This window comes from Macaca fascicularis, chromosome 13, assembly GCF_037993035.2.
Source record: "Macaca fascicularis isolate 582-1 chromosome 13, T2T-MFA8v1.1".
Classification (NCBI taxonomy): domain Eukaryota; kingdom Metazoa; phylum Chordata; class Mammalia; order Primates; family Cercopithecidae; genus Macaca; species Macaca fascicularis.
In genome coordinates, this window is record NC_088387.1 from 82,365,176 (window position 1) to 82,437,264 (window position 72,089).

General features: G+C 38.6%; 1 protein-coding gene across 17 annotated transcripts; it reads left to right on the top strand.

The window, feature by feature from the left end:
- Positions 1-18,347: 18,347 nt before the first annotated feature.
- On the top strand, positions 18,348-59,081 carry THUMPD2 (THUMP domain 2 tRNA and snRNA guanosine methyltransferase). 17 transcript variants are annotated; one of them, XR_012422471.1, is made up of 11 exons: positions 18,348-18,495; positions 25,937-26,069; positions 27,449-27,861; positions 29,068-29,148; positions 31,133-31,185; positions 35,852-35,939; positions 39,428-39,548; positions 42,027-42,098; positions 42,580-42,694; positions 53,700-53,808; positions 58,326-59,081. XR_012422471.1 is itself a non-coding variant. In XM_005576036.4 (10 exons), the coding sequence occupies exons 1-10, from the start codon at positions 18,370-18,372 to the stop codon at positions 58,648-58,650; spliced, it is 1,515 nt and encodes a 504-aa protein (XP_005576093.3). In that variant the 5' UTR covers positions 18,348-18,369; the 3' UTR covers positions 58,651-59,081. The 17 variants fall into 17 exon arrangements, 8 of the variants coding, with proteins under 8 accessions (XP_005576093.3, XP_005576094.3, XP_005576095.3 ...); XR_012422473.1 differs by having other exon boundaries at positions 29,068-29,145; XR_012422474.1 differs by lacking the exons at positions 53,700-53,808; positions 58,326-59,081 and adding exons at positions 44,290-44,417; positions 45,180-45,680 and having other exon boundaries at positions 29,068-29,145.
- The last annotated feature ends 13,008 nt before the right edge of the window (positions 59,082-72,089 follow it).

Consider the following 72,089-nt stretch of genomic DNA (forward strand, 5'->3'; position numbering starts at 1 on the left):
ATATCTTCCAAAAAGTGCATCAGATTAACTCCTGTAAAGCTCTAATTCCACCCTCACTGCACGAATACCACAGCTGTCCAAAATATAACCCTAGCCACAATATTAGAGAATAAGAAAAACATTAAGGACCAAAGAAGATGAAAAGCTATATCTTAAGAAAGTGCTTTTGCGTGTGACAGTTACATACACAGATCTTCGATGCTAATTTAAATGAATGTAGATGTCTAAGTAAAATATCTCCATGCAACTGTGAACATTTGTCAACAAGTTTTTAATAAGCACTTGCTGCACATCTCTTAAAAGAGAAAGAGTGACATATAGTAGGTAAGAGTTTGGGCTTAGAGGCCAAACAGCAAAAGTCTTATTTTCTCTTCTGCCCATTAACAGTGTGTATCTTTGGAGGAAGTCACCAAACTACAGTTTGCCCCAATTTCCTGATCTGTAAAATAAGGCAAATAATAATATCCACCTGATCACAGAGTTACTGGGAGTAATAAGTAAGATAATGTAAATGAAAACAGAGCTTAGCATACTTCCTATGTGTTTTCACATAGGAAGTTTTCAATAGATACTATTGAATTACGTATCTATTGGGGATACTATAAATAATTGGAAACCACCATGACTCCAGAAACAATGGTGCTACGAGATTATTTTCTTTTGTGATCTTTTTCCTGTTCTAGCCACTGAACCAGTCAGTTCAGTTTACTGCTATCCACTATTTTCTCACTAGAGGAGAATATCTATGTATAGAAATAAATGTTGTTGGGGAGGGGACAGAGGAAAGAGCCTGATATCTGTAATAAGGAGAGAATAGAGTTCAACATGTAAAGAAATCCAACTTTAGGAGGCTATCTTTTATTTAGTTCTTTGAATGCCTCCTAATAATGACTATCATAAATGATAGTTGGGGCAGAAATGTTTTTATGATCAGTACCATAGAAAGCAAGGTGTTAGCATGAAGGACCTCTATGGTAGGAAATCAATTTTTAAAATAGAAGTGTAAGGAATATTTTCTCTTAACTCTAACCATGATGGTGTAGGTCAAAAAGCTATATCTCATTCTGAGCATGGACGAAAAGATATAAAAATAGGATTGCCAGACTTCAAACGTGTCAAAAGACAAAATTACAACAAATTTAGTTTAACGATCTAAATTGGCTTTTATTCATGATTCTAGAATTGGGCAACACCTCATTCTGTAAGATAGGATGAGTGTTCCAATGAGCTGAGCAGATGAGGTTGGCTTTACAGATAGAAAAGAGCTGAAAAAAGCAGAAACAGAACAAAAATAGATTGGTCATTTCAAAGTTACTTTCCTTGTGAAGGTTAAGCAGAAGGGACTTCCTTATCATGCCGACTAAAACTGGCCTGCTTGGGGATTCGGCTATTATCGCTCTCTCTCTCTCTCTTTCTGGGAAGGTCAGATAAACAACTTAGTTTCGGCTTGGTGGTGTGGAGCTTCAGCGTGAGTGACTCTATTTGGGTTTGGCCTGTCAGACCTAATGCAGGATCTCAGTCCAAACCAAAGGCCTCCTCTAAATTTTGTTTAGCGTAAGTAGCAAAGTTTCACCAAAATTTAGGAGACTCCTTTTTTAAAAAATCATACCGGCATCAGAAATAAAAGCAGGGGAAGAAAAATTGGCAAAGCTCGTGACTCAAAGATCTGGTTCAAGAGCAGAACTTGGGTCCAGAATATGTAATTAATGATGTCAGTGGGGAAAGTTTACTTTACAGGTCTCTGGACACACTTTTTAATTTGAACATTCAAACTCCAAGAACCATAAGCTCTGTAACAAAGGAAGCCTAGAGGGGAAGAATAAAATACATTCCTCATTAATATAGTTTGGATATGTGTCCTCGCCCAAATCTCATGTTGAAATGTAATCCCCAATGTTGGAGGTGGGGCCTGGTGGAAGCTGATTGGATCATGGGGGCGGTTTCTCATGAAGGTTTAGAGTGTGTGCAAGTGAGTTCTCACTCAGTTCATGCAAGATCTGGTCATTTAAAGTGTGTGCAACCCCCTCTCCCCCACAACTCCATCACTCTCTTGCTTCTGCTCTGGCCATGTGACATGCCTGCTTCCCCTTTGCCTTCCACCATGATTGTAAGTTCCCTGAGGCCTCCCCAGAAGCTGAGCAGATGCCAGCACCAAGCTTCCTGTACAGCCTGCAGAACCACAAGCACATTAAACCCCTTTTCTTTATAAATTGTCCAGTCTCAGGTATTTCTTTATAGCAATGCAAAAATGGCCTAATACACTCATCTTAGGTGAAGTTTCTTAAAAGGTTCTGAATCTTTATTGTGAGGAATTTCTAATTAGGAGTCATTTCTATAAATAGGACTGTTTGACTCAAGGCTGACATTGTGCCTCATGGTCTTCATGGCATATGGAACTCTATGTATATGTTAGATGTGTTCATCCTAAGCCTTTAATCTGTTATTTTACTTAAGGCTTTTTTTTCTCTCTTATGCTTGTAAGTCCTCATAGAACAACTTGTTCTATTAACTCATCAAGCCTACTCAATAATTACTACAACTAGTCATTTCAATTCACACAATGATTTAGAAGTATTCCCAAAGTAAACTGAGAAAAATTAATAGCTTGACTTATATCATTTTTCTGTGAAATGTTACACTAGTTATATTAAATCCTGTATTTTAATAAATTATACTACCAATTCCAACAAAAGTAATTAGAACCCCTACATTTTAACACTCCATCTACTAATTCACATTTTCCAAAGATGTATAGGAAAAAGATATTCTTTGAATTCTAAATATTATTATTGAATTGGGCCTAACACAAAAAACATATAGCTGTGTTCATTTTCAAAATCACAGAAGCAGCACCAAGCAACTTGAAATTTGATGAAGATTTCCTTCTGACATTTATTTACTGAACTGTGTGAACAGTAAAAAAAAAATACATTATAAAATTTAATTTCTGTAGGCAATGCTAGCACTAATGCAATCAAATGGAATAAACAGGAAGACGCTTATAAAAAACTGTTTCCAGTGGCAATTACTATTTTTGAAACTTGTTCCTCAGATTGTATCTTATCAAAGTTCTGTTTACACCTTATCTAGGATATGAGATTGGATGATTTGCCTCTGTCAGATGTTGAAGCCTGAGTAAAATAAACAGTTTTCATTTTGTATCATAAAACTTCAGACCACAAGACCATCATAAAAACTCAGGGATGAAAACAGAACACAGAGAAGGTTAAACAGAACATTTTTTATTCTCTTCTCTCTTCATAACAACAAACTGGGCTGAAAACACATAGCCATGAACCACCAACTGTCCTTAGACAATTTCCCCTGAAGGCCCTCACCTCTAGAGACTGTTTGTTCTGCATACGTTTTTTAAGTAAGTAATATCATATGATTACCAGGTGCCCTAAAGAAGACGTGGGGACCCCCATATACTGCTGTGATTTGGCTGAAGGTGAATCTGTGTCCGCCGTCATGGTTATTTTGGGAAAAGAATAACCTTCTTTTTGGTTTTTGGTGTTTGTTCTATTCCCCATCCCCCAAGTACATTTTGAAAAGACTTTTTTATAAAAAGAAGCCAAAGGGGAGCTACTAAAGCATTTACCCCAGTGGGCTCCTCATAAGAACCTTTATATTAAGATGACAATAATTAAATATCAATAATATTCAAGCCCAGGACTATGGAGGCCTTGGCATTTCTTTAAACAATTAGCCTTTTACCATTGTCTCAGGGTAATTATTAAAAACCTCTTAAAATATTTTACACAGAAATTGATAACTTATGTATATGATTTTTATAAATATCGCAAGCAATTAATCGAGGTAAAATATTAGGAAAACTCTATGGAGAAACTAACTCTTACATCTGCTTCTTTCCCAACTGTTGGCATTCCTGGTTGTGGGGTTTTCCTGAGAATTCACAAAACTACTTTTAAATCTATCAAAGGAAAACAGAAAGCCAAGAGTAACAAGAGTGGCACCTGTCAGAGGTCGCAGGAATGCCCACTACTGGTTGTATCATTTTCCTATTCCCAAAGAGCAACATGTTGCCATTGCAATGCCCTTTTAACTCCATGAGCGTGGGCCTCTTTAGGCTTGTTCACCAACATATTGCCAGTACCTAGAACAAACAAATTATTATTTGCAAAAAAAAAAAAAAAAAAAAAAAAAAAAAAAAAAAAAAAAAAAACACATTGTTTTTAATTCTGTAAATGCAAACTGCAGAGGATCATACCAATGTTTAGTTTTCAAAAATTATGCACCATGAAATGTCTAATGAGAATATGAGGTAGATAGGCGGACTTATTACCTTAGCACAATCAAGGATCATAGTTTTTTCCCTTATCTGTGTTTAACAGATTTAAACTTTATTTGCCCTTTGCAGAACATATAGCTATATTATATTATGTATTCAGAAAATGAAACTAGTATTTAAGATTATATCATTTGATTCTTTATATTTATGTTTTTATCCAAGTATTTAAAGATGTGTCAAAAGTAAAATCTTGTGAGTAAGGGCTACCCTCTCCACCTGACTTAAAATTGTAAACCGTTCTCTTTCCTACATTTCTGATAACCCTTAGCCTCCTCAGATTTTATTTTAGTTTTTTATTTGTTTGTTTGTTGCATTTTCACCTTCTAACACACCACATGTCTTTATTTTCTTACCTCCCTTTACCCCCAATTAGAATATAAATGCCACAGGGATTTTTTAAGGACAGGAATATTTTTGTTTACTGATGTTTTCTGTATGCTTAGCTAAAACAGTACCTGTCACAGAGTGGATGCTCACTAATTGTTCAATGCATGAATGTCATTTTTTAAAAAATTAGATATGCCCTTCTACCATACTTATATTAATAACTACAAATATAAAACTATAAATGCAAAACTGAGTAAGAATTATAATATATCCAGCCTTGGTCTGTTTTTGATAATGGCCTCAGGGAATGTCTCATGAGAAATAGCACGGACTTTTGTAATAACTGTTATACCTTTGGGCAAATAGCTGTAGAGCGCTGGCCAGGTTTTCTCAAAACCATTTCATCCCAGGGATGTATCTGCATTCAGTCTATGAGCTTGGTGCAGAATATTCTTTGTTTCAGATCAGAATGCTTTTGTAAGCAAGTAATGATAGAAGGTTTGAGGTGATTAAACTATAACGACATTGATTGTTTACTTAACAAGAAAAGGTAGACATGCCCAGGGTTCGACCATGTTATTTAGGGTCCAGGCTCTGTCCAACTTTCTGCTTCCCATTCTTACCTTGTTTTGCTTTGTTTTGTTTTCTTTTTTTCTCTTTTTGCTTAGTAAAGTGCCTCATGTTTACAAGATGGCTACCACTGCATAAGGTTTCATAACTGCACTCAAGACAGAAAAGAAGCAGGTGATGCAACATTGGGTTTCCTGACATCTGTTCCTTTTAGAAGAAAAGCAAAAAGTTTTCCAGAAAATCCAGCAAAGTTTCATTGACCAGAACCAGGTAACATGACCATCCATGGGGATTAAAAACCCTGGGAAGCAAATATCTGGTAGAGAACACAATTGCCTGATAATGATTGTCTACCCTTGTGGGATATTTTTAAATTCTTAATGCCTAGGCCCCACCTCTGACCAATTAAATTAGATTCATGGAAGGAAAGCAGGAATCTGTATTTTTAAAAGCTATCTGGATGATTATATCATGCAGGCAGGCCAGACCACCCAAGAATCATTGCGAGGGATAGGCACATTGTCATCATGAGTGAAATCTGGGTTTTGTTAAAAACAGAAGTAAAGGGGAAGGGTTAAGAAAGAAAAAAACAGTGCCAGTCACACCTTCAATTTGTTATTATTACTGAGAGGTGAGGCCAGTTGGACTTCCTGGGTCGAGTGGGGACTTGGGGATCTTTCCTGTTTTACAAGAGGATTGTAAAACACACCAATCAATGCTCTGTAAAATGTACCAATCAGCACTCTGTAAAATGTACCAATCAGAGCTCTGTAAAATGCACCAATCAGCACTCTGTAAAATGCACCAATTAGCAGGATTCTAAAAGTAGCCAATCGTGTGGAGTATTGAAAAAAGGGCACTCTGATAGGACAGAAATGGAACATGGGAGGGGACAATAAGGGAATAAAAGCTGGCCACCCCAGTCAACAGTGGCAATCTGCGTGGGTCCCCTTCCACACTGTGGAAGCTTTGTCCTTTTGCTCTTCACAATAAACCTTGCTGCTGCTCACTCATTGGGTCTGTGCCATCTTTAAGAGCTGTAACACTCACTGCGAAGGTCCATGGCTCCATTCTTGAAGGCAGCAAGACCACGAACCCACCAACAGGAGCCAACTCCGGATACATTACCACACCTCTACTTGAAAAGACTCATTCAGTTGTTCATGCTCACATTTTTTCAGTAGACACTTATTACAAACCTACTAAGTCATAGGCACGTGGGGGAAAAAAAGGGGCAAATTCCATAAGTTGGAATCTAATGTGGGGAGACAAATATGTAAAGAAAATCCATCAAAACCCAACATAACAGGGGCTTGGAGAAGGGATGAATGGAGAGTTATTTTTCAATGGGCATAGAGTTTCATTTTTGCAAGATGAAAACGTTCTATGTTGCGGTAAGTCCGGGACCCTGAATGGAGGGACCAGCTGAAGCCATGGCAGAAGAGCATAAATTGTAGAGATTTCATGGACATTTATTAGTTCCCCAAATTAATACTTTTATAATTTCTTATGCCTGTCTTTACTGCAATCTCTGAACATAAATTGTGAAGATTTCATGGACATTTATCACTTTTCCAATTAATATTCTTATAATTTCCTATGGCTGTCTTTAATCTCATCATCTTCATAAGCTGAGGATGTATATCACCTCAGGACCCTGTGATGATTGCGCTATCTGTACAAATTGTTTGTAAAACATGTGTGTTTGAACAATATGAAATCTGGGCATCCTAAAAAAAGAACGGGATAACAGCGATTTTCAGGGAACAAGGGAGGTGACCATGAGGTCTGACTGCCTGCAGGGCCGGGCAGAATACAGCCATATTTCTCTACTTGCAGAAAGCGAATAGGAGAAATATCACTGAATTCTTTTCCCAGCAAGGAATAACAGTGGGAAAGGAATGCATTCCCAGGGGGAGTTCTCTAAAATGGCCACTCTGGGAGTGTCTGTCTTATGTGGTTGAAGATAAGGGATGAAATACTCCCTGGTCTCCTGCAGCACCCTCAGGCTTGCTAAGATTAGGAAATTCCAGCCTGGCAAACTCTAGTCAGACCAGTTGTCTGCTCTCGAAACCTGTTTCCTGTTAAGATGTTTATCAATGAAAATGCATGCCCAGCGGAACATGGAACCTCATCAGTAATTCTAATTTCGCCCTGGCCTTGTGATCTTGCTCTGCCTCTCTGCCCTTGTGATCTTTTATTACCCTTTCAAGCATATGATCTTTGTGACTTACTCCCTGTTTGTATCCCCCTTGTATCCCCTTTTGAAACCCCTAATAAAAACTTGCTGGTTTTCCGGCTCAAGCGGCATCACGGAACCTGCCGACATGTGATGTCACCCACAGAGGCCTAGCTGTAAAATTTCTTTGTACTCTTTCTCTTTATTTCTCAGACTGGCTGACACTACAGAACTGTACACTTAAAAATGGTTAAGACAGGCCAGGCATGGTGGCTCATGCCCATAATCCCAGCACTTTGGGAGGCCAAGGCGGGCGGATCACCTGAGGTCAGGAGTTTGAAACCAGTCTAGCCAGCATGGTGAAACCCCACCTCTACTAAAAAAAATTCAAAAATTAGCCTGGTGTGGTGGTGGGCGCCTGTAATGCCAGCTACTCAGGAGGCTGAGGCAGGAGAATCGCTTGAACCCAGGAGGGAGAGGTTGCACAAGCCAATATCACGCCACCGCACTTCAGCCTGGGCAAAGAGCAAGACTCTATCTCTAAAACAAAACAAAACAAAACAAAAAAAAGATTAAGATAAATTTCATGTAATGTATTTTTTACCTAATTTATAAAACAAAACAAAAAACTAATATGCTAGGTCCTAATCAAGGACTAAGACTAACGAGCCTATGGGAGAACAGAGGATAGTTTTCATTTATTGAAATTTTGGAAGCAGATAATTGCCCAGCTTATCAGTAACTATCTGTCTTTGTTCTTTAATTTAACCCTTTACGACCTAATCTGGGGACACTTACCTTGCTTAGACTGTGATAAACAAATGGTAAACAAGCAGTTGCTTCACTCTGGAACACCCAGATGACACCTTCATGGGAATGAAATCAGTAGACCAGACAGCCAGAAAGAGACCTTGGAACTTAGAAGGTTTAAAAAAGCTTTGAGGGATTGAACCCGAGCCTTTCTTCCCATCCTCTTTGTAAACAGGCTAACAAACCTATTCTTAAAATTGAATATATTTAAGGCTTTTCTTAGCCTTCATTTCAGCAAGCTAAACATTCTCACCTCCTTTAACCTTTCATGTAAGATTTATTTTCTTTAGTTATTTTTTTCCTTGAACTTCTCTAATTTCATATTCATGTTAAAAATGAAATTATTGGCTGGGTGCGGTGGCTCATGCCTGTAATCCCAGCACTTTGGGAGGCCAAGGCAGGCGGATCACCTGAGGTCAGGGGTTCAAGACCAGCCTGACCAACATGGAGAAACCCTGTCTCTACTAAAAATATAAAATTAGCTGGATGTAGTGGTGCATGACTGTAATCCCAGCTACTCAGGAGGCTGAGGCAGGAGAATCACTTGAACCCAGGAGGGGGAGATTGCGGTGAGCAGAGATTGTGCCATTGCACTCCAGCCTAGGCAACAAGAGCAAAACTCCATCTCAAAAAATAAATAAATAAATAAATAAAATCATTATAATACATGTCAGAAAAAATATTATGTTAAATAACAGCTAACGAATGTGCAATTTGTGATCAGTTCATGGTCCACTCTTAGTGTTTAGGGTTATAACAGCTAAATTGGGATTAATCTTGCACCTAACCAGTCTTTCCCTTGCACTCGCCCCATCAGATTTATCTTATTATTGATCATTTTTTTCTCAAGTTTTTGAATATCACTTTGATGGTATTTGGGTAGAAGGCCAACTATAACTTGAAGAAGAAGAGTAAGAGATTTCCAAATCAAGTTATCATCTAGCACAGTTTTCAATAATGTACATAAAATTTTAAAATAAGATGTATTCCCAGCTTGAAATAGCAAATACATTCATGCATCACTTAATGAAGAGAATACGCTCTGATAAATGTGTCATTAGGCTATTTCATAGTTGTGCAAACATCATAGAGTATACTAACACAAACCTAAATAGTATAACCTACTACAGACTTAGGCTATATGGTATATCCTATTGCTTCTAGGCTACAAACCTGTGTGGCATGTTATTATGCTGAATCCTTTAAGCAGTTGTAACAAGATAGTGACTATTTGTGTATCTGAACATGAAAAAAGTACAGTAAAAGTACTGTATTAAAAATGAAAAATGGTACCTGTATAGGGTACTTATCATGAATGGTGCTTGCAAAACTGGAAGTTGTTCTGGGTGAGTCAGTGAGTGAGTGGTGAGTAAGTGTGAAGGCCTAGGATATTACTGTACACTGCTATAGATTTTATAAACATTGTACACTTAGGATACCCTAAATTTATATAAAAAATGTTTTCAGTAATAAAGTAATCTTAGCATAACTTTTTTACTTTATCAACTTTTTAAATTTGTCTTACTTTTCAACCCTTTTGTGATAACACTGAGCTTGAACACAAACACATTATACAGCTCTACAAAAATATTTTATTTATATCATTGTATCCTATAATCTATAAGTTTTTTCCATTTTAAAAATTATTTTAGTTTTTAAACTTTTTTGTTAAAATCTAAGACACAATCACACACATCAGCCTAGACCTACAGAGAGTCAGGATCATCAACGTCACTGTCTTTCATCTCCTTACCTCATCCTACTGGGAGGTCTTCAGGGGCAATAACACACACGGAGCAGTCATCTTCTATGATAATCTCTTCTTCTAGAATACCTGCTAAAGGACCCATCTGAGGCTATTTTACAGTTAACTTTTTCGTTATAAGTAGAAGCAGTATAGTCTAAAATAATGATTTAAAAATACAGCATAATAAAGACATAAACCAGTAACATAGTCATTTATTATCATTATCAAATATTATGCACTGTACATAATTGTATGGGCTATACTTCTTTATGACTGACAATGCAGTCGGTGTAGATTTGTTTATACCTGCATCATAATATCATAGCACAACATGTTACTCATATGTTTGTTACAACATGCTGCAAACATATGAGTAATGTGTTGTGCTATGAAGTTATGACAGCTATGATGGCATTAGGCAATAGGGATTTTTCAGCTCCATAATGATCTCACAGTACCACCATCATATATGCAGCTGATCGTTGACCAAAATGTCTTTATGCAGTACATGACTCGACATAACTGGGCTATACATTTAAAACATACGGATGTCAAATATATCTGAGATTGTTTGGATTAACAATAATTTCCAATATTTGTTATAGACTTGTATGTCTTAGGACTCTATTTACTAGATAATGCTCAGTACCAAAGTCGTCTTCCAGGAAATCCATCTTTCCAAAACTGTAGCGGGTGTGCTCAGCCCACAGACAAGAAGCCTTGCGGTTTTGTAACAGCACTTCTCTCCTCCCCGTCCACACACTCTTTCACAACTTTAGGAAGTCGTTATTTAAAGAAGCTCACCACCACTGTTAAAAAGAAAGCTGCCAACTTGGAGTGTGTGTGCCCAGCCCCAAAACTCTGGAAAATCTACACTATAATCGGCATCTAATGTAGACAGCCAATACATCATTCGATGCAATCTACTTACAATGTCCAGAAAACAGATTCAATCAATTCTGATTAACATGATGAATCAATGTGCTGGTACAAAGTTAGTACTTTTTTTTTTTTTTTTTTTTTTAGATGAAGTCTTGGTCTGTTGCCCAGGCTGGAGTGCATGGAGAGATCTCGGCTCACTGCAACCTCCACCTCCCGGGTTCAAGCAATTCTCCTGTCTCAGCCTCCCTAGTAGCTGGGATTACAGGCATGCACTACCACGCCCCACTAATTTTTATATTTTTAGTAGAGATGGGGTTTCACCATGTTGGCCAGGCTAGTCTCAAACTCCTGACCTCACATGATCCACCTGCCTTGGCCTCCCAAAGTGCTGGAAAACCTATAGGAAATTATAAAATATAAAATTGAGAATATAAGGCCCAACCGCTGATTATAATCCCCATTAATTAACCTGCCCCGAGTTGGCCCAAGACTGCATTGTCCACACCTATCAACAATAAGTAGTAAGCACTTAAGCATTAGACGTTTGATTTATAGAAAATCTATTGTCCGTGAGGAATAAATTCAGCCAAACTCGGATGTCAGCTGGATTCTCTTGATTTGAAATTGGCTTGCACCCCCATCCTATGGCAATGATGACCCAGCACCCCTCTCTGTGCATTCCCTGATGACAGACCACATGCTTAGGTGCCCCTTACCAGCCTGTACACTGACTTCCTGCTTCTGCTGAATGTACTGCATTGAAAGACCTCCACAACCCATGTGGAGGATGCAACTCCTTTTCCTCATCACAGCACCTTACTTTGAGTGCATCACCCTGGTACTTTCACTCCTACTATTTGAGGCAAATGGCTGTGTTTTGTTTGTTTATTTTGCTGAAAGTTTGGACCACTAAAGATGGTTTAACCTGGCAGTGCCAGAAACAAATGTGAGCATTGAACATCCTTTTTAGAAGTTCTCAGCCAACACCCCACAGGGAATCTCCTACTGCCAGCTCATCCTCACTGGTCTCAGCTTTGCACAATGCTGTTCCACACATTCCCCATTATCTGATCTTTCTCCCAGGTAGGGTATTTCCTACCTCTTTTTGACTTCTTATGCAGAACAGTTTAATTATCTCTACATTTCTCTGTTTATGACTTCAGAGCCTCACTAAACTCCATCAAGAAAATTTCTTAAACAGACTATTGTGTACCTAAGATGAATTCCAGGACCAGATTTTAAAATTATTTTTCTTAACCTGGCTACATTTTGATTTCGAAGTTTATGAGACAGAAGTTCCATATCATCTAAATCTATCAGAGAGACAGAGCAGCCCCAAAGCCATACATAGTGATTGAAGGTGCAAATATTGTTACCTGTCTGTGATCTGAAAGCTCAACTGGCAACAAATAATTTCAGGCATTATGTCTTATTTCAAAGATGTTTTACGAGAGAATGAAATGATTGCCTAAGTCAGTGCTTCAGGTTGTATGCTTTTTTTGTATCTATATTATTTTTCTGTTTAGCCAAGTAGTTCATACCTAATACAAAAATTGTAACATTAAATATGAATATAAATAGTAATTTTTAATTACTAGATTTCAGACTTTTTAAAAGAAAATCATTAGAGGATAAGCCTGATTATGTGTGGATACGAAAGAGAACACTTTTTCAATGGTGCTAAAATCCATTTTTCAAAATAGTGCAAGATATCCATGGGCAGCAAGTAATTATCACTCTTCAACAAAAAGATAAAAAAACAAACAAATACGTAATAAGTAAGTCTGCTTGTTCCATAGTCTACTTTCCCTTCATGCCAATGACAGTAGCAATGTTGACTGAATAAAGCTAATGTTCTAATAAACTCTTCAGATTCTATTCTGCCAAATAATGGTCATAATAAAGTAAGGTTCTCTATTTGTGTTTTTGAGAAAATAAAAGCTAACCCTCGGTTGTTTTTATTTGCAGATCACATCTGCTTGAGTTTTGAGGTAATTATTTTTTTCCATTACCACTAAGAAAACACACAAAATAAATGACCATCTACTAAAATGGAATAAGACACAGAGGAAAATGAAAAGGATAAATATCAAAACATAGGTATCCTAGCTAGTGTTGGACATTTCTGGGGCTTTCTTTGCACTAAGAAATAGAAAAAGTTAGGTAATAGCAAACCTCTAAGGAAAATAATTCATAGTCAATATTGTCATAAATGCAGCAAGAGAAAAGGAATATTAAAACAATAGTCTGAGGGAGGTGAACATAACTGCAAAAAGAAAATGGCTTTATTTAGTCACTAGAGCTGATTCAAGTAAATTGAAGAAAATTGCAGATTTAGTCATTCATTCATTCAACATATATATCCAAGAAATAATGTCTATACTCTCTTCCAACTGGGGTATCATAAGGTCTATATTTTGAATTTTATGAGCTCAAAATATGTTTAAACAAAATCACATCAAACAGCCTCATGTCTTGAAATATGCATTAAATACATGCCACACTTTTCAGAAAAGACATTGGAAATAGTCAACTGTATTTGTATATCAAAGTAATTTCATGCACTATAGATCTAAAGCAAAGATAACATATAAAAAAAGAATTATCTCTCTAGATCAGAGTGTAAAGATTGTATCTTTTGAATTTTGATTCTACATTAAAACTAGTGCTGTAAACACTAATTAGCAAATACTGTTTTAAGGACAGTATTTACATATACCATGCAATGTTCTGCTGAATTTTCTCCTTTTTGATTGTATGTTCAAAGAAGCACCATTCAAGATGATTATTTTGTGTACTTAAGTGGTTTAAAGGATCAGTATGTGACCAATAGTTTTTTCCTAAATGGTTTGCATTTGCCATAAAAATATGTAGATTCTCTTTTTCACAACCTATACTGACTCGGTTGGAATGTGTCTGTCTGACAGATTCGTGTGTCTGTATCTGTGGTTTTACCACAATGCCATAATACAATTGAATTCCATAAAATGTATAAAATCCTACTCTTTCCAAGTTACTCTATGAGGCTGTGTGGCAGAAGTTCATCATACCGTCACAGTGCAATGCTCACAAATGAATGGGGGAAGAGACTAGGCTAATACAAATCACAGGGAGAGAAGCAAACCAAGTTAGCTGCTCCTACCTAGGAAGAGTGGGTGCCCGTATCAATCAAGATTCCTTGTTGCAAGAAATGGATGCTAACTTTAACTGATTAAGCAAAGTAAAGCGTGTGTGCGTGCGTGCGTGCGTGTGTGCATGCATACGTGTGTGTGTGTCTGTGACTCATTTGCTGGGCAGTCTGGAAAACCAATCTGGAAGCTAAGCTTTCAGAAACTGGCCTAACTAGAAAACTAACTGCTGCCCCTACTACCACCACCCCAGCAGTTCCTCTTCTGCCTCGGGAACTCAATCCTATTCATGAGGCTGTTGCTGAAGGTCAGACACCCCAACAGTATCCCCAGGAAAGTAAAAGGAATTGTGGAAAGAGCCTTTTCCCCTACATGGCTCATTTCTGAGTCATGTGAGGTTGATCGGTAATATCTAGATCACATGACTATGCCCTGGTTAGCAAAGAGGCTCCACCAGCAGGAATTGGGTGGGGCTCATCAGAAGGATGATGCCCCAGACTTGGCAGAGATATGGTTTGGATTTGTGTCCCCATCCAAATCTCATGTCGAATTGTAATCCCCAATGTTGGAGGAGGGGCCTGGTGGGAGGTGACTGGATCATGGGGGCGGAGTTACCCCTTGCTGTTGTCATGACAGTGAGTGAGATCTCACGAGATCTGGTTATTTAAAAGTGTGGAGCACTTCCCTATCCTCTCTCTTCCTCCTGCTCCAGCCATCTAAGAGAATCCTGCTTCCTCTGCCCCCATGAATGTAAGTTTCCTGAGGCCTCCCCAGCCATGCTTCCTGTTGAGCCTGCAGAACAGTGGGCCAATTAAACCTCTTTTCTTTATAAAGTACCCAGTCTCAGGCGTTTCTTTATAGCAGTACAAGAATGGACTAATATGGTGTTCAAAGGGAGATAAGAACCCAAATACATGACAAAGGCTTACTCAGTTTCAGAATAAGCTCATGTATTCAACCTCACTAAGTGGCTACCATTGCTGAGGCCAGTTGCTTTCCTTTTATTCCTATATATGACACCGTGTTGTCATCCTTTTTGTGCCCCTCTCAGCAATTCAGCCCTGTCACCATTACCTCCCATTGATTTGAAAGTTTCTCAAAGGCTGGAACATTTAACTAGCACATTTGTCACAAACTCAACAAGTATTTATGAATGGATAAACAAATGATAAAAGTATAAAATATTGCATAAGTGAAAGCGTACAAGAAAGGCAGGAAAGCGCACCATAGAAGATGTGGCATTCTAGCCTATCCTCAAAGAAAAATAAAGAAAGGAAGAGAAGAGCGCTCTAGCCAAAGGGAACTGTGTAAGCAATGGCCTGGGAGAAGGGAAGTAGTGGGCATTTTGAAGAAGTCAGCACTTGAATTGCTTGGCATCTAGCAACAGTTCTTTATCTCATGGAGAGAAGAGGCCAAGGCTTGTCACCAACCCTACTCAACTGTACCAGAATACAGGAGAGCGAGGTGGCAAGCTTGACACTGATGACTTCTCAGGTAATTCTGAGGAGTATTCCTGGATAAGAAACATTATTTATAAAGTGTAGAGGGAGGAAGAGGAGATAATGAGGAAGAGAGGAAGTAGCAAGCAAAGTTGTGAAGAAGTTTATTTTGCGGGTCCTCCTATCCCCTTCATGCCCTCACTTCTCTACTTCATTGGCCTCACTACCTTGCCTTTATTCCAGTATCCTGCTTGCAAAGGCCCCTGCTGATAGGGCAGTTACTGCAATTCTCCTGAGAGGGAACTCCTTAGTTGCCCTTCCATGTAGTTACTTTTTATTGGCATACATTTGAGAGGCCACCACTGGCAAGCCAGTGTTCTCGCTACAGATGCCCAGATAAAGTCACCCCACCCTCAACGATTTCACAATCTATAGCACTTTCATTTTAATATATAAGAATATACATCATACACCTTTAAGAATAAAAGAATTGTCAATGGCACCAAAATAGGGAGCTATCTCGAAGCAAATAGTCTTGTCCTAAATTCTTAAAACACCTCCACTTAAAAGTCTGTCCATTCTAAAATTGTTCCTGCCGACTTCCAATTTCCTACATGTTGAAATATGTAATATTCAAACAGCAAATTGCAGCTGGATATGCTAAATTTGTCTACAGGGATCCATAGTTTTCAGAAGATACTTTTTTAAATGATAAGAGATGATGGAGAAAAGAGTATCTGAGTAATGGGGGAGAGAATTCCAGGCAACTCTCTTAGCAGAAAGTGAATTAATTTCTTCCTAAAGAGGCAGAACTCCCCCTATTCCATCACATCGCAAGCATTTTGTGAAGGGCATTGGTACAGCTGACGTGCTGCAGCACAGTTCAAAAGGAACAAATGCACATGACCCCCACATCTGAAACAAGAGTAGCCCCTGACCTTGCTAACCAAAGGCTCCTGGAGGGGAAAAGTCATCAGAAGAAAGAGCGGAATGTAAGGGGAAGATTGATTGGCTCTGCAAGACTGCAGCCTCAGCTCAGCTGTGGTTTCACCCAGGTGAGCACACTGCTGGTTGGAGCTGGGCTAAATAGGTCATTTTATTTTTTCAACTGCCTTTGGTTGTACTGACATAACTGGGCCCCCACCCACGGCTCTACCACATCTCTATCAACTCTACTCATATACTTTATGCTCTAATAACACCTAACCGCTATCGTGGCCTTCCTGTTCCCCACCCCCCACACACTGTCTCAGACATTTTCATCTGCTGCTTCTCCCTCTTACATATCGTTCAATGCTGGACTCAAGAACGATTTTGTCCAGGAAGCCCTCTCTGACTCCTCTTTGTCAGTGCCGTCATATCTTCCTGGGTATGTCCTCAGTAAGTCATTCAACTTCACCATCCTCTAAGCCCTTGAAGTCCAAACCCTTGCTTACCCATCTTTGAATCCTCAAGACAGGGTGGTAACTGGCAGAGAGTAGGTGTTCAGTATTTGTTGAACTGAATGGAATGCATCCTATCTGCATACTTAACATCTTGGGCACAGAATGTAGAGAGAACTAAAGTGGGTTCCTGTCCTCCCCAGACAGACTTGACAGAACCCCAAAGTATACAGAAGTTGGAATGAGCTACGGCAGTAGCCCAGAAAAGGAGAACATACGTCTGAAGGCAAGAAAAGAATTCATCAAAACGGTAGTGTGTGAGGGCCAGGTGCTTGTAATCCCAGCACTTTGGGAGGCCGAGGCAGGTGGATCGCTTAAGCTCAGGAGTTCGAGACCAGCCTGGCCAACATGGTGAAACCCCGTCTCTACAAAAAACACAAAAATTAGCCCGGTGTGATGGGGCTCGCCTGTGGTCCCACCTACTGGAGAGGCTGAGGTGGGAGGATCGCTTGAGCTCAGGAGGTGGAGGTTGCAATGAGCCAAGATCACGTCACTGCACTCCAGCCTGGGCGACAGAGGGAGACCTGTCTCAAAAAATAAAAACTAAAAAGAAGCATCTGAGAAGTCCTAAGATTGAACCTTGGAAAAGCTCATGTGATGTGACTCCATGAAGAATTTTTACTGTAGGGCCCAGTAGAGCATGAGTTGGGGGTGGGTGCGGGGGGTGGGAGTGTCGGGGGAGGTGAGGGAGTATCAGTTCTTCACCTTAGCATCCCATTCTGAAGCACAAGAGAGCCCCTTGTCAGAGACAGACATGCATTTATCATTTCTGTATAACTGACTCAATGCACAGCTATGGAGCTAATTTCACGCTGTTTATCTTGTAACATGGATTTTATCTATGCTTCCCAAGTAATATTTTCATTTCCATTTTAAAATTCAGAGTTTAGAAAAAGGCCCTCAAATACTGTTAGGAGAACCATTCAAATCAGGTGCCCAAAACTAGATGGCACATTCATTCATCTATGGTTGGATGGTTAATAAGCAGTGCAAGAAATGAGCTGTTTCAGAACGCAGACATTTGTTAGAGAACAGGAACTTCTGCTCTCCGTCCTGGAGATTCACAGGTTTGGCCCAATTCTTTGTGAAAACAGACCAGGGCTCCTTCTATGAGAAGAGTGGAAGAGAGGAATGAAGGACAGGAAGAGGACGGAGTTGGGAGGAACAGAAAAGGCATTATGTTACATAGGGAGAAATCTAGGCTCCAGCCTCAGCTGTGCTGCTAACTCGCTGTCTCTTGACCTCTCTGGGCATTAATTTCCTCAATCTACAAAATAAGGCAACAGGACTGAATTATCCATTCTAGCCCTTCCACCTATGATTCTAACCCATTTCGGTGCGCCTAATGAAGGAGGGGACATATGGTCAACCAGGAAGACCCATAGGGGCCACGGCGGGCTGATACGACCCTCCCGGGCTCTCCCTCCCCACCCCGCCTTTGGCACCACCCGCCCCTGCGCGCCGCCTCCGGAAGCGAGCCGCGCGCGCCCGAGGCCACGTGACCTGAAGCCGCGGGGGCGCGCCCCAGCCGCCATGTCGGAGGTGCGTGGAGAGCCGGGGTCCGGAACTGAGGCCGGCGCCCGATTCTTCTGCACCGCGGGTCGCGGCCTGGAGCCGTTCCTGATGCGCGAGGTGCGGGCGCGGCTGGCGGCCACGGAGGTGAGTGGGCCTCGCTGCGCGCCTGGGAAGGTGGGCGGCCCTGCCCCTGCCCCGTTGCCCACCCGAGGCCAGTCGTGCACGCGGGAAAGCGACGCCGGCGCCCCTCTCTGTTCCACCCGACGGTCGCCGCCCCCAGAGGTTGACTGGCAGCCGCTTCCGCTATGGCCGAGGGAAGCCACCATTCCTTTCTTTCCTTGCATAGCAAATCCAGTTCCTCATTTCTCAGGGCTCAAGTTTTTAAGAGAGATGTTGAGGCAAGTTATTTCCTGCATTCTTTAAAGTACTTAGTAGTGCCTGTAATTAGAATCTGGCTTGTCAGAGTTAGAACCCTTCGTTCTTTAAATGCAAAGATGATCTCCAAGTTCAGTTACCTGACTTTTTATTAGTTTCTTGACAGTGATAGTGTTTTACTTCACAGGATTGTTGTGAGGATTAAATGACATAGCGTATGCAAAGTACACTTTAAACGCGCAGTAAATAGCAGCCAGAAAAACAATATACTCTTGCGGGCCTCATGGTTATCTGTTGTTGATTTCCGTGAAATGAACAAAGTTTTTAAGCATTGGTTTAGGTTTTAGAACGTTGAAAACTGGTTTCTTGAAAGTAGAGGATGAAGGTATAATAGAAAAGGTATCTTGATGGGGGGGTACATGGGACAGTGTGAGTGGTGTGCTCTTAGAAAAGGAGAGCTTGCTAAATGAAATTAACCCCTCCACCCTGGCAGCTTCTACAGTGTGGGAAGCCCACAAAAGGAGTTTCTGCAGTGAAGAGTTGGAGTCATGAAGAATTATGTCAGTTTTATTAGACTGCCTGCCACCGGTGTTTTGGGTCACAGAATTTAATAGAGTATTGAATGTAGCTAATCTAAAAAAGCAACAATATATAGTAACTACTGACATTTATTGAACATTTAATATGTGTCAGGCATGTGTTCTTAGATCTTTACCCTACATTTATTTGCATACTTTTCACAACAGCCCTATAAGGTAGGTGTTCCACATTTAACAGATGAGAAGAATGAAGCACAGGTAAGTCCAATAATTTATTCAAATCATGCAGCTAGAAAATCGCAAAGATGGGATTCAAACCTGAGCTGGGAAATCAAGCATGAGTATATAATCACGTTCAAACCAGGCCCATGACATAGGGCTGCGCTGGTTTGTTTTTTCAAACGCTGACTTAGAGTGCTTGGTGTGAAAGAGAGATGGCTTGGCCCAGTTGAATATGTAGGTTTATTAGAAAAAAGAAAGACTCTCTGCTTGTTCTCCATCTTCTCTAAAGACAAATGAAATTGGGAAAACTTTATTACCAGGAAGAAAATTCAATTACCTATAGGGAAAACTTTGTGACAGTGAGAGTAATTGAATGCCAGTAGATTTGGGAATTTCCATATTCTGCTCTTGTATGTTTGAAGGACAGATAGGTCCGGAAATGGGATCTGAACAAATAATCTCTGAAATTCCACCTCAGTTGCTCTGATACAAAGTGAACTCTCAAAGTTAAGGCAATCCTGAAATAACAGTGATGACAACTAACATTTATTAAGCACTTAAAATGTTAGACAAGTTATGTGCATGTTATGATTTAATCCTCAAAAGACTCCTATGTAATAGACTTTTACCTCCATATTTTACAAAAAAAGAGAAGATTGGGACTTGTATCTGGAGCCTTTCTAGTTTTAAAGCCTGTGTGCTTTACCACTAGGCTAAGTTACCGTGGGAATCTGCCCTGGAACATTGGATGTAGTTTATTTCTGTAACACCGTGGTAGATTATGTATGGGCTTTAGAATCAAAAGACCTGTGTGCAGATCTTATATATTTCTGTAGTAGATATGTAACTTTGGGCAAATTACTCAAATTTCTGAGCCTCAATTGTCTTGAATGTAAAATAGAGATGATAGCTACTTTAAAGGATTAATGTAATCACTGAAACAAAGATAGCACAGGTAGCATGATGCCTAGCAAATAGTTGGTGCTCAATAAATTTTAGTTCCCATACATGAGTTGTATAGTAATACTTAAAACATTCTTTTAGTGACAAGAGAATGTTAGAAACTTTGGATCACATCAAGGAAGTTAATATTCTAAAATCTAAATTTACAAAACAGATTAATTCAAGAATGATTGTTTAAGAAAGTAATCACCTCATTTTAATCAGTGTTTTTCCAATTTTGATGAACATAAGAATCACTGGGGAAGCTAGTTGAAAATGAGTATTTCTGGGTGCCAGCCCCAAAAGGTTTTCTTTTAACAGGGCGGCTGGTAAGCCCAGGTGATACCATTTTAACATGAAAACATGCTGCCCTCCCAGGTAACTCCAACACACAGCTTGCAGTGGAAAATTTCCTGTGTATTCTTTTTAGCTTTCTATCATGGAGAATTTCAGAAATACACAAAAGTAAACAAAATAGTATGCTGAATCTAGCCTGGTGCGGTGACTCACGCCTGTAATCCCAGCACTTTGGGAGGCCAAGGTGGGCGGATTACCTGAGGTCAGGAGTTCAAGACCAGCCTGGCCAACATGGTGAAACCCCGTCTCTACTAAAAATACAAAAAGTTAGCCAGGTGTGGTGGTGCACACCTGTAGTCCCGGCTATTTAAGAGGCTGAGGCAGGAGAATTGCTTGAACCCTGGAGGCGGAGGTTGCAGTGAGCCAAGATCACGCCACTGCAGTCCAGCCTGGGCAACAGAGCAAGACTCCATCTCAAAAAAAAAAAAAAAAGAAAAAAAATAGTATGCTGAGTCTGCATGGTGTAGTTTAACATGTTCCTCTATCCTCTGTATTTCCTACAAGTTGAAATCCTGTAAGTTGTATCTAGAACTTGGTCAGATTCAAGTTTGATGTTTTTTCTCCCTTCTGGTTGTATGGCAAATTTCTTCATAAGTCCCTGGATGATGTTAAATATTTAATTTACGTATCTACAAACACGGATCACTTAGACTACTTTGAAGAAATTAATATATTGAGAAAAATTAAGCTTTACTTTATAATGATGTTTAATGTATTAAGTACTGCTATTTATTGTAAGACTAATAGTAGGAACAGCTATTTTAAGATAAAATTGAATGTTGTAGAGATGTCTCTAATGTCAGTTCACCAGAAAAGTCCTGTCAGTTGATTCATTGGTCTTTGTAAACTCACATATCAAACACTATTAACACAGGTCCTGAATGGGCCACGTAAATTTTTGTTTTTTTTAATGGTGTCATCACAGTCGAGGGTAGTGGGGTCGAGTTAAGCAGAAAGTCAGATTATTTCATAGTTATTTTCATTTAATGGAATAATTGCATAAGGTTGCCTTAAAGATTCTCTGCATTCACTTTAAATTGAATGCCTCTTTTTTTTTTTTTTTTTTTTTTTTTTTTTTTTTTTGACAGAGTCTTACTCTGTCACCCAGGCTGGAGTGCAGTGGCGTGATCTTGGCTCACTGCAACCTCCACCTCCCAGATTCAAGCAATTCTCCTGCCTCAGCCTCCCAAGTAGCTGGGATTACAGGTGCCTAGCTAATTTTTGTATCTTTAGTAGAGACAGGGTTTCTACTAAACATATTGGCCAGGCTGGTCTTGAACTCTGGACTTCAAGTGATCCGCCCACCTTGGCCTCTGAAAGTGCTGGGATTACAGGCATTAGCTACCATGCCCAGCTGAATGTCCTTTTTACAAATTAAGTGAAACATATTTTTGAATTCCTTCTTCTAAAATAAACCAAAACAAACTCAAACACCACATTAACCCATCACTTAGCACTTTCAAATTAGTTCTGAAACTGGCCTCTTTAGAATTAGGAGACCTTTGGTACCTCCCTATATCATGATATGTTTTTGCGTAGATTTAGACTTTTTTAAAAAAATTATCACAGGATCAGGCTCTATCACTCAGGCTAAAGAACAGTGGCGTGATCACAGATCACTGCAACCTTATTTCCCCAGCTCAAGCAATCCTCCCACCTTACCCTTCCAAGTAGCCTCTTGGACTACAAGCACATGCCACCATGCCCAACTCATTTACTTTTTGTACAGACAGGGTCTCACTGTGTTGTCCAGGCTGGTCTCAAACTCCTGGGCTCAAGCAGTCCTCCCACTTGGGCCTCCCAAAGCACTGGAATTATAGGCGTGAGCTACCACTTTCACCCTAGATTTAAACTTTTAATCTTGGTGTTAAATTTGAATCCATGAATTTTAAAAGAAAGGAAAAATAATGTTTAGATAATCTAGTAGAAAATAGAGCTGTTATTACTTAATAAAGGCTGTTATTTCATCTTCGGAAGTGTTATACATAAAACCAGGTGTTTTTAGACACTTGGTTATGATTTAATTCTAGATAGAAAAAACTAGATTGTATATATAAATAAATTTTCAGGTGAGAAACTTGAGAACAAAATATTCCAAATGCCTTATTTCTCCCTGAGTGTTGTAATTAAATATGAATAGTTACAAGAAATAAACTAAAGAAAAAGAGAATTAGTAGCTTCAGCAGTTCTTGAAATCATAAGCACTAAAATTAATTCTCCCTACTGTTTTAAGATATAATACCTATCTTCACAAAGAGTGAACTGTTTAAGTGCATTCACAGATAGGATTATTTGATTCTCACAGTTAGTACTATTTTACAATTTATTAAACTACAGTAAGTCTTCATTTAATGTCATCAGTAGGTTCCTGGAAACTTTGACTTCAAGCAAAAGGATGTATAATTAAATCATTTTTACCATAGGCTAATTGAAATAAACAAGAGTTCCTACAGTATATTTCTAGTCGCAAAAATTTCACAGACTTCTAAATAAAGAGGTTATTTAGAACACTTCTAATAGTAAATGCTGAAATAACTCTTCTAATATTAAACATTGAAATAAATGTAAGCTATACATACATTTAAGAAATATTGATAAAAACAAGTAGGATAATTATTTATCCATCTATTCCAGTTCAGTTATTCCATGGTTGTCACTGGCCAGGGCCTATCCTGGCAGCTCAGGGGACAAGGTGGGAACCAGCCCTGCATAGGATGCCATCCCATTCCCCAGCGCACTCACACGCCCACACATTTACTTGCACTGGGACCATGTAAACATACCAGTGACATAACAGGCACACTCTGAGATGTCAGAGGAAACTGGGGTACTCAGGGAAAATCCATGCAGACATGGTTCACCTGGACAGTAGCCCTGGCTGGGGATTGGTATTTTTTCTTATCAATATCATGATGAAACAATGTTGAACAAAACAGTGTTATTCAAGGACCTGCTCTACTTCTGATAACATGCTTATTCTAAAAGAAATGTAGGCCTTATGATAATTCATAGAATAATGTTGCTGCTTTTGGTTTTAAGAATGTATAATTCTTAGAATAATGTTGCAGTTTTGGGTTTCGAGAATGTATTTGGCATTTTACTGCACTAACATACTATTCTTATGATCTGATGTTCTAAATAAACTTTTTGGGTCCTCTTAATTAACTTGATAGTCATATTCTTTTTGGAAACCACTGGCCCCGGGGGGAAATATATATATATATTTAAATGTAAATATACATTTTTAAAATATAAATATATTTTATGTATATATATGTTAGAGAAAGCTGATCAGATAAAATGCTTCCCTTGATATTTGAATAAGAAAAGAAGATCTTCGTACAATTAAGTAACTATAATATCTAGATCACTGACTGCCTAGGTTAAAGTCACTGGTCTAGATCTTTGCGCATCATTTTACTTGTTTACAGAATTTGAAACTTAAAACCAAACATTTTCAGTAAAGTATTTAGTCCTGTTCCCCCAGAATCTTGGCAAAGTATTTCGTCAGTTAAATTGTTCTGCGATGGCTTTAGTATCAACTGTATTCTTACGTCAGCTAACTTATGAATTTTTGATAATTTACTTTTTAAAACTTTGTTTTCAAGTTTCTTAGCATTTTGAAGTATATACTTTAGTTTTGGGGAAATGTCACCTATGTAATAAGAAAGAAGTAAATTCTAGAAACCAGAAGTTCTGGTTTTGGTTACTTCACTATCCCCTTATATATTGATTCCTAAATGTTCTTTTCATTCCCTGCTTCCTCCCATAGTGTCATTGTCTGTTCCTCCATCTATTTTGGTCAGCTGCATTGCTGTAAGCTATTTGAGTTTTAATTGGTGCCAATCTAGGGCTTCTTCAGGAGAGATTCTCTTTCATCAGCCTGGAGTAGCAACCCCAGAAATTACCATTCCAAGAGTTTAATTAGATCTTGTCAGATCCAAAACAAGCAAAAACCCTTGGAGTTCAAGTACCCATGGATGGTAGCTGCCGTAACACAAGAAACCCCACAGTCCCTGGTGTCCGAGTTCTAGGAGATTATTTAGAACCATCCTGTTCAATTGTTGGCCACTGCTAAAAAGAGAGCTCCAAGAGAGCCCACATCCATCCTGGACTTAAAAGGGTTGGGTTGACCCTAAAAGAGTTAAGATTCCGTTGGTATTGAGCACCCTTTGTCACAGCATATTAGGCTTCCTGTGAGTCAGTGCTCTTTTCATTTTCCTTCTCTTGCCACGTATCCATCCTTTCTCCAAAACCTGTTTCTGTTTGATGCATATGTCTTGCTTCTACTCGTTATCCAGTTTCTGCAGCCAAGTATCTCGTCATTTCTACCTCAGTAACCTCCTTCTCCCTCTAGCATCACTTCTACACTCAGTCCTTTATGCCTCTTGTAAAGTAATTTTTTCTGTCAGCTAATTCAGTGCTGTCACAGTTTTCATCAGAAGTCTATAATGGTTGACCATTACCATTCGTGGTACTCAAAATTTCATGACCATTTGTCAGGCTGGCCTAAACTACATCATCCATCCACCTGACACTATCAATCAGCATAATACAGCAAATGTTGCTTACAGTTTACTTCAGCCAGGTTTTCATTCCCACTTCTGCATCTGCCCCTTGTTCTTTTATTAGAATCCTTCTTCCCAAACCTTACAGGATTCCTTCCGAAGACTCTTTGTAATGTCGGCTTTCATATTCATTTCTACTTAGTGTACTTACAGCTTGTCAATGCATTATAATGTTAAAACTTTTAGTTTTCTTCTGGGTTTAATTCAAGTTATTGTCTTATAAATCTTATGTTTTAATGTGTATGTCAGTGTGTGTCTATTATTCAGAATATATGTTTTTTGCTTCCTGGTAGCCTACAGGTAAGTCTTCAGTAAATATCCACCTTGGGCTAGACACCTAATTGTCTAGTACATTATACCTTTGTCTACTTTTGGTGGTGATAGGATCTACCTTAGAGGGTTGTTATAAGGGTGAGGAGGAAAGTACTTATTCAGAGTTCCTAGTACAGAGCCTGACAAATAGTAGATACTTCAGAAATGGTTATTTTTATTTTTAATTTAAATGCTGTACCTTAAGAGGGAAAAAATACCATTTTTACACTGACACTGGACTACATTGAAAGCTGTTTTTTTTATTTCTAGGTTGAATATATTTCAGGAAAGGTTTTTTTCACCACCTGTTCTGATTTGAATATGTTGAAGAAATTAAAATCTGCCGAAAGATTATTTTTGCTGATTAAAAAGCAGTTTCCACTTATTTCTTCTGTAAGTAAAGGTATGGCATATCCATATGTGTGTTGCTTTTACCCACATGACACATTGTACTCCAACATTTTCTGCTTGATAATTAATATGTAGCCATTTTACACTTTAATATTCATTGACATGTGTGGGATCATTAATTGTGTATTTTTCTGTATTTCCTGAATATTATCACCTGATTGTAGTAGAATATTTCTTCTCTTTGCAAACTGTGTGCTGCCTTTTTTATGAGAGTTTAATGTCTTAAGCCACATTTCTTCGAGAATTATGATCAGGTACCTTCTTTAGAGATATATATGGTCAGTTGCATTTGGATTTAGAAACATGCAGTAATCCAAAATGCGTTATTTTAATAGTAAATCAGTGAAAATCGTCATATTGTACATTTTAACTGTGTGATATAATTGGAAAAATACTGCATAGTAAATATTTTTATTTCTGGGACCTTAAATGTTTTTGATAAACTTATGCCCGCTTATCAAGCATTAGAGGTAAAGGGGGCATAAGAGATTTCTTGTCCACTCTCTAAATTTTATAAATATGCTACTAAAACAACATATGGATCTTGATAAAAACAACAAAACATGGTCAGACACTGCAGGTTTAAACGCTGCCTTAAACTTCAATTTGAATTACATAAGAGATCATGTATTTATAGCCTATAATAAACTATTTTAAGAAAGATGCAAATGGCAAGAAATCAAGACCAAGCAGAAAAAATTGTTTTAAAGCAAATCCCAAAGTATTATACTGTGGGGTAAATATAATTCCTCCCAGTACTCTACACACATTCATCTTTAGGGAACTACAGTAATTTTTGGATCATCTTGATGACCCTGGTTCATCAAGAGAAGATTAAACTTTGCTGAGCATACTGGCAGTATGCTAAGCTATGAATGGCTTGTGAGTTACTTTATGGAAACGCACTATAATATACTTATTAATATGGTGTGGGCTAAAATGTAACAGGCCCAAGATTCAGCTCCTCTGTTTCTGAGCTGAGTTTTTCAATTTATTCTTTTCTTACAAAAACTTAATTTTTATAGGCAAGATCACCATTATTTAAGGGTTGATATACACTCTAGGTCTATGTATATGTTGAAGAGATACATATATTACCATAGCACAAATAATCTTTCTAGGTTATTATATGGTAATTCTATAGAAATTTTAACACAGTGTGGATGCTGTATATGCAATATAAGAATGAACTTTATTCTGCACAATATTCTTACGGTAAATGGAATATAAACTCCAAATGGAAGTGAAGTTATTCATGTAGCAATTTAATAAAAATTCAAAGAAATAAAGGTAATGGAATTTGGGGGTGATGATTGTAATAGATAGTCTTTAAAGCTTCAATATAGGACCAACAAGATTTTTCTTATTTAGGAAAACTACTTAACGAAATGCAAAGACTTATAAATGAAGATCCAGGAAGTTGGTTGAATGCCATTTCAATCTGGAAAAATCTTCTTGAACTTGATGCAAAAAAGGAAAAACTTTCTCAGAGAGATGATAACCAACTAAAAAGAAAAGTGGGAGAAAATGAAATCATCATTGCAAAGAAATTAAAAATAGAACAAATGCAAAAGATAGAAGAGAATAGGGACTGCCAGCTGGAAAAACAAATAGAAGAAGAAACTCTGGAGCAAAGAGATTTTACCACTAAAAGTGAAAACTTTCAAGAAGAAGAATTTCGGAATGACATAGAGAAAGCAATTGATACTCATAATCAGAAGGACTTGACTTTCAGAGTATCTTGTCGCTGCAGTGGAACTATTGGAAAGGCCTTCACTGCACAGGTATGCTTGCATCCCAAAGTGGAGTCTGTCGCCCAGGCTGGAATACAGTGGCACGATCTGGCTCACTGCAACCTCCGCCTCCCAGGTTCAGGTGATTCCCTTGCCTCAGCCTCCTGAGTAGCTGGGATCACAGGTGTGCGCCACCACATCCAGCTAATTTTTGTATTTTTAGTAGAGACAGGGTTTCACATTGGTCAGGCTGGTCTTGAACTCCTGACCTCAAGTGATCCACCCACCTCAGCCTCCCAAAGTGCTGGGATTACAGGCAGGAGCCACCGCACCTGGCCTGTGGGTCCCATTTTTTTTTAAAAGAATTACTTACTCTTTAGATTGAAAATGAGATGCAAACCTCTCACAGAACGAATAACTAGGCCCAGACAATTAGTTCTTATGGAATTAAATATCTTTAAAACTACATTTTCCTTTTAATTTTCCCTCAGATGTTTAAGAGGAATGGTATGCCATTCCAAGTAATTCCTTTCTTATACTTTGTGCCTAAAAATTTCCTTAAATCTACAGATGTCCTTTGTATTTGGAAATCCTGATACCATAGTCCTCAGCTTTTGGGGTTTCTCTTCAGTTCAGCTTTGTGCTTATTCAGTGGCTACTCTGCACAGGTCCTGTACATGGGATTGTCACCAGGACCTAGACTGCAAATGCATGTGAAGTCTCAGCAATATAGAGAAGAGTGAACACCACAAATTGGCCATCACCAAACCTCATCAGTTGGCCCTTACAAAGTTCAGTGATGTTAAAGGCCATTGGTCTGAATACTTTATCAACCTTAAAATCAGTCAGACCCTAAAGGGTGAGTCTAATGATACTAATCTGGTAATTTTTAAACACATAGGTTTATAGTAGCTGAAATAGTTATCTTTCAGCTTGCATCTGTTTCCTGAAACCCAGAATGATCATATTTATCAGGTCATAATCTAGTTATTTCATATGCCTAAAATTACAAGAATAGAGATTATGCATGAGTAGACGTTAATGCCATGGAGTGTATTGGGGGCTAGGGCAGATAAAATACAGCCTTACTGCCTGAAATAGAAAATGCTTTCATGTACGATTTTAATATCAGAACTCTAAATTACTGTCGGATAGCCTGACTTGATTTTCTTATAGGCTTCTCTGTTAGTTTTGCTTACATTTAAACTTAAAATTTTCATTTTTAGTATTCTTTTCTTTAACTTGCTACTTTTCCAGGAGGTAGGAAGAGTAATTGGAATTGCTATTATGAAACACTTTGGATGGAAAGCAGATTTGAGGAATCCAAAATTAGAGGTAATGAGTATTTATTTTATTTTATATACTTGTAACCTAATTCTTTAAAGACCGTGTCCTGTATTCTTATCATACCTTTCCGTTTTTACAGTTGTAAAAAGTATATCGACAGGGATCCAGCAGTCCATTTTATCTTTAGTATTACAATAGTACAGATAGTTTTGCCAGCAGTTTTCACTGTGAAAATATCTTATCCAAACTCCAAGAAAAGATTTTTTGGAATGAAGTTATCTGGTCACAGTTGAAGAAAAAACATTTATTATTATGAGGTTACAGCGATGTTCTCTCTAGTCTCTATAATACACACAATCTATGATTTAAAAAACTTTAGCTAATGTTAAAAAATGGATAACAACAAAAGTCCTGCACAAAATTCAATAGTATGTGTTAATAGTGGCTTTGTTATGGATATGGGATTATGTTTTTATTTTCCAAAATTAAAGGCTTAATAAGGTTACACTATTTTTAATTGGAACAACTATTTGTATGGGGAAACAAAAAATATTCTTTGCTATTTTTTGAAAGCCATCTTATAAAGTTGACATATAACCAATAATTTTCATGATTAATTCATAAATTTATTTATCACTTGTTATGTAGGTTTAAATGGAGTAATAACTGGACAAATCAGAACATTGTGTGTTGTTTTATTTTTAGATTTGCTTTTGTCTGACATTTTTCACTTTAAAAAAAATGCCTGGTATATATTTTTTATTGTTTGTCATACTAAATATTTTGATCCCAAGAATGTTTTGACATACAAGTATCTTTCTCTTACCTGCCCCTTTCCAATTCTTAATCATCTCTTCTCTGTGGCTTTCTCATCCCCATCTCCCTGAGTCTCTCGTTGTCTCAGAATTGTTTTTCTCATAGATTATCTCATGAATAAATATAGCAAATTCAATTCCTATCAGCCATTTAATGCAATTAATAGCTATTATGGATAGAAATAATTAACACAAAATTGGAAACACAAAAATCACACGTAGTAAAATTTTTGACTAAAAAATTGACAGAAGAATGAAATCTCAACAAATTTCCTTCTGCAAAATTGATAAGAAAACATTTATAGTGGGAGAGGCTCTTCTTAATAACATTCAATATGTAAACATGTCATATCTTTAGAATAAATTGTCAATAGAAAATAATTCTAATAATTTTGCTAAAATGCATAATGTATAAAATTGGAAAGTTTAGCTGTGATGTATCAGTTAAGTAATTAAATTGACCAAATGGAATCGCTCCAGGTAAGTCTTTTCTTGATGAAAGTAATCAATTTTGGAATAATTCTGATTAAGCTGCTAATATTTAAAGTTATCTTGGAATGAAATTGTCAGGGACCAGATATTCTTGAGATTCAAAACAGCATTTAAAATATTCTGTAAACCTTATCAGGCTACAAAAGAAAGATTCTAGCTTTTAAAATTTGTGTTGGCTACTAATTATAATGTGGGGCACCTAAATACTCTTCTTGACATAACAGAAGAAAGAAAAAGAGAGACAGAAACTTACCTATAGAGAAAAGAGGACCCTTGCTGCCATATATTTGACCTAAACAAAGTTTTCTGTTACCCTGAAAGTATTTGCAGCCTCTGATAGCCCTGTGTGGCCTCGCATCCTATTTGAGGTTAGAATTAGGGTGGATTTAGAAAATCTTCTCTAACGCAAAATACTGAAGTCTGGTCCAGTTATGATAATTCTGAGAATCTCTAGGAAGAAAGTTGGTTTTGAGTTCTTTGTAACATGACTCTCCTGTATAACAAATTGACCTCAGCATTTTTCTATGAAATGTACTTAAAATTTAGTTTCCTTCTGCTTAAGAAAAAAAAAGATTATAGAACATTTTTTTTCTAGATATGATGAATAAGGCCTTGGAGTTTCTTTTTAAAACATAGGTCATGTAAGTTTAAAATGGAAATTTCAAATTGTCGGTACTTTGGTAATGATGTTTCTTGTTCCATTCTAACTTCTGTGTTTATTCTTTCAGATCTTTATACATCTAAATGACGTTTACTCTGTGGTGGGGATTCCTGTGTTCAGGTATATATTCTAAGCTTCAAGTTTGTCCCATAGGACGGATTGTTAAATTCAGAATTTATGTTTTTTATTTATAGCATGAATGAAGCATTGATATAACAGAGAAGGCTAAAGGCAAAGCATTTGAATTCTTTGCTTAAGACAATAAAATATTTTCATGGAACTTAGTGGATGTAATTTGAACTGACCAGTTAGAGCTGGGAAATATTTGGTCATGGTAATCTACTGATTACATGATTAATACTGAAAATTATATCTAGTTCTATTATTAAATGATTTTCACAGCCCTATAACTACACCTAAAATGCTTCTAGGCTGCCCTACTCCAGTGCCTTTAATTGAACAATTTTGCCTATCTGGCTTTTTAAAATTCTATGACAATTTTAAAGACAGACAGGGTGGGGAAAACTAAAAGATGGACATATTTCAGCAATTATAATAATAAGTATAATTATTGATGGTCACCAAGACAAAAGTAGGAAACACTAGCAAAACAAGCAAAATATAAAATATATGCATTTTTAAATTTATAAAGTAGTTAATTTTTAAAAATATTTTGACCCCCAAAAAGTGAGCCTAAGCATCTAAAAAATTTACTTAGATACCAGGCGCAGTGGCTCATGCCTGTAATCCCAGCTCTTTGGGAGGCTGAGGCAAGCAGATCACGAGGTCAGAAGTTCGAGACCAGCCTGACCAACATGGTGAAATCCTGTCTCTACTAAAAATACAAAAATTAGCTGGGTGTGGTGGTGGGTGCATATAATCCCAGTTACTCAGGAGGCTGAGGCAGGAGAATCACTTGAACCTGGGAGGCGGAGGTGGCCGTGAGCCAAAATTGCACCACTGTACTCCAGCCTAGGTGACAGCAAGACTCCATCTCCAGAAAACAAAAAAATTTAGGAAGAGTATCTTACCCCTAGCAGTGCTGAGGTGGTATTAATTAGATTCTTACCACCAAATAAAATAACTCATTTTTAAATTATTATATATAAAAATGCTAAATTTTGTGCTCTTTAACTAGTATAACCTTAATGTTTTTAAAAGGTATTTGATTATTTAAAATTATTTTAATGCTTGCTAGGAACGTTCAAGATGTCATGCCATGGCATTTCAAATAATAATTGATAATGTACCTTAAAGTTTACAAATAAAAGATAATGTATCTGAAAATTCAGACTCAGACCTTGAGTGAGCACTGGTTGAAAATGAGGTTACAATAGATGCTCTGTGTTTAGTCAGTTTGACTACCTCAGTGTAGGAAGGAAGCAGTCTCAGTGATGAGTTGACTAAAAAGAACAATTTGCTGGGACATGAAAAGGGGAGACATGAAGACTTGCACAACACATAGCACTGGACAAGAGAAGTGACAGTGGATATCAGAAACTGCAACCTGGTGACCTAACAACAGAAGAAAGTCAGAAATGATGAAACAAAGTAGAGAGCAGCCATGAAGTTAGAGGATCACATAAAAATTTGTCCCAAGTTCCTAAAGACATTGTTCATATTTTGAGCTTTACTTTCTTTAAAGAAAAAAACCATTTGGATATCAATAGCCCCATGAAGCATTAACTGTTTTATAGCTGGCGCCACACTATACGCATCACCTACTACAGTATAGCATAGCAGATAAGAACTGTGGACTTGAATTCTGTCTTCACAAATTCTTATAACTCTGCAAGTTTAGATAAATTATCATATTTCTCTGCTATAAAATCAAGAAAATAATAGTACCTACTTTATAGCTTCATCCTTGGAATTAAATGAGATAACCCACATGAAAATCTTTGCTACTGTTTCTAGAATACAGTAATCATTGAATAAATTTCAACTTTATTTTTGAAACAGTTCAGCAAGTAGGAGGAGAGGGCAGAGACATTTACTGGAGTAAGATGAGTTCAATTAATTTTAGTTGAAGCATCAGTTGTACACTTACTGTATGCAAAAAAATTGTGCTAAACGCCCAAAGTTCAAAGACAAAAAAGATGAGTATTAATTTCAAGGAATTCAATCCAGTGGTAGCACAGATCTGTGATAAATGCTTGACTAGAGTTAGGAAAGAGAACCTAACTCTAATTGAGGACCTGTGAGCAAAAAGATAAAAGATTGTCCCTAAGAGGAGACTTGACAGCAATAAGAAAGGGTATGTCATGCGGACAAGAGAAGGAAAGGATATTACGGCAAGGAATCTCTGTGCAAAGGCACAAGGTATAAGGAAGCTGGATTTACATGGGGCATGGCAGGTAGTTTCAGTGTAGATGGGACATAAAGTGGTAGAAAATTAGAAATAAGCCATGAAGTGCCTTGTAAGTATGTTAAACAGCTTGGATTTTATCCTAAAAGCAATAAGAATTTGAAGCAGAAGAGTGAAGTGATCAGATTTCTGATTTCAAAAAAATTACCAAGAAAAAAATATTTTTAAATGAAAGAGAAATAAGAGAGAATGAGAGGATTTAAACTCTTGGAGGTAGCAAAAAGGCCATGAAATCAAAAAGTAGTTAAGGGGTCTAGAATAATTTCAGATTTCTGATTTGAACAATTAGTAAATACTGGTATTAGTCACTGAGATACAAAATGTAGCAAAAGAAAACAGTGTATTCAGTGAAAAATGTCCCAGTAGATATTTGAAGTTACAGATCTAGAGTTCAGGTGACAAGTCTAGACTGAAGAGTTAGATTATGGTACCCAATATATGGGTAGTAAGGTGGCACAAGAAAATGAAGAAACATATCAATATGTGAAATCCAGGAGAGTGTATTCAGTTTATACCTGTTGACTTTGTACTACTTATCTTCCACATAAAAATGTTGAAGTACATATTTGAAGATAAAGATCTGGGGGGTTCAGGTAACAAGTCTAGGCTATAGATATAGATTAGGACATCTTTGTCTTGGTGGTACAAGGTGTACAAGAGAATAAAAAAGAAATGCACACATGCAGAGAAGAAGATCAAAAACCACATTTATTTTTGAACCGTGTACGTTAGCTAGATTCTGTGAAAGTAGAGCATTATTTTTATTTTCTAGGAGTTTATTTCTGAACATGCCTTCTTCTGAATAATTGTATTATGCTGATATAATGGGGCCCTTTTGTTGAAGTAATGAGATAATTTTGCCCAGGTTTAAGCAAAATGTGAACATTCACTTTTGTCAAATATTGACAGAATTATGTCCCATAAAAACTTCTATTAGCAAAAATATATACATAGTTGTTGAAACTTTGAAAGGTTCCATATAAATTCCTGCTGCTTAGAAGAGCATTTTTTTCATATATATGGACAAAGCAGGTTTTCCATACTGCATCTCCCTTTTTGGTATCTAGAATGCAACTCTGTTTTATAGTTTTGGCATCTAGAATGTAAACTGTGTATTATAGCTTTGGTATCTAGAATGCAAACTGTGTTTTATAGCAAGATAATTGCTAAGCTTACCCTGCAGAAGCAAAATTCACTGGCCAAAATATTTTATAGTGTTTCTACCTGCCAGTTTACATCCCTGATTCCAAATGTATGTATACAGTACTGTTTACAATGTGAATTATTTCTTGAAAAAACCTTATTAAAAAGCCAAACTCCCATGGGTTTGCCATGTAGAACTTCCTCATTATAATAGTAAGTATACAATTACACTTTTATTTTAAAGGGATATGTCATTTAGTTCTCAGATTTTAAGAGGCTTGCAACAAATACAAAAACAGGATAAGTTAAAGTCAAAGAAAAATGAGAGACAAAATTCTGAAAGAAATAAATGTTTAACATTCATATACCTAGAATTCTGTTGAACAACTTGAAGGAGGGTTTGAAGAACATCGTGGCTTTCCGTAAAGTTTGTAGAAGACCTCTTGGTGGTTTTGGAACAAGCCTACCGCAAAACAAACCAGCACACGTTCTTGACATCACGTCTTCATACCTTACCAACAAATTGTAGAAGTGAACTAGAAAAGCCTGGAAAGTTGAAATTTCCAAGGAGATTCTGCTTGTTCATTGCATTGGAAAGATATAAATGATAGATGACATTTTGAAAATTTCTATCAAATCTGGAAACATTGATGTGATGGTGGCATTGATGAGGTGGAGGATAAAGTGTGAAGCGATGCTTGTTGGAGACCAGTGAACTGATTTGGGAGATGTCTGGTTTGGCCCATCATCCAGTAAATTATTTTAGACAGTGCAATGTCATGTTTCATTTCATCTTTTGGGGAAGATGCAAATAACCAAAAAACAGACCTACAAAAGGGACTTTTTTATAGAAAATAGATTTTAAGGGTTAGCATCCCTTCAGTTCTACTTCCCATACTACATTTATATCACAAAATAGTATATTCCCCTTCATGACTTCAGACAGCAAAAAAAGGTCTACTCTGGGAAGACAGGGAAGTATAAGAAAGATTTTCCTCATGTGTAATTACATTTTTATACATTAAATACATGAGAGTGTAAATTTCAGTTGTCTAAAAATTTAACTTTCTGAAATTCCACACTGGCTGGGTAGACAAGGTGCCCATTAGAGAAGGAATTTTTGTAATAAGATTGAAACATTCTCTAACTTAGGGAATACTTTAGTGTATGTTGGATGAATATGTTTAAATGATTCTCAGATTTGGACAGATAAATCATTTTTATATCTTGTTGTTCAATGTGTAATAATATATAATCAGATTCTTTTCTTTGTAGGGTTCCTTTAGCCAGCAGAGCTTACATCAAGACAGCTGGACTGCGATCTACCATAGCGTGGGCAATGGCATCTCTCGCTGACATTAAGGTAAGAAAAATGTTTTCCTTCCTGTTAATAGCAAAGTTATTTTCATAATTAACTTATACGGTCTCTTACTGATGGATATTTGTATTACTTGCTTTTTCTTTTCTTAACGCTTTTTATTTAACTTCTTTTCTTTTTGCCATTATACTTACAAACTGCTGCAGTAATGCTTTTATATATTGTTGAACTTCTGAGAGTATTTTGGCTGTGAAAAGGCTGAGTCAGAAGTTAGCTACATTTCATTATTTCTAATGTTTTGTGTCACAGTTAGAAAATGTGGCCTGTAAAACCTCTGATTCTTAAATTTTAAGTTTTTTTCTGTGACCAAGATCTTGGTCAATTTTTGTAAATGTTCTATGGACGTAAGATGATTTTATCTTCTAGTGAAGAAATGTTCTCCATTATTTTTACTTACCGTGTGTTTCTCTGCTCCATTTTCAAAGAAGTTTTTGAAATCTCATTATATTGTATTTTTTTAAGTTTTTGCATTTTTATGAGTTGTTGAATTATTCAGCTGCCATGTGACTTGGTATATACATGTTCGTGACTGTCCATACATCACTGTGAAGTGTGCCTTTTGTTACTTAAGTCCTGTTTATCTTGGTTAAGTTTAAATTTAAGTCTCACTGTCTTACTAATATTTTCACTCCTTTTTGTTTGCATCAGCCTAATATTTCTTTGCCACTGCTTTTTTTTTTTTCAACTTTACATATTTTCTTACAAACACACAGCTATTTTTACCCCACTCTGATGGTCTTTCAGTGAGAGAATTCAGTAAATGTTGTGACAGATAGACTTGATTATATTCTTCCTATTTTTATTCTATTCCTAACTTCTCACACTTTGTTTCCTTCTCTTATTTTTGCTAGTTTGATCAAGTTACTTGCTAATCATTTGTCTTGCCCTGTTTGAGGCTTCTGCTCTGGTTTACTTGTTGCTTGGGTAAAGTCTTATCTTAGGTATTTTTCTCAAATGTGGTATTTAATGATATACTGTCGGAATTTCTTTGTATCTTCAAATTTCTTCCTGTTATCTGGGTATACCTATCTTGGCTGGGTATAGGATTCCTGAATTGCAGTTCTTTTCTCTCAAAGGTCTGTAGATGCTATTCCATTGTCATTTAGCTTCTGGTGGCACAGATGAGCAGGACATGCCAGTTGGATTTTTCTTTTATTTTCATTTATAACTACGTGATTCCTTGTTTTTGGAAACTTGTAAGGTGTTTGTCTTTAATCTTAAAGCCCAGGAATGTCACCAGAACATGCTTATGTATATGTCTTTTCTATTTAGCCCAGACCTTGGTGAGTCTTAGATTCTGGCCACCACTTACTGGCTGGGAAGCTTTGGGCAGGATACTTAACATCTTTGTGCCTCAGTTTCTCATTTGCAAGATGAAAAGAGTAGTAATATCTCATGGGATCATGATAAGATTAAATGAATTAGCATTAATAAAGTGATTAGAACAGTGCCTAACATTCAGAAAGTTTCTAAGTATTAGCTGCCATTTTGGTAATAATAATAAATATAACTATAATTATTAATACCAAAATTATAGTTAATAACTAGAACTATAATTACTATTTGGAATATATAATAATTATAAAAATTATTATTTATTTTTACTTCTCCGGCCTGAGCACTTTTTCTTCCATTATTTAATTATTGCCTCGACTATTTAACGAATTTAACTTTAAACTAGTCTCTCTTTCCTACTTCTGAAATTCCTATTAGGAACGTGTTAAGCTTCCTGGTTCTATCCTCCAAGTCTCCTACCCTTTTGACATGATTTCCATCTCTTTATATTTGCATTTTGAGTTATTCTTGAACATTATCTTCCAAATTACAACAAGAGTCACAGAGACATGCTGTATTTTATTTATATTTTTAGATTAAAAATATGGCTTTTTAGCTTCATAAAGGTATGTGTGTCACATTTGAATATCTCTGAAAGCTCTTCTTTTATTCAAATATTGATCCGTGTCCTCCAGTAATTAGTAATTCTATTTTACTAGGTGTGTCTTCTGATTATTCTGCGTATTTACTCTAAAACTACTGAGGGACCTCTTCCTTTTTTTTCAGATGTGCCGTTGGTTTTTGTTTGTTCATGTGTTTTGTTTTAGCTTGCTGGGGCTAAAATGTGACTGTTAAGTATTTTAAACGGCCAGAATCCTATAAATGGTAAAAGGCAAATGGATCTCTGGCACCCCAGGCTCAGCAGTGTAAGGAGAATCTGTCAGTCCTGCTGAGATACCTGGAGGAAACTTCTCTAGTCACTGACCTCTCTTTGGGTCCATAGATCTCTGAAGACCAAGCTCTTCCCTAGTTCCACTGATTCTCCCTTCTGGGTTCCACTGCTGTTCTCTAATCACTACCCAACCCACAGCAGGGAGGTCCCATCACACACGTTCCTTTTTCTGGGACTGTGACGGAGCCTTGGGCTTCTCTTAGCACAGTTGCCTCTAGGTCTGAGCATCACTTGGCTCAGCAGAAGCAGAAAGCTTAGAGTTGAGAGTGGAGGAGGGAGCCTCTTTCAGATTACCAGGTACCCAGAACCCATGATTTTATTTGTTTGTTTGGTTTAAATCTTTAGTTCAGATTTTTTTAGTATAAAGAAAGAGGTATGGTTAATTTTTTCCCAAACTGCCAGTGGTTTCACCAGTTTGTATTTAAGTATAAATTTACATAATCACCTACACATTTGAAATGTTACCTTTGTTTTAATATAAACATGTTTTTCAGAAAAGTCAAAAGTAAATGATCAAAAATATCCAAAGATAGTGCTTGATAAAACTTTTCCTTACTGTGAATTTTCCCTGAGACTACAAAAAGTAAGAAATGTGTCTCTCAATGTGACCACAGGCCAAGGAGGTCTGTTAAAGAACCTGGGAAATGGCATGGTAGAGTTCTTTTGGAGGGAATGTGGTAGTGACCCACAGTCTGAGTGACCCCAGTATCCAACCTGATCCATTTCCCTCTTTGGAGCTTAGTACCCAGAGCAGTACACAGACAGCTCAGTCTTGGGTAGGCCAGTGCCACTAAAAATGAAATTTAAAAATGGGATGTTCATTATTTATCATGTGTACTATAAACTGTTCTCCTTCCTGCATATCATAACAAGGGAAATCAAGTTCTATAAATCTTAAATGTTGTTATAAGTATGCAGAAATACTTCTCTACCTCAGTCTGTGTCTACAAGTGTCATGGCAAGAAAAGGTCCTAAGGTAAAATAAAGCCGTTTAAAAATACTTTAGGTCAGATTATATCATTGAACACAGGTCATGGGAGAGAAGGAGCACAGTGTATGGCACATTTGAGATCCTAATAAAAATGGGTTCTCATACTGTTAACAATTTAACAACAAAATTTCCATTTAAATTTTTCCTTCTGCTCCTTACTGCCCCTTCATGGGGGATTTGTATGATACTCTCTTTAAAATTTAGTACCAGGGAAGGCTTCTGTCTCCTGAAGAACATTTTGTTTCTTTCCATTAGGTACCATATGGCTGTGGCTGAAACCTGGCTGTCCCCTGAGGACTCTGCTTCCTCTGTAGACATATCAAGTGGTGGATGTTTTTTCTCCCCTATCTCAAGCACCACTGGGCCTGACAGTGGGGTACGTTCCTGCTTGCTCCTTCTTGCCCCTTCTAGAGAATTATTTTCTTCCTTCTGCCCAGAACCTCACAGTGCCTTTGAAGCACATGCCATCAGATCACCCCAATCAGAGCTCTCTCCCTCTCATTCCTGTAAGAGTACAGGCCATTATTGCATCATGATTCTTTGGTCTCTGTAACCATTCAGTAATCTTACTCTTCATTTCTTGGCTTCCCTGTTCATCTGTTATAGTCACATCCTAGACCTTGTCATACCCAGAAGGGTATCTCTTCCAGAAATCTCAGTTTCAGGAATCTTGTTCTTAACCACCTCCTCTTTCCTATTTACTTCCTCTGCTACCCGAACACAAATCTTTAACCCCACAGGGCCCTCTAGTCATTTGACCCAACCCCTGTTCTTACCACCTGTGCTCATCCCTCCTTCACAGCTTGGATTTTAAAAATAGTCATTTCCTTGCCCATACTTTTAACTCTCTTCCTTCTTTTTATCCCTTTTTTTCCCTTTTTTTTTTTTTTTTTTCCAGACGGAGTCTTGCTCTATCGCCCAAGCTGGACTGCAGTGGTGCGATCTCTGCTCACTGCAAGCTCCGCCTCCCAGGTTCATGCCAGTCTCAAGCTCCCTTCCTTCTTATTTGACTTAAATAATAGAATCAGAAGAGAACTTCTACATGTTCTCCTCACCAAGTCTACCAACATACCAGAATCTATGCCTACATACTCTGCCTTATTGTTGTTACAATAAGGGAACCGTCCTTGTTCCATGCTGATGCTTGTGTGCCGGATTCCATTCCCTCTTATAGACTTAGGAATTTTTCCTTCTACTGGGTCATCCCCATCAGCATGTACACCTGCCGAAATATCTTTCAACTTAAAAAAATGAAAACCCCCCCGCTGAAGCCATACATCCCTTCAGCCACCACCCCCTTTTCTGCTTCCCTTTACAGAAAAAGTCTTTAAAATAATTATCTACATTGGCTGTCTCTACCTCCTTTCTTCCCATTCTCTCATATAGCAGCCTCCATGGGGCATTCATCACCAACACTCCACTGAAACTGCTCGTCTCACTTACCCGCCTGTCACTTCGACACTGATCACTCTCCTTCTTGAAGCAGTTTCTTCCCTTTGTTTCAGGACCACTACTCTAGGTTCTGCTCCTATTATCAGAATGAGCTGCTTCTCAGTGTGTGTGGCTGATCTTCCTCTTCCAAACATCTGAACTTGAGAGATCACCAGGGGCCAATTCATAGACTTCTCTTGTTAAACTTCTCTTGCTTTCTAGATGATCACATCCAGTTCTGATGCTTTAAATATCATTTATAAGCTGACTGGCACTGACTGTTCCCAAATTCCTATCTGTAGCCTGAACCTCTCCCTTGAACTGTAGACTCATGTCCAGTGACTCACTTGACATTCACACTTAGAGGTCTAAGAGGTATCTCAAAATTAACAAGGCCAGAACTATACTCTTGTCTCCCCCAAAGTGTCTTCTCCCCAACTCTTCCCATGTCAGTAACAGGCAACTCTGTTCTTCCAGTTGCTCAGCTCAAAAATTTTAGGCATTCCAGACTGTTGTCTTTCATTAACATTCCACATCCCATCCATTTTTGGCTCCACCTTTTAAAATATGTCTAGAATCCAACCATTTCTTAGCACATCCACCAATTCCACTCTTAACTCAAGCCACCATCATCTCTTGACTGGACTCTCTAGCGCTCTTACCCTTCTATGGTCTGTCCTCTGCAGAATAGCCAAAATGATCCCTTTGAAATGTAATGTCATAGGACTCCTGTCCTCAAACCCTCCAATAGTTTCCCATCCTTCAGAATAGAACCAGAATCCTTACACCACCTATGAGATCTGGCATGCTGTGATTTTCAGAGTGGGAGTAAGTCGTTTTTTCTCCCAATTTCCTGTTTTTCTCCCAGGTACAGATAGGATTATACTTTCCTGGCCCCTTGACACTGTGTGCCATGTGACTAACAGTTAATACTGGTGGAAGTGATATGCATCGCTTTCAGGTGGCACCTTTCTGAGCCAGTGGACAATTTGTCATGCTTTCTTTCCCTCTGCCACAGTGATGGCAGCACTCAAGATGATGATTGCTCGTCGGTTCCAGAGTGAGGAGCAGAGGCCCCAGGTGCCCTAATGTGGGCATACAGTGTGAGCTACTTGTTTTAAACCTCTAGGATTTGGGGGTTGTTACAACATGCAGCATAACCCAGCCCATCTTCACAGAATCCCCTTGTTCCCTCTCTGGGGCTTTCACTACCTTTTCCTGGGCTTTGGCCAGAATGGCCTTCTTCCTAATTTATAAACCTGCCGAACACACTCCTGCATTAGGGCTTTAAGTACCTGAAATTCTTAATAAAGTGTAAAAAGTAACCTTTTCTCTTGAAATATTGATTCCTCAAGTTTAGGTTTCTTTTATAATACCTACTATAGTAGTCTTAATAATACCAAATTAATATTTCTGTCTGCAGGCTGGTGCATTTGTTTTAGATCCAATGTGCGGACTTGGAACAATACTTTTGGAAGCTGCTAAAGAATGGCCAGTAAGTTCTGAAGTTTGGTAAAGCAAGCAATTTATCTACTTTAATCAGTATATATAGTATAATCACCAATTATTTACAAGTAGAGTGTCTATTTTGGGATTATTCTTTTTAATTATGTGAGTTATTCACTATACTCAAAATAGATTGTGAAGGATTAAATTGCTGTTATTTATTTAAATACTATGAATTTAGGAAAATATGACAGAATTCTAATCATTAGTCATGACCTAGATTATACTAATCCTCAAATTCTTTACACATTTGTCATTGTAAAATATTCACAGATTTTTAAAATTTTAACATAAACTTTACATTTTTTGATATTATCATTTTAAAAGAATACCCTAAATGTGTTTTGGCCTTAATTTAAAATCTACTAATTTCACTTCCATCATTTGAGAAAATGCAAGTTGATTTTCTTAACTACATAAAATGTGTAATAATTTTATTTATGCTTAAAATATTCTTTCTTTCCCCATAGGATGTGTATTATGTAGGTGCTGATGTCAGCGACTCACAGTTACTAGGTACTTGGGACAATCTGAAAGCTGCAGGCCTTGAGGATAAAATCGAATTACTTAAAGTCTCTGTTATAGGTAAGCTACTAAAAATGCAAAACAATTGAGGAAATGAACAATGTAAATATATTTAGAATCATACAAAACAAGACTCAGTATGTAAAGGTTGGTTTTACCCTGTAATATATCTGTGGGACTAATACTGAGTTTACTTCTGATAGTGTAACCGTTTTATTTTCAAAGGGTTCATAATTGGGAAGTGAAACAATAAGCATGTAAAGCATGACTTAAAATGTGTGTGTTAAAAAGAGAAAAAAAAAGTATTTGTTGCATCTGAACCATTTCTCATATCAGAAGCAGTGATCAATTAATATAGCCATAAAATAAGCAGTGTAATAATTCTTTGAATTTCTTTTTAATAAACTATATGAAATATTATTGCCTCACATTAGATAGTATCCCTGAGATACATAGGAGTAAGCTAACTATCCATCCCAATTTGCTAAACCAGGACTTGCAGTGCTAAAATCAGCAAATCTGGAGTAAACCAGGACAGTTGGTCACCCTGTGAGGTAGAGGGAAAGTATTAACCTCTGTTTAATGAAGGGGAGTCAGCAGTGACACACGTGACTAGGAATCAAGTCTACTGAGACCAATCAAAATAGTATTTTCAGCCAGGTGCAGTGGCTCACACCTGTAATCCCAGCACTTTGGGAGGCCAAGGCGGGCGAATCACAAGGTCAGGAAATCTAGACCATCCTGGCTAACATGGTGAAACCCTGTCTGTACTAAAAATACAAAAAATTAGCTGGGCGTGGTGGCAGGCGCCTGTAGTCCCAGCTACTCGGGAGGCTGAGGCAGGAGAATGACGTGAACCCGGGAGGCAGAGCTTGCAGTGAGCTGAGATCGTGCCACCATATTCCAGCCTGGGCAACAGAGCAAGACTCCATCTCAAAAAATAATAATAATAATAATAATATCTTCCTGAGGTCCATGGTATTTAGACTATTTTTAAAAACTATTCCTTGTTTTATTCCCTGTTTCCCAAATATATATCTCTCCCTTAAATCATGAGTGCATTTAATTCCCAGTTAAGAACATTGTATTCTGTTGACAGTGATAGGTAGTAGATAGTTCCCAATATCAAACCTATAATCAGGAGGAACGTAATATTATTTTTAAAATTTTGTTGTAGTGGAAAAGTAGTAAAGATGAGTATCAACAGAAGAAAATACTAGGATAACTTGCATAAAAGCATAGTAAAGCATCCCCAAAGAAGAAATTGTTTTGTTGATTGAGATCTCATAGTTGTTTGCTGTTCTGCCAAGGTTTTTAATAGGACTCTGTGCGGGAGACACAAGTTTCTAGAGCAAACTAAGGGATGACTAGACTGCAGGCTTTCATAATCCCTAATTTCTTTAAGAATGCTATTTCTTTGAAACCTTTAAGAAAACTGAAATTGCTTCGTAAGTTGTTCCAGAGCAGTGAGTTTTCAATCCCTTTACATTCTCCAAAGCACCTTGTAGGCATGAGGGAGGGAGTACTGAGTTGGCCATTGGACCGCTGTTGCACTCCCAGCTCCACTTTTATGTATTTTCACTTTAGAGGGCATTTTCTATAAGATTTCATTTAAAAAATGGAAGTGCTCCACTGTTTGTGTGTGTGTTTTAAAGGTTCTCTGTGGCACCAGGTAACTGCATAAATCTTCGTTTTTGAAAGGATTCCTCTTGGACTTTAGTGAGGGCAGGATGGAAACAAAGAGACTAATTAGGATACTGTGGCAACTCCAGTTATAATCCAGGTAAGAAATGACAGTGGCCTGGTCCAAGGTGGTATTCAAGGAGGTGTTGAGAGAAGGTCAGATATATATTTGGCAGACAGAGCCAACAGGATTTGTCGTCAGATTGGATGTGGAGTATGAGAGAGAACATTCTAGGCTTTCTGGCTTAAGCAGCTAGAGGATGGAGTTGTCATTACTGAGGTGGGGAAGATGGATGGTGGATCAAGTTAGAGTTTAGGACCTGTTAAATTTCACACGATTATTAGACTCTAAGTGAAGATATCAAGTTAGTACCTCAGTATCCAAATCTGGAGTTTAGGGGAGAGGTTGAGCATCACTGGTATAGAGAACATTTAGTTTCATGAAATCTCCTAGGGAGTGAGTTTAAGTAGAGAGGGGAAAGGGGACTGAACCTTAGAATACTCAGATGAATATTCGAATACTTCCGAATACAATTCGGGAAGGTGAGCATCTGGTAAAGGAACAGCCAGTGATGTAAGAGTGTAAGAATCCAGGGAAGATAGATAGATCAGCCGTGTCAGCTGCTTCTCATTGGTGAAGTACGATGAGGCCTGGTGACTGCAGAAGTCAACAGCAGCTTCCCTGGAGGGGCTCTTGAGAGAATGGGAGGAGATAACTTGAAAACAACTAGTTGAGAGCATTCTGTCGAGCAGTTTGGCTAATAAGGAGAGCATAGAAATGGGGCGGTAACTGAAAGAAAGGATATCGGGGATCAAGCAAGGAATTTTTTTAAGATAGAAATTAGAATTTTTTTGTATCTAGAATGTTTGATCTCACTAACAAGAAAAATCAAATGAAAAGGAGGAATTTGGCATGACGGAGGAGAGAGGAGAACCGCTTGTCTGCTGTATCCAGGCCCTAAGAAAGGATGGGATCCAGTGCCTGAGCGGCTGAGCATGCACTTCTAGGAGCAGGGGAAGGCAGAGGGAGGAGAATGGACCTTAAAACAGGTCACATGTTATAATGTTTATTACAGTTTTTTCAACTCTACGCATTTGATAGGTTTGCTTAAATTTACCTTTCTTTACTACTGAGAGAAACTTTTTCATGTTAATGTCATTTGTAGATGATTCTTCTGTGAATTGTTTTTAGGATAACTTTCTGAAGGAAAGAATAAAACATCTGTTTCAGGTTATTTCAGCATCACAACCTCTTTAAGTTTCGGTCTAGGAGGAACTATATGTCTTGCTAATACAGGGGCCAATTTTAACTAATAATTAGCCCTTTATGGCACCTACTTTAGAGGTAGACATTCAGGCTAGATAAAAGCATTTATTTTCTTCATTAATTTGGTTTTTAAGAGCTCTAATTATAAATACAATTTAGAATGTTGAGATCTACGAATCCCTTAAGGGATCTCATGCCTTTTTACTGTAGGAATTAAGAACACTTAGTGACTTTAAGAGTCACACCAAGTATAAATCCTAGCTCCACCATCATTTTTCCACTGTGTGGCCTTCAGCAGAAAAACTGGACCTCTCTTTATTTTCTCATCTATAATGTGAAGATTATAATGCCACTGCATAAAGCTGTGATGAGGATTTATTACATAAACACACAGAGTACAGTGTCTAACGCACAGCATGAATTAGTAAGACATCTGTAAGCATTGGTATGTTGGTATATCTAGGAAGTTAGTAATATTCATTCCCATTATGACTTACATTTCTGCAAAATCACAATCTTCAGCTTCTGTGTGCTTTAATGACTTTTATTTTTTCTACCTTTTTAATAAGCATTCACTTTGTTTTATAACCCTCAACTAATATAAAAAGAAATGATCTTAGCCGGGTGCAGTGGCTTTATGCCTGTAATCCCAACACTTTGGAAGACTGAGGCAGGTGGATCAGTTGAGCTCAGGAGTTTGAGACCAGCCTGGCCAACATGGTGAAACCCTGTCTCTACTAAAAATACAGAAACAAAAAAAATTAGCCAGGCTTGGTGGCTGTAGTCCCACCTACTCGGGAGGGTGAGGCAGAAGAATCGCTTGAACCCAAGAGGTGAAGGTTGCAGTGACCCTAGATTGTGCCACTGCACTTCAGCCTAGGTGACATGGTGAGACTCTGGTTTTTTTTTTTTTGAGACACTCTTTCAACATGAAGAAATCATATGTATTTATTCCTAAGTTTTAATCATTATGAAAATTTGGAATCAAATGAATATTATGTTACAAGTTATCTTAGGAAATAGCAATTAGTCATTAGGCTTTTTTAAATCTGCAGATATGTATACATTCTCAGTATAAGATGGAAACTATAACATAAACATATTTGAGCAAAAGAAACACATTTATGGTTTAATTAAAATGGCAAAATTATAGCTAAAAGGAAATATTTTCTTTCCTTCCAGTTAGGCATTCTGTAGCCTATCACACATCACTTAAGTGTAGATTTATAACAAGATTATTGGCAACAGTTGTGCTTTGTTCTCAAGTGTTTCCATTCTTGTATAAGATGGCGTGCTTTTTTCAGGACACCCATAAGCACCCCATAATGTGGTGTTTGCATTTTCTCTTATACTGGTGTGTTTTCTCCTCTGCTGCCTGTCCTGCCTCTGCTGGCTTGGCCTTGGTGTTCTGGGCAGGTGTCTTATGGCCCATGCCGTATACTGCAAGATTCATGAAGCTGCCAGGCTGCCCATTTGGGAAATCAGAGGGAAATGTGGAAAGTGATGGGGTAGGTGTATATGAAATATGCGTAGAAAATAGGGGATAAGTTCAACATAGAGAGTAGTTCACATGTTCTTGCTGCAAAAGCTTTATCATTTATTATATGGTATAAGTCCTTTTTTATTGTTTGGTAACACTTCTATTTTGTAACAAACTCAGAAGCAATAAGGTTTTAAAAATGCATTTTTAATGAAAAAGTAAGTGTTGAGTTTCTATTTCTTAAGACAGCTGATGAACATATAATTGAGTCAATATTTGTTGATATTTACAGTCCTACTGTGAAGACCATGGCGATATCACTGACCAAATGAAACAAGTCTGTTTATAGAGGCATCAAGCATTTACCTTAAAACTCAGTAGCTCTTAAACAAATTTTTTTTTGTTGTTTTTTGAGACAGTCTTGCCCTGTTGCCCAGGCTGGAGTGCAGTGTGCAATCTTGGCTCACTGTAACCTCCACCTCCCAGGTTCAAGCAATTCTCCTGCCTCAGCCTCCCAAGTAGCTGGGATTACAGGCACACGCCATCACCCCCAGCTAATTTTTGTATTTTTAGTAAAGACAGTGTTTCACCTTGTTAGCCAGGCTGGTCTCAAACTCCTGAGCTCAGGCAATCCACCCACCTTGGCCTAACAAATTTACAAGAAAAAAGCAACCCCATTAAAAAGTGAGCAAAAGACATGAGCAGACACTTCTCAAAAGAAGACATTCATGCAGCCAACTAACATACAAAGAAAAGCTCAACATCACTGATCATTAGAGAAATGCGAATCAAAACCACAATGAGATACCATCTCATGCCAGTCAGAATGGCAGTTATTAAAAAGTCCAGAAACAACAGATGGTGGTGAGGTTGTGGATAAAAGGGAATGCCTTTACACTGTTGGTGGGAGTATAAATGAGTTCAACTGTTGGGAAGACAGTGTGGTGATTCCTCAAAGATCCGGAGGCAGAAATACCATTTGACCCAGCAGTTCCATTACATTGTATATATCCAAAGGAATATAAATCATTCTATTATAAAGATACATGCACACGTATGTTCACTTGAGCACTATTCACGATAGCAAAGACATGGAATCAACCCAAATGCCCATCAACGATAGACTGGATAAAGAAAATGTAGTACATATATACCATAAAATACTATGTAAACATAAAAAGGAACAAGATATTGTCCTTTGCAGGGACATGGATGGCGCTTGAAGCTGTTATTCTGAGCAAACTAACGCAGGAACAGAAAACCAAACACTGCATATTCTCACTTATAAGTGGGAGCTAAACGATGAGAACACATGGACACATGGGTGGGGGACAACACACACAAGGGTCTGTCGAGGGAGGCCAGAGGGGAGGGGAGAGCATTAGGAAGAATAGCTAATGGATGCTGGACTTATTACCAAGGTGATGGGTTGATCTGTAGCAAACCCATGCATCCTGCACATATACCCTGGAACTTAAAAGTTGAAGGAAAAAAATAAAAACTTAGTAATTCTAAGAATGCTAGGCCCAAAGCCAACTATTTATCACATGCAACTGAAGAAAATACATTTAAAATATCACTCTGTGAAGTATGACTTTCCTTTTAGATCAAATGGCTATTCTTCTAAACTTATTTTGCTCACATTCAATTGTGAGTTTTGTTACGTACCTAAGCAAAATGAAGCTGGTACTGTTAGTGTGCTCGCTTCATTAGCAGACCTTTGCAGACAGTTAAGTGTTGCCAGTTTTGTATCATTATCATTATATGATTTAGAAAGATAATCAGTTAAGTCAATTCCAGTAGTAGCTTTGTTTCCTTTTTACCCTAATTCTTAGAAATTTCGTCGGGTTTTTTTTTGTCAAAGATGTAACTTCTTTGTGAATGCTACTGTAAATTCAGTTCGGCATTGCCCATCTGTGTGCTTATGCATTACTGTGGTGGGCCACAACATCATGCTAAAAATTAATATTCTTACTAAAACCTATGGAGCAGAAAGGCACTTGAAATTCATTGTTACACCTGTATAAATCATAATTATCTCCCAACAGGCTGCAGTGTCCATTGAAATAGACATTTGTCAAAATAATTGAATTTTGTTTTTTTTTAAGACAGGGACTTGCTCTGTCACCCACTAGAGTGCAGTGGTCTGATTATAGCTTACTGCAGCCTTGAACGAACTCTTGGGCTCAGGCAGTCCTCCCATCTCAGCTTCCCAAGTAGCTGGGATTGTAGGAGGCGCTCACCACCATGCCTGGCTAATGTTCGTTTTTAAAAAAAATAGAGGTGGGGTCTCACTGTATTGCCCAGGTTGGTCTTAATTGATCCTCCCAGCTCAGCCTTCCAGAGTGCTGGGATTACAGGTGTGAGCCACCCCATACCTGGCCACTTTTTTTTTTTTTTTTTCATTGAGACGGACTCTCACTATCGCCAGACTGGAGTACAGTGGCGCGATCTCAGATCACTGCAACCTCCGCCTCCTGGCTTCAAGCAGTTCTCCCACCTCAGCCACCCGAGTAGCTGAGACTACAGGCGCATGCCATCACGCCCAACTAATTTTTGTATTTTTAGTAGAGACAGGGTTTCACCATGTTGGCCAGGATGGTCTTGATCTCTTGACCTCATGATCCACCTGCCTTGGCCTCCCAAAGTGCTGGGATTACAGGCGTGAACCACTGCACCCGTCCTTCTTTTTAAAATATACACAGAATAGCTGAACTGCAAACTATTTGTGATGAAGATGACTGAATGCAAAAAAATACTTCCGCATAGCAGTACACTTTCTCTGCTTGTCCATCAGTTGGATTTTAAAGTGTAAGCCTTCAAAGAATTGCTCTGTAAATCAGCCAAAGTGTCCTAGGATAGTGCTGTAAACTTTACCAAAAAAAGTTGCCTAATTTTGATGGCATTTTATTCAGAATATACTAGAAATCTGTAATCAAAGGATTCAACAAATGAAGTGTCAAAATACATGAGGTTTGAATTTTTTGGTGAATTACAGTTGTTAAAAACAAAGCTGGCAGCAGGAAGACATTGATCATCTTTTCCTAAAAACCCGAAGGAAGAAATGAACAAATTATTGAAAGCTCAACAATGCACAAGACTTAATTATGAAATTCTGTAAATTTACTTTGGATATGGTATGGAAAGAATCTCCTGATGACTTTCCTTATTGTAATTGGGTAAATTTGTAGTCTAGAATGGAATGGAATGGAATGAATTTGTGAAGGCCTTAACTTTGTATCATCTAAATTTGGTAAAACAATTAAAAGAATGATAGAGGTAATTTGCGTTTTGTATTGTGAACATATTTGTCAAAGGCACTGTCAGTGGAGGGACTGAACTGGAGGGCTGAAATATTTACCCTTCCCATATGAAAAAATTGAACTGAAAGTATACTTCATTTACCAGAACTTGTTCCGATATTAGCACTGTAGGCAAAATATTTTTTCTCAAAAAAAAGTAGTCATTTGTTAAACTTAAAAATTTCATTTTGCACAGATGTTTTTAGGGCCACCATAATAAGCCAGTTTATTGGATAATAAATATTTCAAATATTTCAAGCATATGATTTTCATATAAAATAACTAGCATAGTTATTTCTAGCATTCGCTTCTCAGAAATGTTCATTTGGTCTGTAAATTGTATGGTGACCCAATCCAGATGCCAGACTACATTTTGCATGTTTAAGACTAATGTTTATGGACTTCTTGATTAAGACGGCAGATTGAAATTTCATTGAAAGCTTTACCCCCTTCTTGTATTTACTGAAATGAGAAAAAGAATAGTAATCATCAAAAAAACAAATTCAGCAACCAAACAAGAGAAGGTCATAATCTAATGCAATAAACCTCAAAATATATTTTGGCCACAATGGAAAGAAAATGTTACAGAGCATTTGACAATAGAAGAGTGGTTATTTACAAAGTTACCGAAGCAAAGTGTGACCCAAAAATATTATGCCTAACCAAAACATCATCTTAAAGCCAAACATTTTGAAATATGAAAAAGTTCAGACAACATTTCACAACTAAGCCCTTATGGGGAAAACTATTTAATTCCAGGGATTGAGAGATTAATCAGCTGAGAAATGGAGAAAATAAAAGCAAAATAATTAGTGATAAGGATGAAATTAACTATAGAAGTAAGTTTGAACAATTATGGGAATTACTGTTAGGAGACAGAATCTGAATATCATAAACCTGGACAATAGAAAGAATAAACAGCAGAAAGAACAAGGAACAAAAATAGGAAGAAGGATATGCTCAATTTTATAAAAGTGCGCAATGAACCTGGTCTTTAGTTTAAATATATGCATGAAAAGACATCTTGAAGGCCCATAAATCCCTTTGGAAGAAAGTATCTTGGGGCCATAATCCTGAGGTTTAGTAAATTTTTACCCGTTTTTCTCCTGGAAGTAGGAAAAATAGGGCAGTTTTTCTTTCTTCAAAACAACTGGTATTTTAAAACTAAATTTTTTTCATGTTCTTGAATCATCCTGCAGAGATATAAAAAAGAGATGATTTTTACTTGTTTTGAGCTATGTTTCTATTTCAGAATCTTAGCTCATTAGTTACAAGCAAATTTTTTGTTCACGAGCAGTATTCAGAGCATCTAATAATTTAAAAGATTTTACTGTATGTTGAGTCGTATGGGTCAGGTGCTCACGGTTCTAGGAGTATCTGCATCTAAACCTATGGAGGTGGGGACAACAATCTGTTTTATAAAGACCTTTCAGTTGATTCTAATACGCACTAAGTTGTACTTTCCAGATGATACTGATGCTGCTGCTGTGGGGACCACACTTTGAGAACCACTGATAGAGGAAAGGAGAGTAGGAGAGAGGCCCACCTGGAAGTAGTTGCCTTACCTCAACCTTGGATGTCCAAGAATGAGAGAGAAGGGGATACTGTGTTCTGCAAAGCTTTTTTGAAGGATGGCACACTGGTTTCCACCTGGCTGTCATCTCCCATTGACGTCGGAGAGGGACATTATAAATAATGACCACAAAGCAGCTAACAGTTACTGAGTGCTCACTTTGTGCCAGGCCCTGTTACATGTCTTCCATATATTACCTCTTTTATTGACTTCTGAGGTACATATTCTTATTCCATTTTACAGATGAAGAAATTGAAGCAGTAATTTCCCAAAGTCCCACAGCTCGTGAGCAGCAGAGCCAAATGCAAGCTGTCTTACACCAGAGCTTATGCTCTCAGCCACATCAACAAAAGCTTTATTTTATGCTCTATTGGAAGATGACACAACTTAGTTCTGGAGATTTTTTTAAAAAAATTATTCTCTTCTATCTATATGAAGTTTATGTATTCAACTTCTAAAATTATTTAAAGCAGTTTAGCATATTATATAATATAGAGCAGCAAAGTTCCCAATAAAAATGGAGACCCAGAAGAAAAAAATTAGTGTTACTAAACCTGGACATAATGGGCAGCTAACTCATATGTAGGTACTGTATTTCTGTGTAGTGTAAGGCAAAAGACAGACTTGGGATTAAATTCAAAAGTAAATTACTACATGCTTCCTCATAAATAAAACATTTGAGAACTATGGTTGCCTTCATTGTTCATATATTGTCTTTAGTCATTTTGTAAATGGATGTGTACTATATCAACACCCTAAAACCATGAGGTTAAAACATAACTTGGAAAAAAGGAATTCCTGTCTCAGCTTAAAAGAATATTATCCTCTTATTTTTTTTTTTTGAATAATCTCTTCTTCTGTTAACCCCACATAAGGGTTAGAACTAGGAGAGATCTAGCCAAGTAGTCATTAGACTTTCCCAGATTACAAAGCATTTTTTATTAAATTTCCTACCAACAGAAACTTTTGATATTTAGTGAAGATTATTTAAATTTCATTACATTTCTGCAAAATTAGGTACTATTCAAAATGAAAACTGGGACATCCGTCTTATGAGTATTTAACTTAATTTAGGAGATGGATGAGAAGTAAAGTAGGTAAAAAGTGGAAAGTACATCCGGAAGATGTGGATGTTAGGGTAGAGTCTTTGTTACCTTCTGATAATGTAACTTCTGAGAAGAAAACATTAAGATAATAAAGCAATTTAGAATAATCAGACACTATAATTTTTAGTGATAATCATTGTGTTGATTATTGATTATATAGCCTTTTCTCTAGTCTTAGGACTTAATAGATATTCTTAACCTTCCAGGTTCTCCTTTAAAAATACAATCATAGCTATGGATCGTCTCCCTCAAAAACAAGTAGATCTAAATGTACAGTTTTAAAATAGGAAATGAAAGTTGTAGAATATAATTTTGTAGAAGATTTTTCTAGGCAACTTAGTGGAGCTAGCAGCTTTCTATACAAGCTGTATATTTAGAGAATTGAGTTTTCTGGTTAATTTAAAATTCTGCTTAACTTACATTTTATTGTATCTGAAAAACCAATTTTCGACGAACAGACTACAATAACTATATCATTTATCATTAGTGATTGTGAAAGCATTTTGGGATCTTGTAATTACTTTAAAACAATATTAGCAACCCTAAATTTTATCTATTATGCAAAAATAATCCTGTGTACTTCAGTTTTCTCATTATTTAGGTTGTAAATATTTGACCTTACTGTAATAGGATTCTCTGATTTCTGTATTTCAGAATTGCCATTGCCTTCAGAAAGTGTTGATATTATTATTTCTGACATTCCATTTGGGAAAAAGTTTAAGTTAGGAAAAGACATCAAAAGCATTCTACAAGAAATGGAAAGGTAAGTTGCTGAATTTATTTTCATAATTTTTTTAGCTACTGGGCATTTAACCGAAATACATCATAGCTCTTCAGCTAAGGTCTGATTGCCTTATAGTAATTTCCCAGAGTTTTCGTAGCTTAATTTTCTAAGGGTTTTAAGTCAGAAGTTTATAATTGAAATAAATGTTATCCATATTATCTTATAAATTTTATTCAGAAAAAATACTAATTTTCTATTATGTACTGAGATTTGAATGTATGAAATAGTGACCTATATTTCAGTGGTCTGAAGCAAAATTTTACATATTTGCTTCTATCCCTCACAAAAAAAAAAAAAAAACCTGCCTTCTGTGTGTTAATCCACCACACGTAACAGATGAGAATCCGGGGCACGGAAAGATTAACTTTCTTATGATCACTCAGCTGCTAAACAACAGAACAAAATTCTGTTACATAAAGAACCTTCCATAACATAGAATGAGCAACACCTTTATTATTTGTTGTTGTCTTTGTCCATTTTCTGTTGCTATGAAGGAGTACTGGAGGCTGGACAGCTTGTAAAAAAAACAGGTTTACTTGGCTCGTGATTCCGCAGTCTGTAAAAGAAGCACAGTGCCAGCATCTGCTCAGTTTGTGATGAGGGCCCGAGGGTGCTTCCACTCATGTCAGAAGGCAAACCCAGTGTGCAGAGATCACATGGCAAGAGAGGAAGCAAGAGGGAGAAGGGGGAGGTGCCAGGCTCTTTTTAACAACCAGCTTTCCCTAGAACTAATAGAGTGAGAACTCACTCATCGCCCCTCACAGGGACAGCATTAATCTATTCATGAGATATCTGCCGACGTAACCCAAACACTTCCCATTAGGCCCCATCTCCAACACTGGAGATCATATTTCAACATGAGGTATAGTGGGACAAACATCCAAACTATAGCAGCTGTGAAATGAAAATGTGAAAGTATTCATCTTATGGTTTCTAATGACGTAAGGGAATATAATTCAATGGAAGCATTTCTTTGAGAGGTTGAAACAATGAGGCATGGATATGCATTTTTCTGATCGTCTAAATTGGTAAAGAAGAGAACCTAGAATGCATATAGTTATGAATGGACATGAATATAAGAGTTCAGTTGATATTAAATTGTTTAGGTGGGCATTTGATAACATAAATGTCAAGAGCCTGCTGTGTAAATAATGGGTCACCAATTTAAAATATGAGCCGTGTGTTTTAGATAGAGAAAATTCTAGGCATCTTGCCATGTATATATGTACAAAAAGATACATGTTTTCTACTCTACATAAATGGGATTATCCTTAACTTACTATACTGTAACATTGCTTTTTTTCTACTCAGTAGTGTCATGAATCTCCTTTCTGATCAGTTGTTATAATATACATTATAATTTTCAGGGGTTGCCACATTATATGTATGTACCATTATGCAACCAGTGCTTATGGATTAATATTTAGATAATCCTCAATTTTTTATTTTAATAAAAAACTATTCTTTGAACATCCTTGCATGGTTTTTCAAACTTAACTGTACGACCAAGCACCACAGTACCAGTTTCTTCATCTGCAAAATGACAATGCTATAGAACATACTTAGATAATTCTGAAGGTTAAATGATATATAATACAGAGCATTTCCAACTGACTGGCACATATTAAATCCTCAATAAATATTAGCTATATCACCATTATTATCGCTATTATTCTACTACCACTTCTACTATTACGTTTTCTTAGGATAATTTCCTAGAAGTGAGATTGCTGGGTCAAAGGTTATGCACATTTCATATTTTTGATACATTATTGCTAAACTGTTGCCCCAAAAAGTTATTTCAGTTGATGTCTGCAGGAGTACTCATTTTCCCATCCACTTCCTCCTTGCTCAGTAGAAGAGGTTTCCCTCTTCCTGTGAGGGTTTATCCTCTCAGTTCCTTCCTCCTCAAGGATCACACTCTGCCCACTTCTCATTTTTATCTTCTGCCTACTCATCTGCTGGTTCTTTCCAGGAGATTCATTTATCCCTTCCCCAGACACGTTTGGAAGTCTTTGCATCTCCTATGCACTTCCATGTACTTGGCCCTGGGGATTACTGCAGTGAATAGGACAGGCAAGGTCTCTGCCCATTCATTGTGAGAAGACAGATGGTTAATCAGTAAACAAACTGGATAATATCAGATCATGACTGGTACTGTGATGGACATAAAACAAAATGTTTTGCTTTAGAGTGAGAGAAAAGTAGTGGTTACCCTAGCTAGGTAGTCAGGAAAGGCCTCTCTGGGAAAGTGGTATTTGACTGTGGGACGTGAATGATGAGCGTGAGTGATAAATGCGGGGTGAACAGCAAGTCCAAATGTCCTACGGTGAGAAGCAGTTTGGTGAGTTTGAGCAGCTGAAGGAGGTCAGTAAGCAAAGAAAGCAGGCTGTGACATCAGAAAGGTAGGTGAGGGTCAGATTGTGTAGGAACCTTGGTTGCCAGAGTAAGGGAGTTAGAATGTATTTGAAGTACAGTGCGAGCAACTGAGGAGTTAGCAGAGAATTTACATTTGTCTTCTGTGTGGAAATGGAAGACAGAGTGGGAGGGGTGACAAGAATGGAAACAAGACCTGTCTACCAGATTGTTGCTGTGGTCCCGGCAAACTATGAATGAAGTAGACAAATATGTGATACAATTTAGAGACAGAATTGTGTAGCTTTGCTGATGGATTAGACTAGGGAATGCTACCTAAGCTTCTTAGATTTTTGCTGGGCATGAGGCAGATTCCACTTAACTCTTGGTCCTTTAGCTGCCACTCTGTTTCTTCGCCTGTACAGCTGAACTTCTTGAAATAATAGGCTACACTTGACACCTCTGCTTCCTCACTTTCCAGTCCCACTCCACCCTGGCAGACGAGCATCTGCTCCTGCCTTCAGCTAGGATTGCTGTCCCTGGGGTCACTGATGATTTCTCATAATCCTGATCACCTATTAGTCCTATAGCATTTGTTATTTTATTGTATTTATATATTTTTTATTTTATTTTAAAGACAGAGTTTCTCTCTGTTGCCCAGACTAGAGTGCACTGGTGCAATCTCAGCTCACTGCAACCTCTGCCCCCTGGGCTCAAGCAGTCCTCCCATCCCAGCCTCCCAAGTAGCTGGGACTACAGGCACACGCTGCCACACCTGGCTGATTTTTGTGTTTTTTTAGTAGAGACATGTTTTGCCATGTTGCCCAGACTGGTCTCAAACTCCTGGGCTCAAGTGATCCTCCTACCTCAGCCTCCCAAAATGTTGGGATTACAGGCATGAGCCACCATGCTGGCCCTATAGCATTTAACACTGTTGAAACTGTTTCCTTCTTGAAACTGTACTTCTTTGGCTTCCTTGACATCACTGTTGTCCAGATTTTCTCTGAGGATGTTTATTTCATGGGTCTTCTCCTCTGTCACTTTTAAAACGTGAAATCTCTGGCTCCTTGTCCCATTTTCTCTTCTCAACCTGTACTGCCACCCCAGATGATCCCATCCACCATTATGGCTTTAGCTACCATTTACTATATCTTTACCTCAAGGCCTGGTCTTTTCCATTACTCCAGGCTGTGTATCCAGCAGTCTGGTGGAATCCACACTTACGTGTTCCTTAGGTACATCAGCAAATTCCAAGCTGAACTCCTTACTCCCCTCCTCCCTCCACCTCCCACCCGCTCTGACTCACCCACCCACTGAGCTGCTTTCAGAGCTGCCTCCCCTCTACTTCCTCCCATCTTTGCTGCTTTTTCTGCTTCCAGCATCCTCCCTTGCTGCAGCCGCTTGCCGTCGCTTTGCCTGGCTCATTCCTGCTTATCTTTTAACTCACAGCACAGGTATCTTCCTCTGGGAAATGCTCCCCTTTCTCCCATGCCCGGGTTTGGGACCCACCTCATGTTCCCAAGCCCCTCATGCCTGCCTTGATTGTAGCATTTCACTCCCTTTACTTGCCTCTCTCTTCCAAAGAGATGTTCAGTGATCTCTTAGCAACTTCCAGGGCTGTGTGCGGGACACAGGCAAGTGTTGTCATCACTTTTTCCACATAAGTGCTACACAGACTTTGATAATTGAGTAAATGCATTCTCCTCAAAAAGCTGACATTTCAAGATCTGCCCTTCTTTTTCTGATTTTTGCTTTGCCATTTCTTTGTTCGTGTCCTAACTCTTTCCTGTTAACTTTCTTCTGCTGTCAGCCTACTGCTTTTAATACATGCAGTCTTTAGGATTCTGTCATTCGCCTTTTCCTTTGTACAATCATTTATTAGACTGTGACTACAAATTACTTTGAGGCTTGCCTTTTAAGTGGAGTAAAAATAGATAATTAAAGCAGATTTGTACTAGGGATTTCATAATTACTATAATGAATATACATTATAGAAGATACTACCTAATTATCAAAAATCCTTGTATTTAAATGGATAAAATTAAATTTCAAATTAAAAACACGAAATATTTTAAATGCAGTGGGATTGTTTGTTGTCTAGAAAGGGAGAAAGATAGCAATTACCATTTTTTTTTTGTCAGAGTGCTTCATGTTGGCGGAACCATTGTATTGTTGCTTAGTGAAGATCACCACAGGCGCCTTACAGATTGTAAAGAGAGCAGCATCCCTTTGAATTCCAAGGACAGTCACACAGATGAACCTGGAATTAAAAAGTGCTTGAGTCCTGAAGAAAAAACTGGTGCATCCAAGATAGTGTCAACTTCATTCGAAGCCAGGAACCACGAGTTCTTAGACAGAATGTCACCATTTGGCTCCTTGGTACCAGTGGAATGCTATAAAGTTAGCCTTGGAAAGACAGATGCGTTCATATGTAAATATGAGAAGTCGCACTCTTCTGGACTATAGCAGGCTTGCTGCCATCAGCCGGGTTCAGGCCCTTGTAAGTTAGCTGTACAGCAGAAGTTTGCTGTCTCTAGGATTCATATAGTACCCACAGAGCTCCAGGTAACCAAATTCCCCCAAAGACGGGAGGTGTGGCTGTTGGGTACACGTGCTTGGTAAGAGTTTCTGCTTTATATTCTAAAGTGCCTAATGTTTTTGACAAAAAAGTTACCGAATATTTTTTAGACTTAAGTTTTATATTCTGTCAGAATGTGAAAAGTTCTGCCCAGTTTCTGAGCAAAAACTTCAATTTCAAAATAAAAGTTTTCAGGGGTTCACCTAAGTGTATCACAATCAATATCAGACTGGGGATATTTAACTATCAGATTTTCGGAAATGTAAAAACCTTTATATGTAACTTCTTTTGATATTAAACTTGATTTTTGAGCCTGTAATTTTCTTCTCCATTGGAATGAAAATAATTTGTATTTGCAATACATTTTATATGTTTATTCTGTAAACCAACAGTGAGAATAATAACTGAATTAAGCCAGTATCCTTCAAAACATGATGGAAAAATGAAATTTGCTTTTTTTCTAAAAGCATTCATAGATTGTCACCTCACCCTTATTTGTAGAAATTCAGTTTGTTTCTTATGTTCACTACCTGAGAAAAGGAAACAGTAAGTTGAGGAGAATATATGCTCTGGTTTAATTTTTTTCAATAGTCTGATACAATTGTTCTGCTTATAGGCAGCTTTAGTGGTATATGAACAACTCTCCTATGTTTGGGAAATTTTCCACCCCGTGAATCACCTCTCCAAAGCAGAAGTCATAAAAGCCGTTTTCCAGCTAGGGTGTGGCAACCTGGGCCCCTGGTATCAGGTGCGCCCATGTACAAGCTATGGCATTTGTACCCAGTGGCAGCACAAAGCGGTCTTCACCAGGACATTCCTCTCCTGAGGTTTCAGCACTGCCCTTGGCTAGGTAGCCACCACTCAGCTTCTCTCTCTTGCCTTCCTAGGAAGTACTGAGAGCCACCTACTAATCTTGAATGCATTTCATTTGTGCTCAAACTAAGTAAATTTGGTTGTGTTGTTAACAGCTGGGATTCTGATAATGGCGACTGATACTCTGAGGGGTTTCAAGCAAGAGGCCCCCAATAATGTGAATTCGTTACCTTTATCTGGCTTGGTTGGGTTAAAGGCAGTGAGGATACAGCTAGTGTTACAAAAAGTGAATGGCATGTGATGGTGAAACAGTTCATAATGCCTGTGCTTACCTGACGCTATGGGAAACATCAAAAACCTGAGGAATACAGGCACTATGGGGCGGGCTGTCTGCTTTTGGTAGAACTTCACAACTCAAAGAAAAAGCAAGATTCCTGCAGTCCTTACTCCTTGGGTTAAAGCAAGGGTCTCAGTCAGGGGCGACTTTTGGTCACATACGGTAACGTCTGCAGACATTTTTGATTACCACAACTTGAGAGAGAAGAGAGATACTCCTGGCATCTAGTGGATACAGCAGATAGAGGATGAGAGATTAGGTTAACAAGGTAATGGATGGCAAGTAGAAGTGGTGTATTAGATCAGATGGGGCCTTGAAGACTATTTTAAGGGGTTTAGCTTTTACTCAAAACCACTGAAAGAGTTTTGAATAGGTGATGTCACCTAACTATGTTTAAATGATACTGTAGCTGCCATATTACAAATTGATTGTAGGAAGAGAAGGGTGAAAGTAAAGAGATCAGTTGGGAGTTTTTTGCAATAATTCAGGCAAAAGAAAATGGTAGCTTGCCCCAGGATGGTAACAGTAGTGTTGGTAGGAGGCACATGGATTCTGGATGTATTTTGAAAGTAGAACCAGAAGGATCTGCTGATGTGTTAGATGTGAGGTATGATAAGTGGAGAGGAGACAGGAATGACAAGACTTTTGGCCAAGAACTTGGAACAATAGCGTTTTCATCGGCTAAGAGAGGAAAGGCTGCAGAGGGTGCAGGTTTGGTGAGAAATATCAGAGTTCTGTTTTGGACTTGTTAGGCTAGACAGCCTAATTTAGACTAGTCTAGACAGTCTAAACTAGCAGATCTTGTTTAGACTTGCTTGCTAGACAGTTTTAGACTTGCTAATTTTGAAATATGCATTAAACAAAGTAGAGATGTTGATTAGGCAATTGAATATGTGAGTCTGCAGTTTAAGAAAAAAGGTCTGCTCTGGAGATACATTATGGGAATTTCCAGTATTTAGGTGGCATGAAACTGGATGGGATCACCAAAGGATTGGAAATAGGAGAAAAAGACCAGGGCTGAGCCCTGAATTCCTCCAATACTGAGAGGTTGGGAGGAGAAGAGGAATCTCCAAAGAAAACTGAGATGGAACAACCAGTGAAATAGAAAACCTAGTGTGGTTGCCTGGAAAACATGAACAAAGGGTATAGAGGAGGAGTATTTAACCCTATAAATGCTGCTGACTGACCAAGTAAGATAACTGAAAATTGACCGTTGGCTTTAGCAGTGAGGGGGTCTTTCATGACCTTGACTATGGGGCTTTCAGTGGAATGGAAGGGGAGCAAAACCAGACTGCAAAACCAGGCAGGTCCTCACCATGTCATCCTCATGAGTGTCAGTTTAGTTGGATGGTCAGGGACATGAAAGAACGTCTTGGGAAGAGGAATGTGGATGGACATCTTATACTAAGAGAAAATAGGAAAAGAGCTGTAGATAGCGAGCATAGACAGTTCTTACAACTAGTTTTGTAGAACAGGTAAGCAAAGAAATAGGAGTAGTAGATTGGTAAGGATTGTGGAAGCAAGAGAAAGATTTGTTGGGAGAAGTACCTTTTTTTTATGTTACAGAGAATTCCAGGAAAGATGGAAAGATGATGAAATAGGAAAAAAGGGATAAGTGCTAGAGCAGTGTTCTTGAATAAGAGGATAAAATGCAGACCACAATTGGAGGAATTAACTTTAGACAGGAACATGATAATTTGTTCACGATTACAGGTAGGAAGACAGCATGCAGACATTTCAGCTATAGTATAAATATGCTCCTAAAAATTTTTTCATTCTCAAATTTATGCACTAAAAATAACAGAATTTATGAAGAAAACATAAATTCTGGTTAGGGCAAACCACTGCAAACATCCAGTTTTGCAACCTGAACACTAACAGAAACATCAATCTTAGTAAAAATATTGGCACAGTTAAGACGTTTTATTTCTAAGAAATATGTAAGTAAATAAGAACTTCACCTTTTCAAGAAAAGGGCAGTGTCACCTTGATAGACTTAGGCATAAAGAAGGGTAAGGAGATGCTGAGTTACACAACCGGCACTGTCTGCCTGGCCAAGGCAGAACCTGCGGCCAAGATGAACCAGAAAAAGCCTGTGAACCAGAACAAGTGCCTTATTCCGCACCGTGTTCGTTCAACTGATTCCATTGGCATCCTTCGCATTCAACTGCTCCTGTCTGGTGCCACAAAGCTTTAACATGCTAAAGAGAAAAAATCATATATGAACCAACCCAGTTTCCACATCAGAGTGACATCATCTCCTTACTTAGCAATATTCGATTTAATGCCCATTACAGAAACACGTGTTGTAAGAGAACAGATTATAAGTGGGAGCAGATGCTGGAAGGTGGGCGGATGTGGTGGTGGTAGACTGTGGAAGTTCTCTTTCAACTACTTCAACTTTCTCAGTGAAAAACCATCCAGTAACTTACCCAGTGTCTGAGTCTGTAGCTGGAATAGCTACCCTCAGCAGTTGCGGAATACCCATAATGGCTTTCTGAGCCATGGAGTAAGGGTATAGATTTTTGGAAGGGCTGCTTCACACTCCTTAGGTTCCCCTTCCAACCAAAATAGGCAAAGGCAATACCATATATTTGTAGGAGCTGCAGATGTTAGTGCCACCACTGAGAAAGGCACAGATGTTGATGGAACTCTCTGGCATCTGAAGGCAGCCTACATAAGCTTTGGATTTGCTGCTCTGACTCTTTTACTATTAATTGTGGCGCGGGCAAGAGACGGCTCTCCAGTTGGTCCAGCCCTACTGTAAGCAGCTCCCTAATGCCCTTAGAGACCCAGGAGATCTGATGGTGCTCAGAGCAACTGGGGCCGACCTGGAGGGTGTGTGGAGCCTGCAGCAAATCCCAGTAGAGGAAGCACAGCTGCAGCCTCTTAGCTTTTGGAGCAAAGCCAAGCTCTTTTATGCAAGTAATTATTCTCCTTTTGGAAATAACTCTTAACTTGCTATTGGGACTTGCTTCTGAGGGCTTGACCATGGGACACTAGGTGACCATGTGACCTAAGCTGCCCATCTTGAAGTAATGACACACCAAGCCAAAAGTCGCATGGACCCTACCCAGCAGCACATCCTCATCAGATGGGAGTGGTATATATCAGCACTGAGTTCCACATGGCTGACTACACTCATGAGCTGCAGGGGCAGTCAGTGCTTTTTCCTCTCAGTGTGCCTCCTGCCCCACTCACCCTTCCCTCATAGCCATGGTCTCATGGGGAATCTCCAGTGCGCAGTTCACCAAGGAGAAAAAAGTCAAATATGGCTTACAGATGACTCTGCAAGTTTTGCTGGCACCTGTGGGAATTTAATTGCAGCCCCACTCAGTGAAAGACAGTGGGGAAAGGAGATCCTCCCAGGGAGCAGGACTTGGAGTGGTCCACATTATGTACTTTTCCTGGAAGGAGAGATGGCCTCAGAGGCGGATCCTCACCATGTCATCCTCATGAGTGTCAGTTTAGATGGATGGTCAGGGACATGAAAGAAGGTCTTGGGAAGAGGAATGTGGATGGACATCTTATACTAAACCCCAATATAGGTGAATATATGTGTCCTATTGGAATGGTCTCAAGAGGCCATAATGTGTAGGAGGTTCTAAGTATGTAGGTGGAAGATTGCCTGCCCAGTGCCCTACCTTTTCCGCAGCCATCCTGGTGCTTGCTCAGTGGCCCCATAGACAATGGTTGCAGAGACAGACAGAAACAATGCACTGGCCCAACAAGGACTTCTCGCCAAGATGTGGCTACTGCCACTGCTGATTAATTTCCAGCAGCAGTGACCAGCCCTGAGGCTTAATGTAACACTACTGCTGTGGTTTGAGTTTGTCCTCCTGGAAGCTCACATTGAAATTTGATCCCCAACATGATGGTTTTGGGAGGTTGGACCTAGTAGGGATATTTGGGTCATGTCAATAGATTCCCTCACAAATGGATCAATGCCCTCTTGAAGGAGCTAGTTCATTCTCACTCTCCCAGGACTAGATTAGTTACCAGAGATTGACTGTTGTTAAAAGCAAGTTCTGCTTCCTAGACATTCTCTTGCTCTCTTTGCACCTACCCACTGACTTTTCTGCTTCTCTGCCATATTTTGAGCCAGCACATGGCCCTCACCAGAAACTGACCAGATGTGGCACTATGCTTTTGAATTTTTCAGCCTGCAGAATCATGGGCTCAATAAACAACTTTTCTTTATCAGCTACTCAGTCTCAAGTATTCTATTATAGCAACACTAAATGAACTAAAACAACTACAAACAGGAGGGGAATTATATTGAAGACCCTCCCCTTGTGAAGAGGGCAATAATTAGTCCTCACTGGAATAACTATTTACTCTGTATTTGAATACCAACAACACCTCCCAAGAACTTAACAAATCACCTTATTCACTATCATTCATTTCCATGTAACAGTGCTTCTCACTAAAGAGCTCATTTTACAGGGATGACAGTGAGACAAGAGACTGAGGCACATGGGATTTCTTGTCTTACCATGTGTTCCATAACCTGAAGCACAAGGCCTTATGGCATGATGGAATGGCTTACTGAACACCCAGTTATTGTGCCAGCAGGAAGATAACTCCTTAAGAAGCCGAGGTGCCTCCATACAGGATACTCTGTGTGCTATGAACCAACAGCCAATAGATGGTGCTATTTCTCCCGTAGTCAGAATAAAGAGCCCAAGAGCTGGAAGTGAGAGTGGTACCTGTTACTATATCACTCCTAATTACCCTATTAAAATGTTTGCATCTTATCACTAGAGCATCTGGGCTCCCTGGCTTAGAGGTCTCAATGCCTCTTGTTCCAGGTGGGAACCTTCAGTGCTGTCTCCTATTGCATGAAAAGTCAAGACATACTCCATACCATCCACTGGTCTCTCCATCTCTTGGAAAGATCAGTTACATTAGAACAAATGACCACACCACCACCACCGCTACTGCCACCAGCCTGTGGGTCTCCTTTCTTACAGGGCAACCATGAGAAAGGAGCTTTCACTAGGGGAATGCATAAGCTGCTTGATGCCAGGCAGTCTGGATTTGATCTATCAGCTCTTTACAGGAATTGTCTAGAAAGACAGCTGCCCTGCACCTGGGAAACTTGAAGGACCTAGTGATCTTAGGGACACATGAGATGTTATAATCTCCCTGCCAGGGAGAGGTGAGGGGAAAACCACCAGTTGTATGGGAATCTGAGCTTGAATGTAGTCAGCCCCTTTTTCTGAGAAAAGAGGTGCCCCCAAATTCCCAGCTGCTCGTTGTCCATTTAATCCACTCTGAGCACCCAGGGTCATTCGTGGAAACCCTACTCCTTTCAAAATCGTTCCCAAGAGAGGATTTCTTCTGTCAGCAAACACAACAAGAAGCCATTGAATTAAGAGGTAAGACTGCCACCCAATTATTTTGGGTTATTGATTCCACTGGACAGAAACACACAAACAGGTTGAACTATGTGGGCTGAAGTGTTTGCTCCTAGTAATCAGAGAGAGGTATGTCTAGAGCCCAATGTTAACCTAGGTTCTTACCAAGACCGGAGATGAGACAAAGGTTTTCTTGGAGATAATTTATTCTGGGAGCTGGCGACTGGAAGGAGTAAAAGAGAAATAAGGAAAAAGGTAATCCAAGGATGCACTGTTGAGCAGATCACCACTGTGAGAAGCTGGGATCTGATCCTGTAGGACCCCTCTGAAGAGCTGCGTAGGATGCAACCCAAAATCGTCTGCTTAAGGAGCAAAAGGAGAGAATATCCACCAGCTCCTGTCTCCCACTGGTCAAGAGTAGGATGACTTTCAACTCCCTCCCAATTTAAGAGTTCCATCCCACAGTGTAAACCCTAACTTACAGAATGTCAGATGGAACTAGAGGAGGAATGGAAGCCACCCAGAAATCATGTTCTTGACATGGATGTGTTACCCTTGTCAGAAGGCGAGAAGATGAGCAGATTTTTGTGTCAAGTATAACTGCATATTTTACATGCAAATATTCGTTATTTGGAGGAAGTTTAAATATCAAATTAAGAACAGATATTGATGTTGGGCATCCAAAGGGTGCATCAAAGTGATAAATTATCATATTTTCCAATGTTTGAGTCCCACCTCTCCAGGGCAGGAACCAGAACAGCTTTTCCAACCTATGTTGTAGGTAGAATGGAGGCCAGACACTGACATCATTGGATTCAGATGTGAGCTATGCAGAGGAACCAGGCACCATGGAGTCCACTTTCTGGGGGACAGACAGCAGAAGCATCTGGCCTCGGGGGCTAGCTGGGGTAGAGGACAGCATTCAGGGTTCAGTATCCATGGTGCAAGCTATCGTGTGGCTCCCCGGCAGGAGTGGCAGTGGATCTTTGAAACTACCATCTTGTTGTATGGTTTGGATGGTGTTCCTGGTTGTGTAGTCCCCTAGATTAATTTTCTGGCCCCCTTGAGCATTCTAATTTTTTTTTTTTAATGAATTCCTTTTCTGCTGAACAACCTAGAGTTATTCTGTTGATTGCAACTGGGGGCCCTGTGCCACACACCAAGGTTACTGAAGCACTCTCCTGCCCTGCAGGCTCTGCACATCTCATTCTCAGTGGAGTCCCTCCAAATGTTTTGCATTTTTTCTTTTGCCGTATTTTCTAGGTGTCTATTTTATCAGTATTTGGCACTCCCTCCCCAAAATCATTTTTAATGTTTTGGCCTCCCAAAGATTTTGAATAATACAGTCTTTGTCATCGTCTGCCTAAGCCTTACATACATCTTTAGGAGAAAAGAAGAAACATGTAGGCGTGGACTGTGTGACTGAAATGCAACAAATGATGGATTAAAAAAAATTCATTTCTTGATTTGGAGTGACAGTGATGTAGATCATAAGGGGTAGTGGTATTAATGATCTCGGTGTACTCTGCAGAATTAAATCATGATTTTAGTTTCTGCTAAAATATCTTTAATAAATGCACACAACTATAAAGCTTTTTGAAAATTTATGAAAATTTGAGGAAATCAAATAAATGCAGTACTATTTTATAGCATTTTTTCCTCCTCCAGAAGAGGGTACAGGGTGTGGCCCAGACAAGAACAATTAATATTTTTTGAACTAAATTGAACTAGCTCCTGGTAGGAGGAAATAAATAAATGCCTGTAGATCTGAGAACAGTGAATCAAAGGAACACTTGGAAACCATCCAAGAGGCAGACAGCTCTCCAGGGAGACACCAACTTCCTATATAACCTAGAAAGCTAAGTCTCAGAGAAATGCAAATCAAAACCACAATGAGATACCATCTCACGCCAGTTAGAATGGCGATCATTAAAGTCAGGAAACGACAGATGCTGGAGAAGATGTGGAGAAATAGGAATGCTTTTACACTGTTGGTGGGAGTGTAAATTGGTTCAACCACTGTGGAAGACAGTGTGGCGATTCCTCGAAGATCTAGAACTAGAATTACGATTTTACCCAGCAATTCCATTACTGGGTGTATACCCAAAGATTACAAATCATGCTAGTATGAAAGCACATGCACATGTATGTTTCTTGCGGCACTGTTCACAATAGCAAATACTTAGAACCAACCCACATGTCCATCAATGATAGACTGGATTAAGAAAATGTGGCATATATATACCATGGAATACTATGCAGCTATAAAAAAGGATGAGTTAATGTCCTTTGCAGGGACATGGAGGAAGCTGAAAACCATCTTTCTCAGCAAACTATCACAAGGCCAGAAAACCAAACACCGCATGTTCTCACTCATAGGTGGGAAATGAACAATTAGATCACTTGGACACAGGGCGGGGAACATCACACACCGGGGCCTGTCGAGGGGTAGGGGGCTGGGGGAGGGGTAGCATTAGGAGAAATACCTAATGTAAATGATGAGTTGATGGGTGCAGCACACCAACATGGCACATGTATACCTATGTATCAAACCTGCACGTTGTACACATGTACTCTGGAACTTAAAGTATCATTAAAAAATCAAAAAGCTAAGTCTCATTAGGGATTCAAAATATACTGAGGTTTGAGAAGAAATGCTCACTTAGATATTAAGTAAATATGTCTGTTCAGAGAGCTATGCAAGAAAGCCCTTGGACTAAAATTAGTGAGATGCAGTCTTAGCAAAATCTTGTTAATTAAGAAATCCAGGTGAGTTTTTTTTAATGCATGCTCATATTTTCCCATAGTGTTTGTAGCCTTCTCAAATCTTTTATTTATTCATTTATTCATTTGCTTCTTTCTTTACTTAGCTACCAGGCAGTGAGTACTCGCTACATGTCAGGTTCTAGAAATGCTCCTTGGTAAACTGGCCCTGCCTGAATGGCTGCTGTGACAGCTCTCTGAAAGGGATGTGAGCAGGAGCGAGAGGATGCCAGCCGGAAGTCCAGGCTTATGAGATACAGGAATATCCTTGACCTTTGGAAATGGAGGGATGAAGCCCCTCTCTGGGACACCTCGGCAGAGAGAGAAAAATGAGCTGAGTCCAGGAAAACATTTGAGAGAAATTTATGGATTGTTGGAAATGTAAAGAAACAACTTAAAACGTGCATGAAGAGCTCAGCGTTTTATCTTAAATTCCATGAATTTATTATGTTCCAGAGAGGAGATTTGAAGTGTAATTTTGCCATCTGAATGCCACAATCATTTAATATTGTCAGTTTTCATTAAGTTTCTTCAGTGAGTTACTGCCTGCTCAAGATGAAACAAATGACAGCAATTACTCCAGGGCCCTTCCATACCCACCCCCAACCCTTACACATTATTTCTACCATTTTTTGGTCACCCTGCTAGCTGCCTTTTTGTGACTCTTGCCCTTGGTATCTCTACACTATGTAAGATTGACTTCACCTTGGACGAGTGGACACATTAACCGTGTATTTTGCCAGAGAGACCAAAATGCCCAGTACTGGCCTCTGGGTATTAACATGCAAACCAATTAACATGGGACAATTTGTTCACTGGGCCAAAGGTTTTTTGTCTGTTTTTCTGTACGTCAGATTATACCACTCTTATGTTTGGAATCCTCCAATGACTTTTCATTTTACTCAGAATGAAACCCGAAGTCTTGGGTTTTATTGGAAAGGTGTTCAAAGGGTGCCGGGTAGCCTTGTCTCCCTCTTACTTCATCTCAACTCTCCCTTTCATTCTACCTTTCACTGACCCTGCCACATGCAAAGCTTGTTCCCATCCCAGGCCTCTGTACCTGCTGTCTACTCTTCCTGGACATTCCTCAAGTCACCTGCATTGCTCAGGCTCTCTGCACAAGTGTTTTCTTATCAGAGAAGCCAACGCTGGCTTCCCTAAACTGGCCATCCCCTCACCCTTAGCACTCTATTCTCCTAGCCACCTCATTTTTCATTCATAGCACCTATCACCACCACCTACTGCGCAAGCCATGTTTTATTACTGCCTGTCTCCCTGAGACAGACACAAAGGAAAAAAGAACAAATGGTCTTTCCTGGAAGGAAGTTTTTTTCTTTTTTCCTTTGTCACCTTACAATGGCAGCTTCTTGAAGGCAGCAGCTTTGATTTATTCACTATGTATTCCCTGCCCTTGAATCAGTCTCTGGCACATACTGGGCCTCTATAGAGATGTGACAAATGAAAGAACATGTGAATGAGCAAGTGAACACAACTGGTCATTCATTTGACCACATGTGTCTTTGTTCCACAGTATTGAGATGTCCCTGTTTTCGCTGAGGCCCCAGAACCATTTTGCCACTGTGGACCTGCTCCTAAAGAGACCACAAAGCGTTTGAATCTACAATAGTAAGCAAAGCCTGAGAACAACAAAAGAAAAGTGACATTGAGAAATAGAGGCTGTGAGGCAGCAAGTCGGCTTCACGGACCAGGGATCACCGTCTTGGTGATGTGTCATTCATTTATTCCCTCATTCCTTCAGCACACATTTACTGGCATTTCCTCCACACCCACTGACATCCCAAACAAGTTACTTTTCGTGGTCATCTGCCAACCAAGTGAACAGAGCCAGAAAGGTTCAGAATGCTGAACCAAGTTTCCCTCGCATTGGCCAAATCCATGCATTCCAGTGTCACAAAGGAAACAAGAACAAATTGTCTTTCCCTGAGGGAAGATTTTCTTTTTCCTGTGTGATATTGAAATGTATGGAATCGTGCAACACAGAAGCAGCTCCTCAATCGTTACTAAGTAAAAGATTGACATATTCTGACACCTTTCTTGATTATGTAGGCATATCACAGGGCCTACAGACCCACAGGCTGATTGCTTTAAAAAATAATGAAATTGTACTGAATTTCCTCTTAACTCATTGTATTCTTACTCATCTGGCTCCTCAAAGGAACTGGTTTTGGCGGGGCGGGGGGGTTGGATAGGGTTCTGAAGGCCACTCACCCATCCCACCCCGCATGGCTCCAGCAAGGCTCTCCCTCTAGCTCACCCTCGGTCTTTCCTCATCTTCATTTCACTTCTCTTGAAAACCATTCCCTTACTCCTGTGAACACTCTTTAAACCGTTACTTTATTTGGAGAATTCTTTAAGAACTGGTTCATCTCTTGAGTCAATACTGCACTAATCACATGCATTATCTCCCCCAGATTACCTTTCACAGTTGGTTCAGTTTCAATTCCCAAGTCCATTTTATTTGAGAAACATGTTGGCATGATAGCGATTTACCATCGTCACCACAGAGGCCTGTAAAGTAGAGGCTCCTCGACGTGTTTGTAGAAATACAGATACTTACTTGGACAGGCTGACCTCAAAATCTACCTGACTTTTTTGCTGGGGAGGTGAACCTTCTGCCAGAGACTGGCTGAGAGATCTCGGGTTAGTGCTCCGAGTCTCCGTTCCTCTGCTGTCAAAGAGGGATGACCATCATAGTTTCCATATGCCTCCAAGGCTGTCTTGAGGTTTGGTTTGGTTATGGGGTGTTTTCTAAGTCACTGCACGGTGACCAGTGTCTCAAAGGGAAAATACGAAATGAAGTACTGTACTTTCCTTGAGATATAATAAAAAACTTGGAAGGTTTCCTTGTTTTGATTCAACATCAGATGGCTTTATTTTATTGTTAGTGTAACTTAATATGTTACGTCTTTTAAATTAGTTCACATTCAACTTGGATAAAGGAAATAAAAGTTTGTAGAGGTGTTCAAAGTATTTTTCAGGCTTCTTAAATGTGTGGTTATTACCACCATTCTTGGAAATCACATTAGTTCATGGATGTCTCCAGAGAGATTGAGAGAGATGATTGACTTGCAGGGCCACACATCAAGACAGTCAGGGAGCAAGGATGGAAATTCATGAGTCTTTGAGTTGCTATCCTACCTCTAACCGTAAGGCTAGATAGCCTCTTTTTTTTTTTTTAATTACTTTCATCTAATAATTTAAAAATTGCCATCAGGGATGCTGTCACAGGACAAAGCAAGGAGGACATACCCACTTATATATAAATCTTTGAGCAGCCCTACTGACATGGGAATTTCTCATAATGTTCTGCAGGGGAAGTGCCAAGAAGGTAATTAAAATTGCTATCATCCCTTTAGGCTACTGCAAACTGCCGGGTCTCTTGAAGGTCAGTCATGTAAGGAGAGGTTCTGTGCTTACACAAATAGGTCTGGCATTCTTTACAGAATTACAAAGTGCAGTGTGCACTCTGGCTGAGAAATATAGAAGCTTGATTAAAAACTATACAGCAGTAACTTCCAAAGAGACGCTTGGAAAATGCAGGGGAATGTGAACCTAGCTACATGTATAAGATGTTGACAGTAGGCTCAGATAGGGTTAGAAATGCACTATGGAAATACTGCTGGGTCTTGGGTAGTTGACGTGGATGCTGTGCAGGAAGGTGGAAGGACTTTGGAGTGAGCAAGCTGGAAACCAAATCTTGGCTAGTATCTTAGGGAAGGTTACTTAACCTCTGTGAGCCTTGGCTTCTCTACCCACAAAGTAGGGGAAAATAATAACAAGATATGCTATATAAAGGACACAGCCCTGTCACTGAGGACATACTGAGGCAGTCCCTCACTCAAGGACTCGGTCTCATCAGTGACAAGAAACAGCGCTAGAATAGCTTATGAGAATCTGAGCCTTCTTTGCCACTTTTTATGTCTAATATTTACAAGAATGAAGGAGACCTAAAAGTTGACAATAATATGGCTCCACTGCCATCCTCTTAGAATTAATGAGGTGCTTTATTTATTGACTTACGTATCTATTTATT

Coding starts and splice junctions, on each gene's coding strand:
- THUMPD2 (XM_005576036.4), top strand. CDS start 18,370: ATGTCGGAGGTGCGTGGAGAGCCGGGGTCCGGAACTGAGGCCGGCGCC. Junction 26,070..27,448: donor TATTTCTTCTGTAAGTAAAG/GTATGGCATATC, acceptor TTTCTTATTTAG/GAAAACTACTTAACGAAATG. Junction 29,149..31,132: donor GGAATCCAAAATTAGAGGTA/ATGAGTATTTAT, acceptor TTATTCTTTCAG/ATCTTTATACATCTAAATGA.